The sequence below is a fragment of the Perissodus microlepis genome, chromosome 3, assembly GCF_051167445.1.
Source record: "Perissodus microlepis isolate ML-2025 ecotype Zambia chromosome 3, ASM5116744v1, whole genome shotgun sequence".
NCBI classification, from domain to species: Eukaryota; Metazoa; Chordata; class Actinopteri; order Cichliformes; family Cichlidae; genus Perissodus; species Perissodus microlepis.
The window spans coordinates 37582607-37643554 of NC_140463.1; the positions used below are offsets into that span (position 1 = coordinate 37582607).

Below are 60948 nucleotides of genomic sequence, written 5' to 3' on the forward strand. Positions count from 1 at the left end.
TGATTGCTTTTCACTAAGAAACAAGAAAAGACAAGAAAGGTATTTGAGACATTTTTTCCCCCTCACTGTGTGACGAGGTTATATAGCCAGCAATTGAATAACGCTGACCCTTAAAAGAAATAAAAATAAAGTAGCGACGGGGCATTTGCTGAATCAGGTGGAGATTCCCACCATTAAAGTATTTTTATCCCCGTGTACATAGATACATCTATCACCGCTACATCCTTTTCCTTGTCGCTCTTCGTCCCCGGCACCCCCGAGGCACTGAGCAGCTGCTGAGTGTGTAGACACAGGCGAACTTTACGGCACATTGCTGTGCTGATGGGAGAGGAAAGGCAGCGGGGAGGAAACACGGCCAAGCAGAGGCTCGCGCTGCATCTCTGGCCCCACATTTTCTTTAAAGCAACGATTGGTCGTGGTACTGGAATAATGCTGTTATAGCCATGTGAGATTTTAAAAGGAAGCGAGCGAGGACGAGATGGCAGCTCAGAAAAACAGAACAAAAAAGAAACAAAACATTCATATCATTCCAGATTTTTTATTTGTTTAATAAAAAGAAAAGAAAAGAAAAGCGGCGGATGTTTTTGAGATTCCACACATTCCGTAAAGCAGGAAGTGTAGCAGTTTAACCACACGATGAATCAGTTTGATAAATTTGACTCTGCTACTCCTTAAAACTGCAGCAGCTGCTGACATTTCATTGTCTTGCAGCATCCCCTCCCATAGTGATCTGTTCAAGGACACGAACAACTTCATACCAGCAGAATGTACAAGGATATCAAAGAAGACGCCGTTAAATCGCATAAATAACTCCTCTTCTCAATTCACTCTCCCCTCTGCTTGCAATTAAGCATGTGCATAATGACCTCTCTCTCTCTCCTCACTAAGGGTCTCTAATCCCTTCTGTATTACTAGCATGGCCAGATTTAGTTTCGGAGCAAAGACATTTAATTATCTCTTCCGCTAGCTGCTGTTCCAGATCTGTGCTTGTCAGCACTCTCCGAGGACAAAATATTTATGAATTAAGGAGTCTTTTCAAGGCTGAAAAACTGCCACACAACATGACTCACCTCTCTGTTTGCTTCCCTTCTTATTCACATCAAAACACCATAAACTAGGTTTACACAGGTTACATAGCAAAGTGTAGCAGTTTGTAGCAGGTTGGTTTACACTGCTAATAATTTGATTTAATTTGTAATAGAGGCAAAAATTAAATAAAAAAAAAGTTAAGTTCTTACACAATCAGGACAATTTGTTCAACCACCAAGCTGCTTAATCCCTCCATATTCATTTCCCCCCTTTACCTGTTCCCCGTCCTCCACTGGTCTGAGTGCTGCCCCTGCTGAGGATTGAAGGGGTCTTCTTGAAAAGATCCTGGCCCAGCAGAGCATTCAGGTTCTCTCTGGTGAGGTCCAGTTTTCTGGGGGAGACTGAAACTTGGGACTCAGTGCCTAGAAAGAAAGGAAAAATGTTTTAAAGGTAAGGCCATACATGTAGGCGTATCCTTCCCATGAAAAAAAAAAATCCTGTTGAGTGAAGATCAATAAAAAAAAACGAATTTTACCTGAAACTACAACACAGAATTCAATTACAAGATCCACACTGTGTACTACTTCTTGATTTTTGGAGGATGATCCAGTTTAGTCGGGCACCCTGTCAGCTCTGACGGACAGTGAGCGCTTGCCACAGCCTGGACCTGGGGCACAGCCAGCGTGGAGGGCTGGAGGAGGGTCTTTAAAAGGGATAAAAACCTCCCCAACCACACAAATCCAGGGATATGTAATCCCAACAGGAGAGATGTTCAGCTGTTCACATCAGCAGCGGCAAAGGCAAACAGTGCATTTGATTTGGGACGTTGTTTTCCTTATTCCCCCCCCCCCCGACTACTGATTTAAATTTTACATTTTAATTTTGTTACTTTAATGTACTCGGAGGGAGTATGGAAATTTTTCAACTAAACAGCCGGCTGTGTGAGAATTTTAAGTAGTAAAAAAAATAAAACAAAATACATTTCCATGAAAGATTTAGTGCTCAACTCAAGCTAAAGGCAAATAAGTGGACAGAAGATAAATAAGCCACACTTCAAACCCCACACCAAACATTCACCTCAAACTTGAGACTACATTTGCATTTCAAAACAAACCACTCGGAAAACTTTGGCTACACTTTGTCATTCGACCAGGCAGTAGTAGTAACATTCAGATTTTCTTTTTCCTCCAACACTGCACTAAAAAGACAGGCATCTGCACCAATCAGCTTCACTTTAATGGCTGCTTGTTTTTTTTTTTTAATGGTGGGACATTATAATCAAATGGGGCATTTGGGATGTGACACATAATGAATGCTGAGAAAAAGACAGTTGGAATATCAAAGAGAAACACACAGGGGAGTTTGGATGGTGTCATTTCCACAAAAAGACACTCAATCAACAACATCATCACACCTGATATAAAACTGCTATGACGAGGCTTTTAAATGCCAGCATTATGACCTCTGAGGTTATTTTTAAAACATCGTACCTTGCGCTTCTCCATTAACGGGGTTCTTGCTGTGGGACTGGCTGCTGTTTTGTTTTGAGGCATCTTCTGTGGCGATAGCGCTCCCATTTTGATTGGCATAAAAAAGAAGAAGAGGCTGGAAGTGACCTTTGATACATTTACTGACGACATCTTTCCACCGGGAGCCGATCTGCACCAGGAAACAAAGAAGAAAAGAAGAAAAAAGCAGGGTCAATTAACACATTTTAGCATACTGTATAATACTATACCTTCATGTGTGATAGCACAAAGTGAACCAACATGCATTCAAGGGTATCCATCAAAGGATTTGACTGTTTTTTAAAATATATATATATATATAAACTTCACAAGCAACTTCGGACTATGTGTGACAAAATGGGGTTTGGCTTTAATTTGCAGGTGAATATAACACACTAAGGCCAAAGCACACAATCACATTAGCAAAGCTGTGTAAGGTGCGCGTCTCTCCACAAAGGTACCACAAAGGCAGGCTGCAGGCTGCAGGCTAACAGATGCTTCTGTGCTCCTTAATTAAGCAAATGACGGGGGTAGAGGGAGGGGGGAGAAAGAGAAAGCAGGCGTGGAAGAGATGGCAAAACAAGGTAAAGAGCAACCAATTCAAAGGAACACAGACAGAGGGAAAAAGGATTTTGACTTGGGGAATGTGCACATATACAATATAGAGGAGGAAGACAAGCCGTGATTAACAAAGCATGTTAGATCAAAGCAAAACAGAGACACATCTGTGTTATTTTTGGATCCTCTTTTCAATGTTGAGGCACAACATTTATTATCTGAAAGGGCCAAAGGCATGTTAAGGGTTAAGACTCTTGGCCAAATCTGCCTTTCTGTTACAGCTTTTTCTCTTAAAGTCTATTTTTTGCCCTCCGGTTTTCAGAAAATCTTTAAATGAATGCTAAAGCAGATATATCTGTCAGCTTCAAAACAATCTCCAACCTCTTCAGCTAAAACCAGTAAAGCTTTATTTGTTGCTAATGTTACATATCATTTACCACTAGTGCATTAACATCTGCCATGTTAATGCAAGTGTCTTTAAGCTACCCATGACCCACCATCCGATCAGAACAGCTAGTGAGTTACTGCACTTAGGATTTTGTGCAATTTTATTTCATGCAATGGAAACACAGTAATTGGGCTACACTGCAGCAGTCATTAAGGGGCTGGGACTTGGGGAGTCACAGAAACACTGGCAAGTTTCATTCCAGGTATGGACTTGGCAGGCACAGAGTACTCTAGCTCCTCCATCTCAGTTGGGAGGGGTTGCACACGCAGCACAAGCTGCTGATGGATTGACACAGAGCCAGCCGGCCGCTGCACCACAGTCCCCGTGAAAATTGTGATGATGTGAGACAGAAGGCATGCTTGCATGTACACACCATGAAAATAAATCCAACATTAACGGGAAAAAACAACTAAAGGATCATAGGATTCAAAAGTGAGTGTGCGCAAACAAACTAGCAGAACACAGACACACAAAACCCACTTCCTACATCATGCACACTACACATTGTAACGCAGCATTGTCACATCTCCTTAAACTTTACCCAGCTTCATAAAAAAAATAAAAACGTCTTTATTAGCTATCTGTGCTTTACTACTGCAGTGCTCTGTGACTACAGAGTAGAGTGTTTGCAGTAGAAATCAGGCAGGAAGTTGGGAGTTTGGCTGACTCCTCACTGCCATAAAGGCTCATCAAACCAGAGGCTCATGAAGCGCAATCAATGTGGTCCTTATTGGACGATAAAAAGTCTTTGTAACAGAGATAAGAGACTGAACATTCGGTCTCGTCTGTAGCAGCTTCTGCTTATCTGTTCAGTGATAACATGAATCCCAAACTCTGATTTTTTTCTTCTTTAGAAAAAGCGTGCACTAATTCTATTCTAACATCTAAAAATACCACAAGGAAGGGAAAAAAAAAGACTTTTCATATGTGTGCTGTACAACTTTCTTGCTATTATAATAAATATATTTCTTATTTTGACATGTGACTCATTTAACATGACCCTTTGTCAGTCACCAGACTAATAGCTTGAGCACTAGTGCACGCTCTCTCACCTCTTTAACTGTTGCGTCATCAAAGAAGACCCATTTGGCAGATTTGGTGTGGAAGGTGAAGGCACAGTAGTGACGGCTGGAGTAGCAGATCATTCCCACGAGCATCAGCTCTCCCTTTTTGGCATGCTCATCTGTCACCCTGTAGAAGAGCTGTGTATACACACACACACACACAAATGCATCAATTACACAGTTAAATCACCACCAAAGTAAGTTGGAAGGCAGCTAAATGATGCAGAGAGCTAGCAGCGTCAGTTACTCCATTTGTTTACAGATTAAGGTCTATGGGAATGAACTAGCATTGATTCGGTAATCAGTACAAGTAAAGGCAGGTTTGAATCACTGCAGTGGCAGCATATCTTTCCATCCTGGCTACAGGGGTAACCTAGTACTATGCTGTGTTATTTTCAAATGATACAAAGTGTGACTTGTTTGTCCCTCCCATGATTCTTGTACAGCCAGTTCTCCGTCTCTCACTCACTCACACAAACAATGGAATTCAAAGCAAATGATGGTGGCAGTAAGCTCCCTTTTAACGCCCAATAAAGTCACATGAAATGTGACTCCCCAATGAATAAAAGCCTTTGTGGCACAGTAGCGGGTGGGTGAGACTGAAAATTCTTCCCATGTCCTAATTTTGTCTGAGTCGTAAAACGAGTGGCTGAAACGCTTCAATCCAAAATAAAAAGATAAATAAATAAATCAAAGTTATGTAAGGTGTAATTCGTATGAGCACGTCCTCAAATCAACTCCACTGATCGACTCTGGCTTGTGGAACTCATCCACGTGTGTTGGATGTAAACACTAACAAGCACATATTAAGTAATGTGTCACTATAGTTTATGTTTACTGTGAACATGGCTGAAAATGATCTATGTACATAAACAGAAAGCAGACTTTTATGAGAAAAAAAGACAATATCACTCCAGCTGTGCATACTTGTGATTAAAAATATATGAATATAAATTAAAAAAAACAAAAACAAAGTTGTGCTGAACCCCCCCCGTCTCAGTGGTATCCATTTAGTTGACATGTTCGCTTAGGAAGGGATCCACACACACACACACACACACACACACACACACACACACACACACACACACAAAGATGAGAGGAGGGGCTTTTTGACAAGCTGACCAAGGTCAGCAGGGGCTTTTTGATCAGTGGCATGGGCCAACTGGGCATTGGGAGTTGACGGCTTACGCAACTACCCCGATTTACAGAGAAATAAATCCCTACTTTATTTCCCACATATGTTGAATTGCACAAAAAAAAAAAAAAACCCCAACAACATCAAAACAGTAGGGCAAGAGGCACTGCTTGTGTAACAGTTGTTTAAATAATAATTCACAAATATACTGACACATTCAATAAAATCTCTGAATACTCAGATGAATCCAATAAAACGTCATAATATGTAGGATATAGAAACTAATGCATGAGATTGCTCACCGAGGAAAGATTGAGAACAGGCCCTAGTGAGCGGATAACATCCTCAGTGAGGTCCGACTGGTCGGAGTCCCACACAAAGCCTATGGTGACAATTTCTGGGGAGTTCATGAGGACTCGTCTGATCCTGATCTTCTGGCCACAGTTGCTCTGGCAAAAAGAGAGAGAGACACATAGATAAAGACAACAAAAACAAGTTCAGCTGGTTAGAAAGTAGCCTACGACCAGAAAAAAGCCCCCAAGAAAATGTACTAATAGGAAAGAGTGCCCTTAAATCACACATTTTACTGAAAAAAAATGATTAATTTTGCTGATTAAATCAGGCAAGATAAGATTTTTTTGTACTAGAAGGTTTGTAATTTAAATGCTATCGAGTTACACGCAACCAGTTTGAGCCAAAGAATCATGGCATCTGGCCAAATGTGTCAAACGATGCTAAGACTGAATAATGTTGACATTTTAGCTTTCTTATAATCTTTCTCACACTTCAGTAATGGCCAATTTATGAAATATGATATATACTGGGTGTACTAAGTAGCACCGAGGCCAGTCAACAAAGTTGATGTTTTCCAGATTGCTCTTTCACGCAACATCAATGTCATTTTTGGGTGTAAATGCTTCAGTAAAACTCTGGAAGGGTCACTTACTGGACAGTTACGAAGGTCCCCGATCGTACTCGCTGCTTTTAACACGTCCCCAAAAGACTCATCTCTCCGCTGAGGCGTCTGTTGACTGAGAAAGAAGGCAGTGTAAACAGCACATTGTCAGCAGAAGTATAGGAAAGAACAAGCAGAGACAAATAAAGATAAGGCACGCTCAGAGACAAACACACTTTTGAAATGCCGCAGTCAGCAAAAGAAATCAGAGTTCTGACCTTGTGATAATTGAAAGAGAGTGTGGAGCAAGACAAATGACAAAAGGGTGCTAAAGGAGGTTACATACTGTCTTTGGCTTACCAGAGTGCGGTGGTGGAGACATAATGCACCAGCTCTGTAAACGGCAGTGGGTCAGAAGATGCCCCACAGCTACGGCACACACACTGCAGAAGAGAGAGGAGAGAGTGACCAACGTGGGCGACAAACAAAAGGATAGAAGTTACCAACAAATTAACGAAATAATAAGTACACGTGTGATTTCGCAAACGTAAGCACTGAATATGACTGGTTAGCATATCAGAGAGTCACTTTCCAGAAATGGGACAAAACCAGTTCTTTGATTTTTGGCTTATTTCCCTGTGATTGCATATAAACTCCGAACTCTCCAGTATCCTTTTAAGTCAGACAACTGACATCATCAAGCGTACGATTTCAAACCTGAAGTTATCGACCTCTCTTTGAGCAAGGCAGTGGGCCTTTATAATATTTGCAGGATGGGGTGCCCTGAAGTCGAGGTGGAACCAAATCCACCGACTCTGCTCCTGAGGGATTTAGTCCAAAGGCGTATTATCTGTTAGATTCACAGATAGAACTGGTTCGGGACAGAGACAGTGATGGGCATCAGAGCCACAGGGAAGAGTCTTGTGTTTGTGTGTCTGTGTTGCGCCGAGGTGGAATTTATGTGTACTCTCCTGACCAGAAACACCCTCTATATTTCACTGGGGGTGAGCCAGTATCAAAACATGACTGATTGGATTTCTATTGTCTCAGACACTGATTAATACCTGTGTGCGCATGTCGCTTAATCCTAACACTGTCTAGTGTGTCTGGCTTGTCCACTCAACACAGTAGAGACTGTGCAAACAAAGATTAAACAAACTAAAACACACACACAAAGTGAAGACACAAAATTAATATAACCAGCTCGTGCTTAGATAAGCCAGAATAAACACGCAAGCTTCCAGGGAATATAATATTTATTATTACTTCCTAGCTTCTTACTGACCTGTTCATAAAGTGACATGGCGAACTTCTGATGTGTGATGCAAGAGTTTGAAGTGCAGGCATCTGTCTCCTCAGGCACAATGTGCAGGTGGATCCTCTCCAGTATGTTTTCCTGTGACAGGACAGGAAAACTGTCAGGTATTCCACACAGCCTATAGTTTCTCTCCAATTCAGCGATTTCCAAGACAAAGATTGCAGTGTAATAAAATACACGACCCACATTATACAGAGACTTCAATTTTAGCAGTCGTGTTGTAAACCTTGCAGCAGAAGGAGCACGTTAAAAGAAGAAGCTCCACTCCGTTTTAGCTCCTTCCTGGTTCTAACGCTTGTGAGTTTATGAAATATTAAGGCTGTGAGGTAGGCCTGCAAAGGTTACAGGCTATACTTCACAGGCTGTTAATCTGACACTAGCCAACTCCTCACATAAATTCTCTGCCAGCACACTGCTGCCAATGCTTTAGAGAGAAAACGCTCAAGGGCAAAGATCTGCGCGGTATTAAGAAATGGTACGTCCACATGAGACAAAGAAAACTTTGGAATTTCAGTTTAACAATCCCTCTTCAGAAAAAGCAGGGACATGATTTAAAACGTAGATAAAATCTGCAGATCGTTTAAATGATGTAAAGCAGTCAAATGCAAAACATCAAACATTGTAACTATGAAAACATGAAAATATTTTGAATAAGATACCAACGGTTCAGACAGAGCATCATATCTTTTAACAACACCCTGTACATGTTTGGGAACTAAGGAGAGCAACTGCTGTAGCAGATGAAAGCCAAGAAAAAAAAAAGAAAAACCAAGAGGGGGGTTTTGCATTTTGGCTTGACACTGGCTTTAAGCTTCTAAAGAGTTCAGGGCCTCCTTTCTCTTTCCGTTTCATAACGTACCAAATATTTTTAATGGGAACATGTTTGGCCTCAAGACAAGCCACTCTATTAACCAGACTCTTTTACCACTAGAAAAAGCACAAGTGGTGGTTTTTGTGCTGCTGAAATAAGTTAACGAGACTCTGAGAAAGACGTCTGGATGGCAGCATGTTACATTTCGTTAGCGTGTGCACTGATGTCCCCGTGTGATCACAGATGCTGACTAACCCTGAACCACGTGCTGATAATAAGCCCAACAATCCTTCTTTTTAATCCTCATAATGCATCCATAAAAATATTTTTAAATTAGAGAAATTTATTGGAATTCTCAAAAACTTTTAATTGCTTACACAAAAGTGGACAGACTCCTTTACATATCTACTTCTGTAAGTGTCTCTGGGATCCCCCCCTCGGCCAGACAACTTCGTAGTTAGTTGAAATACAAAACAGCAGGTAGAACATCTTGTAACGGAATAGTTTGCCAACTATTTTTCAGACAACTGCCCATGTGCCATTTTTTCTTAACTATTCATATAGTTTATATGGTTTTCTACATAACACCTCATCATGTGGTAGGTTGATCTGTAACTTATAGGAGAAGCAAAGTGACATAAATCACACTTGTACAGCCCAATGTGCACGAGTACACTCATCCCCCCGGTTGTATTCGCGAAAAGTTAGATTCCCTCTTTTGTTTATCCATTGCTGTGTAATTGCACTTCCTAAATAGATAAACAACCGTTGCGTGGGGAGGGGAACAAAAAAAAAAATCAGGATACATCTGTGCCATTTTGGTGTACAGTTTACAGGCACAAGATATCAACATTGTAAGAGAAAAAATTCACTAACCAAACGTGATTGACAAAGTAAAACTTTTTTTTTTTAAACAAATTAAAAGCAGGGTAACAGGACCTTTCCTTTTTGGCTGGAGTCATAATAAAACTGGGACAAAAATAATTAGACTAGTTGAAAATATTTTTTTAAAGTGGTAAAAGAGCAGAAAAACTGAAAGAAATATGCTAGAACGATAAAGACCATATGAAAGTGATTCTTCAAAAGCTCATGTGCCATACTATGGCAGCAGATAAAAAAAGCAGTTCAAACACAACTCTGGTACTTATATAAGCTGTCATGATGATATTCAGCGCCAATGTGGCTGGGGTTGATGGGAGGGGAAGGGAGGGACAGAAGCTGTTTCAGTGACCTCGCCGAACAGTTTCATGGCAGTGCTTCGCTTGAGCTGTGCGGCAGGATAACACACAAACATACACGAATCCCTCCCGCCATAGTGTTGCCACAGGAACTTACAAAGCACTCTGCGGCATCATCCATGAAGCCCAGCTGGAAGCGCTGCTCGTCCTTAAAGGTCTCCGCCAAGGCGTGACGCAGGTTGTCAGAGGGCAGGGCTCGCTCCCGACTGTGCTGGAACTGGGTGAAAATACCCTGAAGAAGAGAGCAAGAACTTGTTTACACCCTGACAACGGCATATTGTGTTTACAGAAAGCATTTGTGTCACATTTACCGCTCAATGCACAGTCTGAATATGAGAGCAGGCGCTCTACACATTCATGCTGACAAACAGGAACTGCACGGTTACTTTAAAGTGTCAGCTCTTATTAAGTAGGCTTATGATCGCATCTTACCTTTAATGCACAAAAAATGCACGACTCTCCCAGACAGAAGTGTCCAGGCAGCTGCCTCAAGCTGCGTCTGAAGATGTCCAGATGCCATAGTACCTACACAAGGGATAGAGCAGAAGCTCATGAGGCTCTTACTTACAAGATAAAGCAGTCAAGCAAACACATTAATATGCACTTCAAATATATAGATTTTCTGTACCAATCTGCCTATTTACAAAATAATCATTAAGAAAAGATTCACATTTTTCCCCCATTATGAAACTTAACATCTTTTTAGTTGCTCATAACATGCAGGCATGTTACAATAATAAACGCTCCAAGGTCATAACAACGAGGAGTGGGTGAGAGAACAACTCCCTCACAGAAACAAAGCCGAAAGTAACGATCATCTTCGACCAGCTCATCGGTTGTCTCACCCACCCTCTGAGTAAGACCGTCCGATGCTGACCTCACTGCGCGTCGGCTGATATAATGAACTAACTCACCAGCCAGTACCCCACAAGAAAAAAAAACTAACCATCCAGAATGAATAAATAGCTGGGAAGCTCTGACAAATACAGACAGTGACTAAGCTTTGCAATTTCTAAATAAATGATGGTTATTTTTTCAAGAGGGTGGAACACGTTCCCAGAGGGGGGCTGCAATAAATAAAGTTATACAAGCAGCAAATAAATTGAAGAAGTTTGGAGGACCGGTTAGAAGCAGTGACTGCCATTTTTGTGCAGTTTTTACATAAAAATGTTCATGAGGTGTCAACAAACCTGCACAGCACTGTTGAGGAAACAGCTGTTCTGGCCAGGCTCGTTGAGCAGTCCTTTGGTGGGGGCCAGAGACAGCATGCTCCCCGGCTGGTAGGATTTCCCCAGATTGCCCCCTGGCTTCCTGAAGAACTTGACCCATGCCATTGGTTAGTAGGGTTGCCTTAGTACAGGTGAAATAGTCAGATGACACGGTGGGTGGATGCTTAGATCAGATCCCCGGAGCCCTGAAGAAGCAGCTGTCCAACAGTCTGAAGCTAAGTTATTCCACAAGCTGCAGCGGCTGCTCGGCTATACATGGGAGTCCAGTCTATGTCTGCAGCTCAAGGAGAAGGTCCTTATATCGTGCCAATTACTTAAAAATCTTCTGTATTAAAAATTGAAAAATAAACACACACGTGCGCGCGAACGCACACATACACACAAAAAAGAAATATTACAATCCAACTCTTCTTTTTGGCCGACCTTTGTTAACCAGTGATCTAATATGATGCATTCTCAACACGAAGGGACGCATTTCAAACATCTTGTGCTGTTTGTGGTCAAAACTTCTTAACAGCTTCAGAACAAATTATTGACACCTATAAGAAAATCCTGCCACATGGTCCTGGCGACTCTTCGCTTGTTCCCGCTCAGAAGTTCACACGTCGAAAGGTTAGACAGCAAACACGACTGGGCTGTGTAAGAAAAAAACAAAAAGAGAACTAGATTTAAAAACATGTTAACAGCTAATGTGGTTTGCTGCTTTTTATCCATTATGCCTTGCTGCTTTAACATACATTTAACACTACTGCACTGGATGAGTGATTCAAAACAATACCACAGGAAGTCACATGTGAAATTTCAGTCGTGTACTTCCAAATTGAGGTCAAACCTGACTGTTTATACATGTCAGGAAAGCTTATATATTAACTTTTACAGCCACCCTTTGCACTGGAGGCGTGTCAAACTAAAGATGGCACTAACTTAGGTTTCACATTAACATTCAGACAAATTTATTATTTCCTAAACAATACAGACAGAGAGCCAACACACACGTAGGAGTTACAGCTCACTAGGCTGCAGCCTGTATTTCATTTAAAAGGCAGAGAAAAATTAAGAATTATGAATTTTCAAATTTTCTACAGTATAGACAAAAAAAAGACACTTCAAAGAAAAAGAAAAAAGGGAGAGGCGATGGTGACAATTGTGCAAAGAGCTATCATCAGACAGGAAGGGAGCTTAGAGGAAACACTGGATTTTTTTTCCCCCTCTAATACTGACGCAGACCATCACTTCCCCAATATGTATCACTTTCACTGGAGGGGATTAACTCTTGTCAGTATCAGTTAATTGGTTAATGTTTCATCCAATTAATAATCCAACATCATATTAAACAGAAAAAAATAAGGGACCAGAATCCAAAGCAACAGATCAGTTTAATTTGCCATCTTGTTACTGGACTTTAATTAAGGTCTTCGTTTTACACGGTAATTTGAAACCAGAAAACTACTTCCCTTTCTCTACTCAACATAATCGAACAATAGTTAAAAGACCCATCTGAATAAATTCTGCGTACTTCTCTACTTCTGACTTCTCACTATGGGATGCAGTGGTACCTCTGTTGAAATAGAAGCATACAAAGATTGGTGTTTGCAAATAATGCCACAATCACAACTTTCACTTTAGAAATGCTAAAAATACATATGGGGAGAGAGGCCTGAAAAAGCAGTTCTAAAGACGTGGCTGTACATCAATCAGCACCGAGACACACGGTCTAAAACTGGAGGACTCTCCCGTAGAGCAGCCAGCCAGCAAAGCTCAAACTCAGCTCAACTTGCAATCCTGTTATTTTGGCAAAACAGCAGAAATTTCTACAAAGCTTACATTTTTGCTCATGTGTCAACAAAAAGAAAACCAGTGAATGGGTTTATGGGCTTTTCCACATGTCTGGGATAAATAGCATTAATATTGGAGCACCCAAAAACCTCTTTTTCAGTCTGAAGCATAGTGGAGGCACGGTGGACTTACGTTTCTATCTTAGGAAGGATATAAAGATTTTATTAATTTGATTTTGTATTTTTAAAGAGAGAGATAATGTCCATAACCTGACGCTTATGCATGTAAGAAGCTGGAGAAATATAAGAATATATAGCGTACTGGAAACACAAACAAGTAAATTTATAATTAAATGGTGGAAAAAGAAAGAAAACATGTTTTGGAATAACCATGTGAAAGGCCTCGGTTATTCAATTGTGGAATGACCTGAGGAGGGTTATTTAAATGATCTGAAAAAGATCAGGAGGACAAATGGTCTAAAATTCCTTCACATGGTTGTGTAAGTTTAGCAGCAGCAATATTAATAACCGAGTCTGGTGCTACCAAAAGGTTCTATTAACTAGAACTACTTTACTTTTTTCAGCTTGCACTGCGAGTTATTAGTGTGTCCAATAAAGACACACACAAAAATTCGACTGTTTGTGCGGTAATTAGTTCAGTCATACCGTGCTTGTCTAGAATTATGACTTTAAACCAGACCAACTTTAATTAGCAACTCAGTTATCCTGATAAACTAATCTCTTTATTGCAACTGTGTGAACCTGAAGTGAAATAAATAGTTTGAAATGAATTTTAAACAACGTGGGCGGCTGTAACTCCAGAGGAGAGCTCGGTCTGAAACTGCTAGTCAGCTATTTGTGGCCTGACATTTCTAAAAACCCATATAATGCTGCTCCAAGTTTCTATCCCGTCCCATTTTTTTTCTTACTTTGTCTGGCCCCGTCACGCTTTTTATAAAATCAGCTACAAAGAAAGACTGCCCTGACCTATTTTTTTTTTTCCACCATGAGTTGAGCTGTAGTGAGCATTTTAACAAACAATTGAAGATGCAATAAACTGAGCTACACCAACAAAATCTGGAGGGAAAGTGCATCTTGGCCGGAACACATTCATCCAGCAAACCTCTTAAAGGTGTCTGTGTTTATGCTGAACAAGTCAGTGGGGGGGTGTTAATATCAGTGAATGGCCAAAGAGGTCAGCATACGGTCAAAACCTTTCAGTTGTGATGTCTTTATTGGGATTTTCACAAGGTAGCATTTTAAATGGTAACAGGACATGTCCTTGTAACTTTACATATCTCACATTGTTCTCATTGTTCCAGTACCAAAAAGTACAAAGAAGCAACAATGTGAAACAGTGACTCATCCAATTTTAGTCCCCAAGACCCAAAAAATAGTCGCAAAGAATAAACCTCAAACATTTTGTTATTCAGAGTAAGAAGAAGAAAAAAAAACTGCCCTACTTAGAACAAACAATGAAACTTCCCTCTTGTGACAGTCGCCAGAACCACTGAAAAGTTTCGGCTGAAACTTGCAGGACAACATTGCCATCGTGGTATTTTAGGAATCCTCGATGTATGATGACATTGCAACAACGCAGTTCGATGCAGAATCTAAGGTTGTAAGCTGCAGTTTTGTATTTTACAGTCATCTTCACATGCTCTGACTAAATGCACAAATGTCTCTGCCTTTGTACTTTGCAACTGGGCTCCTTGGCAACAGCATTCCAAAGCAATCACTTAAGCTCAGAGTTTCTTAAGAGCTGCTGTTTTCGGATTTGCTTCAGGTCTGGACTGGCAAATGGAAAACCCACCTTTGCCGATGACATCACAAGTCGGGACAAGTCTGTACAAGGACATCAAGTTTGTGATCATGTGATGAAATGGAAAAACAATTAAATTAATCACCTACACCTTAGACGACAGAGCCCGAGCACTCTACTAATCCATTATACATTTATTGATTCTGTTAATTAGGAACTGGTACATTTATTCCTGTTTTCAGGGAATAATACGCAAGCATCAAACATATCCGGCTATCATCTCACCCATACCCATTTAGCAGAATGCAAAAACAATCCCAAACCTTGTCTACATTATTCAATGTCAAACTGATGTAACAGAGAAAGAAGCTGAAGCATGTGCTGTATTGAGACACTGCTGACAACAGCATGAGTAAATATGGCTCCGTCTTTCTGGTCCTATGAATGTTATTGCATTATATTGGTCCATTTGGAAAAAACTGTCAAGCTCAGTTATGCTAAACCATCATTTCTAGGAGCAAAACTGACAGTAAGTACACTTCAGTAATGTTGTGACGATTGTAAGATCAACATTTTGCTGTCTGGCTTAAGTTAAGCAGGCAGAATTTATAACCACCGCCTTTATTTAACAATAATTAATTAACATTACTGTTATTCTTTTTCTTTTGTTTGTTATGAGGGGATTAATGGACATAAAATAAAATAAAAGCAGGAAATCAAAAAACATCAGGTGACAGAGACCGCATAGTGTCGGCACTACAGGATACGTGCACATTTTTAGACAAGGGTTGGCTATGCTACAATCCTGAAAGGTTAAAGTAGCACATACTGTGCCTAACGTGTAAACACGGACCCAGAAGAGTGACGAGAAAGGAAAGAGAGAAGCACACTGCCTGCACAGGTGACTCTGCTGACATTCTTGTTGTATTTCAAATTCTTCTGTTATGCGATTTTAATGATAAAATACCTATTTTAAAATTGAAAACAGATCCCCCACAATCAATTTCAACTAACAGCAGCCATATGAAATATGTGCTTTCTTGTTTACAGACCTAGGTGGAGGAAACAAATCTGGCCAGCGGCAAAATTGTCCATAAGCCAAGTTTACATCATTGAGTAGTAAGCCAAGACGGCTGTTGACACCCTTTGCTTTCAAGTCTAAGTGGAGAATGACACCATATTTCTCTTATTTTCCCTTTTCTGCTTCGATCCCAACAACATAGTCCACAAAACCGCCTGACTTCATTTTAAAACACAGTCGTGTTGACCTCTAGTTTCTGCCTTGTGAGCAAGTAGCTTCCTCGAGTTCTCTTTGAATTACCTCTCGTAATTAAAACAAAACATTGGTGATTAAAGATAACAAAAGGCTATGTTTAAAAATTAACCAGCAATTGCGCTCTCACACACATACACACAGGTGAAGCAGAGTTCAATCACATGCAGCAAAGTATCTTTGATAAGTGGAAATTAGGTCACACCTGTGGCCAAACGTAGTGCCAAAGTTCCACTGAGGTAAAGTACATAAAAGGGAAACATTAGTTTACACAGCAGCGCTTAAAACTGCAGAAAATATAAATAATCAATCAGATGCTACTTTACACATTAAATATCCTTAAGTATATTTTTACATCTTATATTTAGGGATATCACCAGAACTGATATTTACAATACCTATTATACCAACATTTTTAAAACTCAAAGGTACTTGCTTTTTACAATATTGTAGATACATAAAGCATAATAACTAGGGATGGGTACCGGTATCCGGTGCCATCATGGCACCGGTTCTGACATAAACGGTAGTAACCAGACCGAAAAGCAGCGCACATTTCGGTGCTTTATTTCGGTGCTTTTTTTCCCTGAGCTGTGATACACTTTAGATTCTAGCCAATCATTTTACGTTTCCGAGGATAGTAGGCGGGTCCAGGTACGTACGTTCTTTTAGAGCAGAGCTACAGATTAAAAATGCCCAAGGAGGACCGGTCAAATGTATGGCTGTACTTCACAGCAAAATATGCAAACTCAGCAGCCTGCAACAAGTGCTTTAAGCTGATACTGTGATACTGTCAAAGGAGGTAACACCTCAAATCCGATGAAACACCTGGCGACGCATAGCGTTTTTTTTAAAAGCCGAGAAATGCGCCGTATTTGATAGCTTGCTGCGAGACCTCACTCCGTGCACATCTACTGCGGGTGGGTTGCCAGTTATCGGACCCGGAGCAACATCCCCCAAAAACCCGAAGAATAGAGTCCTGGCCCCTAGCCCTGCCAGTGTAGCAGAAATGATGACGGATGATGATGGCAGCAGCAGCCGTTCTTCTCTGCGTGAGTAGCTTAATATTGTTCGTGTGTAATTTACGTTGAGTAGGCTAACCACGTTATTACATTAATGCATGTAAGGTGAACTAGCAAACATCATCATAGCTACATGCGGCTGTCTTCTTGTTTGATGGCAGATACTCCCTTCACCCTGGCCAAAAAGGCTAAAATGACCAAAGAAAAAGTGGAAAACAGTTAAACATGAGAGGTTTTTGGACAAAGTTTGTGTTTTTTCCATTGTTTAAGCACTGCTTCCAGCCAAGAGTGATACCATATATGCCCCATAGCTGCAGAAAAGGCTAACATTGTTATCTTTTTACAAAAAAAACAGCTGAACATGAAAGGTTTTTGGACAAAGTTGGTGTTCTCCATTCTTTAAGCACCGGTTTGAGTACCGTTTAAGCACCGGCACCGTTTCAAAAGTACCGGTTTGGCACCGGTATCGGATAAAACCTAAACAATACCCATCCCTAATAATAACTGAATAGGGTTGTCAGGTACTAACTAATACTAAAAATGGATTACATATTCATTTGCAGCAGTATTGATATGAGCAGTATCAACTTTGCCTCCTCCAGCTGACACACAGCCCCTCCCCTCACTAGCAGCTGAACACATGAACAGTAGTATCTTAAAACATCTCGTCTGCTGACACTACAGTCTTTACAAAGAATTTGGTGAGGTCAGTAAAGCTCCTGTTTAAACAACATTGAAGTAATAAACACTTAGGAACAGATTATACAAATAATTGTTTTTAAAAACTGCTTTCTAATCTCGAGTTTAGTTATCCATGTGGTTATGCAACATCCTTGACTTACAGCCATTTAAAAGGAGAAATATTGCATTGGAAAACATTGTTACTAGATAAAATAGTTATCCATAAAAAACAACAGCAGCAATGACTTTCAATGTACTATGGAAAAGTTGTCAAAGATGCAGCATTGAGCCAAAAACAAGAGCCAAACAAAAGCAGTCATTTCTTTTTTTCACCAAGGGGCACAACTGCAGGAAGTCCAGTCTTCCTTTGTAAACAAAGACTGGCTCAGACTTGTCAAACAAGGACCAGGAATGACTCCCTTCTCCCCTTGTCATATGGAAAATGCTAAGGCTAGCACCTTCAAGCAGCAAGCCAAAGAGCATGTTGTGCAGTGGCAGCTTTGACGAGCCCGGAGGATCTGTAAAATGTGTCCAAATTTGGGGTGACGGAGTGGAGAGTCAGATGCTATAATTTATCAGTTAGTGATTGTTGATGGATAGCCCCATTAACAATGATTCAACTGATCTCCTTAATATGGCAAGGCCAACAGCTGCTGATGAATCAATCTGTGGTAAATTGAGTCACACTATGTCACTGTTTTCAAGAAACAAAAATAGAAATGCATCATTGCAGCAACACAAACAGAGAAGATTTCTGATGAATATATTGTTGGAACGGTCAACTTTTGGGTTCCCAGTAGCGAAAGTCTGTAATTCTCTCCACATCGGCTTTTTCAAAAGCCCAAATTACAGCGTTATTAATTAATAAGGCTGTAAGGATTAATTCTTAATTCACGTTCACAATTTACAATATGAACTGCCACAGAGTACGATACAGCTTAACGTCTCTGAAACTCCTTCCTCTCAAATGCAGATCAATACATCTCCCTGTCAAGCTGGTGCATTATACACCTAGATGACAGCCGAGTGTGTTCCCTCCTGTTACTCCTCAGCTGTGACTCACTGTTGATGAATGGCTTTTTCCTTACTGGAGATCACGTAGAAAATTCAAGTGCTGCACACGTGTTCTCGCTGCGTGTCATGCATTTTAATGGAATATGTTAAAGAGGAAACTCGTAAATATTCAACTTTCCCTTCAGAAAAATAACTTCAGGGCCACGCACATCGGGTCCTACGCTGCATCCTGTGACAGCTGTAACATACGTCATCTCTTTCCCACCTTCACAGACACTTTTCTAAATGTGCTTTAACCACACGTGAAATTCATTTCCGGCTGACAGCAAAATGAGATTTAACTTAAAGAACAGTGGAGCTAGATTAACATAGAAACACTAATGTTAGAAAGAAAAGGGGTGGAGCCAAATGAAGTGAATAAAAATAGCTGAGCGAGGTAAAAGAGTGCAGTGGGTTTGTTGTTATAAAGTGCGGTTCATAAAGGCTGCCAAGTGTAAAATCTATTTTAGCGTTAAGTTAACCATATCTGAATTTAGAGCCGTTCCTTGGAACAGATTGACTTTTGACAAGTGGACAATTACTCCCATTTTCTGGGTCTGTTTTTAGACTTGAAAATGAACTTGTCCACTTTTGGTAAAGTCATACAAAGTTCCAAGTCTGACTCATATTGATAGAGTAAGAATGAATCACAATTCTTCCTCATAAACTACTCTTAAAGCAACATTTAAAATTTCCCTGAAGTGAACGCATTCAACATTTCTTCCCTCGGTCAGTTTATTTAATTAGGCATTAGAACTAGGAAAAACATTCATAAACAAGCAGCCAATGCATGTACAAGAACAAGCAATAAATTTGACCCTTTGTCTTTATTCTACCAAAAAACAACAAAAAGAAAAACAAACAAACAAACAAACAGAAAAAAACAGTGAAACTTCACTTGAAATTCCCTGCAGACTGCAGACATGGTTTAAGCATGGGTAACAATGCAGCGGTCATTTCCTGTGTGGGCTTCCTGCTCAAAGTCTTGCTGCGTTCCAACACACGGTCCCCGTGTTCAACCCTGTGAAACTGAACAGGTCACCCACACCATGCTGAGTCACCCATTACTCCTTACTGCTTCCAACAGAGGAAAAGGAAGAACAAAAGCACAGAGCCAGGATCCAAAGCTGAATAGAATCTGACTGAAATATAACATCCGCCTTTCTGCTCTCACAATTGCTTCCTTAATGGCCCCTCATTTGACAACAGCTAGCCAAGACACATCAAGCATGATCATGACCCTGCCCCCAATTTATCTTTTTTTTTCCTGCAACTTTTTTTTTTTTTAAATGCGTAAAGAAATAACTTTTAAAGCTAAACCTGAAGTGGCAGACCTCTGGGTTAGTCGCTTATCATCACACACCATCTTTCTAAAAAGCTGATGAAGACACAGCACATTAGTAAACAGTACTTCTCAAAAGCTCACGTTTTTCCAAGTACTCTTGCTCAATGTGCTTGCACACAAAGACGTGGCAGAAGGCCCAGCGTCAAAAACTGGTTCGTCGGCATGCCTTTATGTTTATTTCACCATCTTTGTCCTGAAGGAAATGTTCCACTTGCATCAATGTGAAGGCTGAGTGAGCAAGATGTCTAAAGGGTTGATGATCTCATCGCCTCATCATCACTGTGCTTAAGGGACTGGGCTCGTCGGGATGAGGGTCTTATCATGAGTTTAGAGGGGAAAAACCAGTCTACTGGTGCCACATAAGAGAAGTTCTGTTACAACAGATCTGATCCCCCCCCCCAAAAAAACAAAAAAAACAACAACAAAAACCAGACTAGCAGCAATTTTTTCCTGTAGATATAAACAAAAGTGTACATGATTGCGCAACATGAAACCTTTGCACACACAATAAAAAGTGATGAGACATCCTCTGATAGCACACTGTGTGACAGAAAAGCTGACATAACGCGCGTGTGTGTGTCACGAAATAAAGCATTCCAACACACTAAAAACGTCACGCCAGCTTCCGTGACCTTATGCTACATATGCTACATTTTATAATATTTAATGACCGATTCATAGCCTCACTCACAGCTCACTGTTCACAGTGAGACTATTTCAAGGCCCACTAATAATAATAATAAACTGAATAAAATAAACAGTCAAAAAATAAAAACGACAAATAAACTCTACTAAACTTCTAAACAATTTCCACACCTATATTTTTATAGCAAGTTATGCTAACTAAAGCTAGCCTAACTAACGCTAGGCCTACCTGGTTTCCGACTTACCTGAGTTCCAGGTAGAGCTTCCGCCCCCACGTACTGCCACAAACATAAACAAGGAAAGACAAGTACATTTGTCAAACTTCAGCTGACGCTTACCTGTGGCTGAATAATGACAACAAAAAGTGCCGCAATATCCTTTTTAGAGTTCACTGAACAAGAGTTGGAAGTATTTCTTTTTCTTTTGGTTGAGTTTCGCCGAAAAGCCGAATGAGTCTCTGCTTACTATGTTCTTCAAACGGGGAGACGCTGGGAACTAAAACACCGCCCAGACAAGCAAAGTGTTGCCTCGCGTCGCTTAAACTTCTCTCTCCCTCTCCGGCTTTTTCTCTGTTTTCTTCTCCCACGGCGAGTTTCCACTTCGGATACACACCAGCCCCGTCTGTCCACTCGCGGTACACTCCGGCTGGAGGAGGCGTGCGTTTGTGCTGCAGTTCTCTGAAGCGCGGCGGTAGTGAGCAATGGTTCGCTCGGTCGACTTGGCCACCTGAAATACTGGATTAGAGATGTTTTCAGAGCGGAGATGTCAAACCCCGCCTCTTCAACACTGTATTTACTGCAGTCTGCCATGCTACTGTACACCGCTGCCACTGCTAGGGCGCGCGCGCACGCACGCTCCAATATTTGCAGAGCGCCAACTCTGCTGGCAAGCTCGTTAATGTTGCTTTATGGTGCTGGTGAGGAGGGGGGACAGCTTACTGCTACAATGCGGAGTGCACTAGAAACAGCATCACATGCGCACTTGGACGATTCTTTATAATATTCCAAAAGTCAGTTAAAGTATATTTGAGTGTATAAAATTTTTTCACAATGTGTGCTTTACAGATTCCCATAAATCTCACAGAATATCCGCGTTCTTGCTTCTTCTTCTTTCTTTTTTTTTTCTTCTTTTTTTTCCACCCGCAGATCAAGTGTTGCAGCGTTTAAGGTTTGTTTACACCTGCATGGTTACACTAATACTGTGGTGGCAATTCCTAACAGCGATGATTATGAACAACTGGGAGTGGAGGGAAGTCATGTAAGGCTGGTGTTACCCAAACACCATCTGCCTGATCCTGTTATATAAAGAAAGCAAATGAAAGGAGTGTACAATTAAGCCCCCCTCATCCCAACCTCTCTCTCTTTTTTTAAAGTTAGACACTAGTGTTTCATCCCTGACATGTTCCATGGCTCAAGCTCACCATATTCTTTTTATTTAGAATAATTACATTAATTTAAACAAGCAGCTTGGATTTCGTCGGGAGTTGACATTTACTCAGTTAATACCCTCTAAACCAACGCCAGGCATCTTGTTATCCTTTTTCTACATGACAACTACATCACACTGTATATGGTTGAGATAAATTTATCCAACTTGACTGATTATGCATGTGAGCATGCTGGTTTTTGGTAATGGATTTGTCTGATGCATCAATACAAATATCAATAGTGTCGATACCAACGCTAGTATTGGTATTGGATCATGACGCACTGCTCTCCCATACACAAACTGCCTTTAAAGGTCACTGGTGGCAGTATTGGCCCTGTATTTACTCTGTATCCAATCGATACTAAAATTTGCAGTATAGCACAGCACTATTTCCAATGTCTCTCTAACACGGAAATGTGCCTGCACCGCACCACCTGCATTAAAACTCATAAATCCTGTGTAAGTGATTAATTAGAAAGACTAATAATCAAACGTAAGATAAGTCCATATATTTTTAGAGAGCTATAAAGACAGAAAAAAAACTCTGCTTTTAAAAACGCCGGTCACTCGTTAAGGCTGAGGAAACTCTGCGCAATGATGGAGTGTGCGCTGAGGGGACACAATGTATCAGAGTGGTCCAGCCTTTCCCCAGGAAGTACTTGAAAAGGCCCATTGAGGAGACAGTGCTATTTCCCTGTGCACACATTTCCTAGAGGGACATATAATGCTTCCTCTTGAAATCTAACAAAGCTCCGGAGTGCAGTAATAATATTCGTGAGTGATGTGAGCCTTTAAGATCTTGGTGTAAAAGTATTTAACTTACCTCTAGGCCTATACTTGCTTTATTTTATGGAAATACACATTTTAATAAAACATATTCTACTTCTATTGAATGGGATGCAGTTAAGCCATGCACACTGGGGGGATTTTATAGAAGTGATATTAAGATTTTTTTTTTTTTCACACAGGATTAACAATTACTTTGTTACCAGTGGTTCACGCTCACATTAGAAAAGATTCATATTATGGACACCTTCTTGGCTACCTTTGAAGTGCTGCCACTGAGTAATTTAAAGTCCCTATAAATTATGAATCAGACAACTCGAAGAGATCAGGCCTTTAACAAGTTCCACAAATGCAAGCTTAATATTTTTTTTACTTTCCTGACCTTGGTGGACAGCTTGCAATCCAGCTGGTGCATTTGATAATTTGTGCCCCGTCAGCATTATTTCCAACTTTGCGCTGAAACTCTAAAAACAAAATGACTTTATCATTGCACTGACACATCATTGCCTGGATGTAATGCACTTTAAATGACTTTTGCAAAGTAGTGGCTCATTGATTTTAAGATTCATTTTTGCCTCTTTCTACTTTTCTACTATTTTTTGTCTGTGCTTCTCACTTTTTGCAAATGGTCCAAATGTCTGGTAAATTCCCCAAAAGCCCAGCCAACCACCAATCTTTCCAGGTTTGATTCTGTTGTGAAGGGCGTTTTATTTTAAGAATAATTACCAACACTTTGCCAGCTCTGCAAGGAGACAGCGCACATGGTAAATGTCCCGTAGAGACCTGGTGCCATTGCCCGGACTTCTCACCTTCAGAAAGCTCCAGTGAGCAGCAAGAGATTTGCTGAACACAGTGAATAAACACAGCTCAAATGACAAAACTATACCATCTCTTTGCCAAGAAAGAAAACCACAACCAGTACACATCGGATTAGTAGAATCAGCTTTTATTGAAATAGATTCATTGATTATCTCAAATGGGTTACTGGGCAACTAAATCCCATTTCACCTCAGCTGTGCGGTGCCATTTTTTAATGGTATATTTTTAGCACTGCTGTCTGATTTTTCGATCCATATTTACCGTACACCATAAACGCAACGGGAGACTTGTGTGTTTAAAAGGTCTCTGCTTTCATCGTGCTTCTTTTTACTGTGAGACAGATTGAATCTAAATAGCAAAATCTTCTATTTAAATGTTGAAAAAGTTAGAATTGGTTTCCCTAGAGGACAGCGGGAATACAGTGTAAGGAAATATGAATTAATAAAGCTTCAGTTTCTGTGTCTCTCATTGCTTTTATCTGCTGTAGTAAAAGCATCTGCAAATTTTAAAGCGCCTAACTGAAATCTGAACTCAATCTGCTCCTGTCTACACTCGGATACTAACAATCAAAGCCCCAGTGTGTGCGCATACAAGTTTGAATGTGTCATCGTGGGAAACGCAAATAACTTTTAAAAAATGCAGGGACACAAACAAATATGGATTTTTTAAGGACACAATGCAACATGTGAGATCGAGTTGTGAGATTGACAATCAAGGTTATTTTCCCTTCCTTAAAAACAACTTCCCACAGAAGAACGACTGAACAAAGCAAAGCTTGTCGTCTGTGAACACCGTTTGCTGTGATCCTATCGAGTTACTACTAATGAAGCAGTGAATGTCCTGTTGTTACGTAAGAGATTAGACATGCTCCAATGCCGCCATGGAGGCCATGGGAGGGCGACGCCTCCAAAGCGACTTGTACTATATTTAACCGGGGTTTAAAATCCTGTAATAATTACTTTTTCGAATGAAGAAGCCTTTTCAGGTTTCACAAGAATGTTTCAACAAGTAGTTTCTGAAGAGGACTTTTGTTGGTCAACCACTTTTTCATCCACTTCATGGTCGAAACATCTAGAAACGCATTTTTGGAGTACAGTTCAAAATAAAAGCCTGTAGGAAAAAAAAGCTTTTAAAGAGTAAGACATAGAACAGGCTAAGATACAAATATTATCTTTGGTATCTTGTCTACGTTGTATAACATTCACCAAAATGGCATTTGTGTAAGTCATGATGACTTGGCATTACCTCAGACTTGTCCCGTGGGACAGGAGCAGGGGCAATTTGTATTAATTTACATTTTCTATCTGACCCCGAGTGAGACACTGCTCATTGTTTTACTGCAGAAAAGGGGATGACATGAGCATTGTTTTTTGCCAATTCCCCATGTTACATTAACTCTGGAGTGCAGCCAAGGTGGTGACGGTGATATATCTCGCTGCTGTGTTTGCTGTATCCACGGTAGCTGCAGCACACAGAGCAAGCATGCTATTGCCCCAGTGCATGTTCAGAAAGTGAGATAGCTTCACTGACTAAGATTAGGTACATAAATTATTCTTCCCCCAAAAAAGACATCAGCAGAATGGGCTACTTCCTGTATCAACATCGAGGGCAATTACTTTAGCATTTTTCTTTGTTGTTGTTGTTGTTGTTGCTGTTGTTCTTGTTGCTAGGAAAAAAGAGCATTTGCTTACCACCTAAAGGTGTCATTGCTGTAGATTGTTTTAGCTGCTGTTCATATTAGAAGCAGAAAGTTAATAATTCCTGGCTGACTATTAAACAAAGAGAGGAAATTGATGTATACTGACCGCTCCGGAATATAGATGAGCCCTCCGAAGGCACAAAGGCCTAGGCTGGATTACTGTGAGGGAACACAGTGCTAATTGGTCTCAAGGGCTTTTGCAAGTAAACAGGAACATGATTTTGAATGTTCATTTGTCCATACAAGGTAATTATTTGCCTAGCTGTGTGCATCCCTCCATGAAGCTGTCTCTACATTCTGTTTGCTCAAGCTCGGTGCATTTAGTGAGAGAGGGAGAGCGCATGTTCCTGTCCTTAAAAGCTGGAAGAAGTTCAGAGATTCGTGCTGGCATTCACCTTAAAGCCCACAACACTTCTGCACCTACTCACAGAAACTAGTATATTCATCACCGTTTGTCAGTTATTGTCCACTTGTGGTTTCTGAGGCGTGATCGACTGAAGGGTTTTTTTCTCAAGAGCCAGACATACTTGACCCTGTTGCGTCACTCCACCTCATTTCAGAAGCGGAATGTGTGCCTCGTCACCCTTCACCTCACCTCATGTGCAACTAAACGCCGCCCGACTGACCCCAGGAATGCTTTATGTTCGCTCGTATATTTAGAAATCCCACCGAGCTTTGCATTTTCCTGTGAGAATGCACACCTGCTTCGCATCAGATGAGAAAGACATAAACTAAAACGCTGACACACTAGATTAGCTTTGCATTTTAGTTGTTAGTGGATTTTGATGTCAGGAGGTCATATATTGAAAAATATATATATTAAAAGGTTAATCCCAGATTTCCAACATTTCTAACCTAACCTAACCAACCTAAAACGTGACACTGAACACATTGGAAGTGCGGCCATATGCAAAAACCTTTGAGAGAACCATATGTCTTCATGTGAGCACTCCTCAGTGCCCTTGCAGTTCTTATTTCACTGCACATTTATTTTTCTCGCCAGACCCATGCATACTTAGAGGAATCCTTCTGGGATATTGGCCGGTCAACTTGTGCAACCTTTAAGCAGTTGTCTGTGTCAGCAGCCATACTGCACAATCAGTGTTCGGTGCTGTGTGTGCAGATGGAAACCCACGAGACGTCAGCTTTAAAACCTGACAGCGAATGCAACAGCAGCAGGGACCATAGTTAACTGCTGATAAACATACAGAAAGCCAGCTGTTCAGACTTAGCCGGGTCACACTGTACAAAAAAACATGACTCTAACATCTCAACTTCTTGCATCTGTTGAACACACCCAAAAACTGTACGTTTCTATCTTGTCAGGGTTCTTATTGCATAACAAGTGATAACTTGATATCTATTGGGTGTTTGTGTACTTATTCTTTTGCTCCAAAGGCATTTTATTTTTGAAGGACTGTCCTCTGAGATTTCGACATGCTATCACGAGTGTCTCTCCCTGGTGCTCTTATTCAAAGCAAATCTTTTTATCAGCGGTGTTAAAGACTCTACAGTGTCTTTTAACTTAACAAGGCGACGGCCTATTAACTTCACATCAGTGATCATGATTGACTACGATAGTAGTCAAACAGTAGTTTGTCTTTGCCAGCATAAAAAGGATTTGTTTTTATGCTAACAAAGAATTTTGAAAAATGAGAAATTTTAAAGGAACCCAGTGAAAATCTAGAGAGAGTTGTAGATTTACACAAGAACCAGCAATATCCCAATTAGTAGATGCTCTGCTCTACGTCCTGAGTCATAGCTGCCCCAAGGAAGCCATTTTGAACATGGAATCTGGAGTCCTGGAATCCACATTTCTAAACAACTGCAGATTTCCGGATCAAACAGTTGTTTGTAAGTACAAATTATTTGGATGTGTCACCACTCAGGCCAGTTATGGAAGAAGACCCAAACTGTCGTCCTCAGATGAGAGGAAATTGGTTAGGATGTAGAGTTGGATGTCTCAAAACCGGTCTTGGTCTCAAGACTTTGAGACCACTTTTACGTGGTCTTGTCTTGGTCTCGCTGTCTCGGTCTTGCTGTCTCAGATCGACATAGTGGTCAGGAGATTTGGAGTCAACAGTACCCATGACACACAACGTAACGTTCGATAATGTGTCATGCGCAAAAGCATCAGCTCTAAGAGCCGTGCTTAGAGAGTGCTTTGTTGTGAATCAGAAGAGTCGACTCCCATTGAGCGAGAGCCGGCTCCTCACTTAATTTCCTTTCGCTGCTCAGCTCTCACACAGTGGCTCAGCTATGCTCCAATCCCTCCATATTGTGGCCAATCACATGCGAGGATATAGGATAATATCAGTATGTGAAAAACAGAGAGGGTGAGAGACGCAACAGTCAAGTGGAGCGTGCGTCTGTCCTCTCAGTAAGTGAGTGAGACAGTAGACAGCAGTGAGGAGGGCTGTGCGAGTGCATCGCAAAGACACATAAATATGCCTGACACCCGTAAACGAAGCAGCATCTGGCTGCAGTTTAAAGAGTTTTTTGTTTCGGTCTCGGTCTCGTCTCAACTTTGTCTTGGTCTTGGTTTAGGCGGCTTGACTACAAGTCTATTAGGATGTTCAGGAACAACCCAGAAAACCACCAAGGCTCAAGCCTGCCATGAAGCGGAAACTGCTGAAACACCAGCGTTACTGTCCACAGTGAAGCCAGTTTTACATCATCATGGACTGAGAGGCCAAGAAAGAAGCTCCTTCTCCAAAATCAGCACTTTCAAAAACTGCACATGGAAGTGTATATTGGAGTCGCTATGTATACTTGTACACGCAGTCACAAAGATGTATTCTGTAAAATCATTACACCCTAAAAAAAGATTATTTTTAAATTAATAACAGCTCCAAATTACTATGACATCCATGCCCATAATGAGTGTATGTAAACTTCTGACCACAACTGTAAAAGAGCAAAGGATTATTAATTTAATCTCCTGTTCAAAGACTCCATAAGAGTCCATTGCTGAACCTACATCCAACCTTTTAGTTTGGGACAATCCACTATCCCGGGCAAACTGTAGCTCTAGCCTGTACCTACTGTTCTATTTCATGTCAAGGCAAATGTGCCTCAGGGGAGACCGGTTGCAGTTTGACACAAATAATCGAATCGTCTGGCTTCCCCAACCCCCAGCTAGGGTCTCTGCCAATAATATTTCCAGTGCTGCATTTTGATAATGGCTACATTCAAAGTTCAAAGTGAGTTTGTGCCTGGTGCTGATAAACACTGCTCGATATCCGCTGTGGTACTTGGCTGGGCTATTGGAAGTGTTGGATGCTAGGCGGTGTGCTGTACAAACAGTTTTCCTGAAGAGACTGGTTAGAGGAATTCAGTAGGACAAAAAAAGGGAGTGGCAGCCGAAGCTGCACATACCAAAGGCTCTCCAACAGTGACAAGGAACGCCTACACTGGCCTGAGTCACATGGCTGCAAAATATCTGACAGGCATTTCTTATTTCATTTTTGGCAGCAGGAACAGAACCACTTTAACAGAAATCAGCAGCTAAGTATGCAGCAGTGTTGCAAATAGTCAAGGTTTCATTATGTAGCAAAGCAAGTTATCTTTATCAAAGGATGATTGATAAACTTGATAAACTTAACTGAAAGTTAATTCAAGGCAATCAACTTACCTGAAATCAAAATGACACCTTGTCACAGTGATTGACAGTTGTAGCCAACCTACACTAAGATGTGATCTGTCATAACTGAGACCTTTTAGCTGTTAAACCTCCTGACCGTTCAGTATCGTTTAGTATTGTCTGTTTGGTATTTCCCACTTGAGTTGTAAAATATACACACATCACAAGACCAAGCAAAATTACTATTTACTATTTACATAAAAGAATAAGATATTGAAAAATTAAAATAAGAAAAAAATAGTGATAATTTCGCCAAAGTAAAAAAAGGCTATTGAAGTATTAAACACAATAAAATGCAATGTTACTTTCATGAAACATAGGTTATCAAAGTATGCTGTGTAAGTATGTCAAATATAGAAACTCTGGTTATGTAAATGAAAATTTAGGTTTTTTAAAGCACATTTCTTTCAGATACTGTTTATCTTCTGTAGATAGCCTTTCAGTTCTGCCAATAGTTCTTTTGTCTTCCATCAAGTTTCCTCAAATTTTTTAAGGACACACTGCACACCATTGACAGCTATCTCAGGATTTTGGTCAATAGCTCATCAGGAATCACATTGTTGGTGAAAAAAGTATTTTGTGCCTGCCAAACTGTCAGTCAAACTATCATTTTGTAAATAGATTCAACTAAAGAAATGGGAATCAGCTGTTTGTTTTTGTCACATGCTACTAGTGACAAAGTGCGGAAAGATATAATTTAAAACAGATTAATAGAAACACTTAGTACAAAGCTAGCATACTAGCTAAAAGTTAGCCTGGCAGTATGCTACTATACTAGCTGCTTTAAGCAAAAAAATATTGTATGAAGAGATGATGCTTGAGTATACATGAACAAAATTCCAATAATTTCTTTAATTTCTATTTTATTTTATTAATTTATCTCTCTGAATAACCATAAGATAACTGCACAATATCTATTCGCCCCAAATGCAACATGTATGGTATTTGGAATAAATCTGGCTGCTTTGTTGTAGCTGAGGTGCTTTCCAAAATAGGCTGTTGTGGTAGTAAACAGAAAGACAGCGGCCACAGCTTATCAAACGTCAATCTTTCTTCTGCTTGGCATAGCCAAAAGGTGAGAGACACATCAGTCAAGTCGCTCATATCGCTGAAGCAGATTTGATTTGTCAGGCAGTGTAACCTTGAGGCACGTTACACTGGCTCACATGGATCTCTGGCCTCTCACACACTATGATAACTGAGAAATTTGCATAGGACTATGGCACAAAAATGCACCGTCCTTCACTGAAGCTAGCTCATACCAACCCGTATCGCACACATACATATTGCATTCTGTTCCCTTTCCCAAAAACAGAAATGTGCAATTTTTTCCCTTTGACAGAAACTTACAATTCTTTTGAAACCAATTAAAAGGAAAATCAAAAATTCTGATTGGATTTTTGATCATTGTACGCCACTTTATTGAGCAAAAATGTGAGATAAAATCTGTTTATGAAAATCAATATACAACAGTTTTCAGTAGTGTCTGTCTAATGTACACAGTGATTTTTTTAAATTATTCCCTGCAGTGCAACTGTTAACATCACTGGAAAGACCAAAGGGTGCTACATACACGCTAACTTGAACCAGCAACACCCAACAGGATGCTCTGTTCTGACTCCAGCATCACTCCACAAACAACAACCTCAGGTTAAGCAACTAAGTAGACAGCATCTCTGTGTGACTTCAACATGGGTTCAAAGGTCTTCTGACTCAGGGATGAGCGCATTCTCGACAGAAACATTAGGGAGGGGGACTGGACCACCCGTAGACACCCACCCCAGAGCAGATCTGTTGAAGGAGGGTCGAATTACCGGGGTGTCCCCTTGGAGCTCCTGGAGCTCTGGGAGGATTTCTACCTGAAGGGTCTTGACAGGAGCAGGCCTGGGTGCTTTGCTGAAACCACCGAAAGGGGTTGCCACCCTGGAGATGACAAAGCCACGGTGTTAACAGCAGACAACATGTGCTAATGAGAGAAACTTGAAGTGACATTTGAAGTGATGCAATTAATTAAAGCCAAGCAAAGACATTGACCTGGGGACATTTCTAAGATACAGTTGCTGAGTGTGAGAAACACTGCGCTACGAATGAGGTGAAGGACAGTATTTTCTTTGCTCACTCACCACTTGCATTCATGCTATATTAAAGCAAGAATGTATAATTCAGAGAGAGAAATTGTTAGACTTTTGAATGGATGCAATTTACATTCATAAATAGTAAAACACACCCTCAACAGTTATATATTTAAATGTTTTATTGTTATAGCTTCACTGTTAACTCCTATTTTCCATTTGTGTTTCCATTTGTTCACCTGTTTCAGGGATGTCAGACTTATTTTACATCATGGGCCACATAAGGTCTGCTTTGATTCAAGTGGGCCGGACCAGTGAAGCTGCCCTTGCTGTTTGTGCAAAGAAGTTTAACTGTGCATTAATCTCAGGGCTATCTTTTACATGATTATTTTGATCTAGTATGAATGGCCATGGGTGAGGCCTTTATCAGTAGGAAAATCTGTAAAACTTCATTTAAAAGTCCAAAATATATGCCCTCTTTCACATTTTCCTGAGCCCTTTTGTGGGCCGGATTGGAGTCTTTGATGGGATAATTCTGGCCCTCGGGCCTTATATTTGACACATCTGACCTATTTGGGCATTACCTGTTGAAGCTTTTGTACCCTGGCAGGTCTTGTTGAGGTGCCAGCTCTGGCATGCGGGTGATGAGAGTGTCAGCCAAGGCAGGGTCATTGATGATGGCCTGCTCCCAGGGTGAGTGGTAGGACTTTGGCACAGCTGTACTGTTGAACTTCTCCGGAGGGATGTCTTTCAAAGGACCTCCATACCCTGGATAAATTATACAACACTGGCAGTGAAGGCATGTGGGGCTTTTCTGTTTTTCTATGTCAAATAAAGACCAGGCGTTGGCTTTTTCCACACGGTTCGCTAACCAGAACTTAGTGAGAGTCAGTTCAAAAGACTTTCTTCAACAGCCACCAGCGAACGTACTGTCCAAAGAAAGCAGATCCTTCACTTTCATCGCAGATCTGAAGAAAACTTGAGTTCAGAAGTGAAAAAACGTTTCCCCTTTCCACCGTCTGTAACTGTTAAACTTTTAACTGATTTTGTTTTTTCTTTTAGTTTGACTGCATGTAAATGCAAAAGAACAAAGAGATCAGGTCATTTCAGACTAAAGGAAAGTGACATTTTAAAAAAAATATCTTAATCTGTATTTTGTTACAAATGTGTACCTAATTTAACAGCAGTCTAAGTGTCCTGTCTTTCTTCTTTAGCTCCTTTTTTTTCTCGTTAAAGTTCACAGCCAAACAGAATAAAGGCACAGCTTCCCCGTGTTTGTGTGTGTGGGTGTGTGGATGCATGCCTGCATGTATGTCTCCCCACATACACTGTGTGTGTTGATGGGAGAGTCCAATCAAAAGTACTATCCTTCAAACCCAGCGCTTCACTCAGGGGGGCTTGCAAGCTTGGCGTTACATAACACGGGCCGCTGTGTCACATCCTAACCCCTCACAATGAACAATTCCCCCTTCCTGAGTTTATGTTTTGCCCTGAGGAGGAAGCAGGAGAAACCAAACAGACCTGTGGGGAAGTTTACAGATTTTTTTTGGTAGGGGGGGAATAATCTATGACAAAACACTGTGTAAAAATGTTTCTGAGGCCATGGGATATTATTCCTGTGGTTGGACGTTTGGCTAAGCTGATACTTTCGTGGGAAAGGATGATTACACTCCAGCTTCATGCAGGGATAAAAGAAGGAACTAAACCAAAAAGGAAATGTGAAAAAGACAGCAATTGGCTTAATTAGTGTCCAAGTGGCCTGATAACTAAAGGCACGTTTGCTTATTCCTTTTTCCATTGTTGAAAAATGGCACAAAAATAACTTTTTGTGAAGTTTCCGGTGTTTAACTGTTGAAATGGGCTTACTGTATATGACTATTGCCTGGCATGCACTCCTACAGTAAGTGGATGAGTGGGCTATTTTAAACATAATTCCCATTTGATACCTGATGCACTTTGGCCTGATTTCTGCTACAGTTGGACTGACTTCATTCACATACTCTGGGGTCTGTGTCTGGTCCACAAATAGCACCCCACCCTAGTGTCAACACGGTCATCCTTAAATCATGGTTTTGTGTCAGCTGAGCAAAATTAGGACATGAGGGAGGATGTGAGTGCACAGCTGATGGTATCAGCAGCACAAGAGCCAAACAGGAAACGGTTTCCGTGAGTAAAACTCAACGAATTTTAGAATGATGGTAAGAGCTGATTGCAATAAGGATGGTTGAATAAAAGGAGTAGACATGAGAGAAGGGAGTAGGATGAATATATAAAAATAAATAAAGGAGTCAGGCTCAGAGAGGGAGAACAGAAATGTGTAATCATATTTAGCCCGAGGCCAGCAGATTCCAGGCAAAGAAGAAAATTGTTTTCCTGCACGATCAAAGCCTGCTTGAGTACAAACAATGAGAAACAGTTGAATCCATATCAAAACACGGCACATCTAGTACTTTGTGCAGAGCACATGCGCGCAGTCACTCCGCTGGGAGCTGTACTTAGCATTCATCATACAGCAAAAAAACCAAAGTTTAGTACAACACAATTAAAGCAAACAGGTTAAATGGATAGGAACAGCTGAATATAAGTCAGTAGTATATCACTGCTGTATGATTTTGAGTCCTTGGAAAGTTTTTTCAGTGCACTGTATCACACAGCTTTACCTACCCGGGGCAATACTGGTGGGATCTGGCACCATTTCCATAGCTGTTGTGTCACATGTCACTTTCGGTGGCTGGTCAACACCTACGTTGTTCTGGCCGCTGTGGCTGTCAGTGGTATTCCCAGTATCAGTTTGGAAGATGGCAATGCTCTACAAGAAAGATCAAAGAGGTCAGTCGGGCCCACAAAAAAGGTTTGAAACCATTTATCAATCAGTTGATTCCTGACAATTCATATCAACGTTTCACATGGTAGCTTTTTGGAACATTTTCGACATCATTTGTTTGGTTACTTGGTAACAGGAGAAACAAGCAGCAAACATCTTGCCATCTTTGAGGTTAATATGACATACAAATGGATAACCATGACATGCATATCAAAGTTTCCTCAGTTAAGAAGTCATAAATCTAAAGAGTAAATCAGTTGTATCTTCTATTGTCAGGCGTTGTGTGGAGGCGAGGAAGAAGGAACCCAAATGCAGGACTCGCAGGTAGGTGAAGGTTTATTATAAGGAGTGGATGAACAGAGGGTGAACGGATACTGACTGGCTGGACAACTGAATGGCTGACTGAACTGAGGGAACACACGTAAAGGACAACATAACATCACACGAACATCAACATCAATGACACGACAGTGAACGAGTAGAAACAGAGGGCTTAAATACACAGACTGATGATGATGATGATAATGAGAGACCGGTGAGCACACAGCTGAACATAATCTGGCTAATGACACGAGACGAGCTGACACAGGAAAAGCAGGAAGAGAGAACATGGAAGTGGCAAAATAAACTGAACATGAACAAAACTGAAAACACTGGGTCACCGACCCAGGAACCCTGACAGTTATCACATGATAAGCACGTAACAGATCTTCAATTTTCCACGTTTTCCTTAAACAAAGGAGCTATCTGTTTGTCCAGTTGTCTGTCCATTTGCCCTCTACATTCGAAATACTATTCTCTGGACTGAGATGAAATGTACTGCAGCCCCAGCACCCGGCTTTTCATCCCCTCTGAAAGATATTTATGATGATTTACTCGAGGATTTCCTCAGGAAATGTTGACAACTTGAAACAAAATCCTTCTATTGCCCAGAGCAATAAACAAACCGAGATATCTAAGTCCATACATCAAAGATGAGGGGAAAAACTTCTCTTGAGCATAATAATTATTTTATCTGTGGACTTCAAGGGGGCATTGAAAAGTACACAAGGGAACCACACAACTAAATTAAAGAGGACATAACTTGGGATCCTAATTAATTAGATATAACAGAGAGAAACCTGGCTTTACTTGATTTTGCTGTGCGCTGTGAGACATGAACTTCTTTGTGTGACCAGATCAGCGAATGGTACCGCTGAGAAAAGAAAATGCTAACTTGGCGTGTTGCCCATCCATACAAGGAACATTAATAAAACCACTTATAACCAACTGCACGACTTGTGCTACAGACACACTGCCCTGTGTTTGTGGCACAAGCAATATAAACACTCGAAGTGCTTAATCTTTCCCACATATACTTTGTCAGGATGTAAGGTGGAATGTTTTTCATGTTTTGGTGAAACAAGATGTATTAGGAAAGGGATAATCGGGTATGAAAAATATGCACTCTAGCAATGTGAAATTCTTACGGTACCCTCTTAATCTTTATCCCTACAAATGATCATAAATTTATGTGCATGTCAATGATTAGTTGTGCAGTTTAATGAGATTATCTGCTTATTTGCTGTCTTATCAGGAGTTAGGTGGTTAAAAGATTTAAAGATTGCAACCTTGGGTGCTAAAGAATTGACCGAAAGAGATGCCAAGAACTGCCTCCACAAGTGACTGAATCCCCTTAGAATCCAGTATGTAAATGCTCAGCTTTAGACCAGAGATGAACGTGTCTCCAACCTATTACAAAAGACAGCTTGGGTTTGTATTAAAAGTTTAAGTTCTGCATGATTAAAAGCATGGGCTGCTTTTAGTAACCGGTCCGCACCAGGCCGGTAGCCATCTTTAGACTTCATCTTAGTGGCTGAACTGGACCTCAACAGTGTGTTTGTGATCTTGATCCTTTCTGGGGCCTTTTTAATTAAAATATCTGACTCACATTATTGTTTAATGTGAGCTACAGTGGCTACATTAATGCTTTAAAGTATCAGTTAACAGCTACGTATGGGATTTACATGCTGTTATGTTGCAGTGATCGATAAATAAACTTTAGTTTATTTATTTATCTTAAACTGGTACAGTTCAAACAAAGAAGATATGAAATGTGGATTATAAAGTTTTAGAGGACAGATTTTCTTTTGGGTTGATTGTTGGGTTGGTTGTGTTGGTTAATTTGATTAGTTTGGTTGGTAAGCTTGTTTGGTTTGGTTTAGTTGGGTTGATTGATTGTTTGTTTGGGTTGCGTTGGGTTGATCGGCTTAGTTGGTTAGATTAGGGTGATTGGTTCGTCTGGTTAGTCAGTTTGTTTGATTTAATTAGTTTTTATCTTTTGAGAGAGTCAAGGTAACTGGCTAGCAAATCTTCCCGATAAGGTAGCCTGCTACTGCCTGCAGCTTTAACTGTAGTTCCTACGCAAACATGAACAAGGACTCGGTTTTGGGACCTATTGTTGAAAAAGAAGATTTTTTCCCCAATATCTAAACATTTCTTTAAGATAATAATTTAGACCACAGTTCTTCTTACATTCAGCTGTGTGTTGTTTTGGTTCTGGATGCTCTCAAAAGTGTATTTTTCTGATCGTCTCTGACGCATTTTGAAGAGACGGGAGCCCCGGTTGGAGGCGAAAGACAGCTCCTCCAGCATTATGTCCTTAGGCACACTCATTTTCTTTCCCAGATCCATTTCTATATCTGAACAGAAGGAAACAAAACAAGAGACTAAACAACTTGTGTTTATTCAGTGCTTGAATCAGACTTCTGACAAGACAAATGTATTTTCACGATTCCTATACTCCCACCTATGCTGAATCAAATTAAATCCATACAGGAAAAAAAAACCTCACTGCACAAAAAAGAAAAAATCCTGTACATGGCTGCTGACTTAGCATTCCTGCCAGTATGATGAACGAGGAATTATCTTCCCTCGTAATCAGCTCATGTTCAATGCTTGTTTTGTGGTTTGCTCCGCATGCTAGCTACTGCATGCTGATCATGGAGATGTCATCGGCCTATATTCAAGTGTGAGACACATAATTTGCCAGAATATCTTTCAGCTGTCAGTAGCCTTCAGACCCTCCCCATCCCCAAGGCGCACAGTTGTCCACGCCCTGAAATAGCGTGTTCAAAGGAGAACGACAAAGGATTAGTTACTATGAGCCATAAAAGTAGTCATTTGCTTATTTATAGGATCGTAGAGGGGAAGGTTGGCAACTGTTTTGCTAGAAAATGATGGACTCGTGCCTTTTATAAAGTAAATTTTGGAGAATTTGACAGTAAGGATAACAGATCTGTACTGTAACTTATGGTGTTGTTAACTCCTTGTCTTTGTTTACATGTTTAATGAAGAAGGTAAGAACAGAATGTGGGAGGTCAGAGGGATCAGGAAAACATGCAAGTGAAGAGGAAACGATACAGCTACCTTCTTGGGCTTGAACCTCCCTGCAGATTGCTGCTGCCTGCATTTTCCTCTCTCTGGTTGTCATGGTGGAGAACTGTGACATGGCTGCCATTGGGGAGATTGGGGTGAGGCAAAAAGTCACAGGAGACAGTGCACATCAGTACAATCTGTTCAAATGTACAATCAAAGACAAAAGCAAGGCAGCTGCATGTTAGTCATCAAACACCCACAACACGCACAAAATCCCACCGAAGCAGATAGAATTTATCAAGGCAGTGAAAAGGGCAAAGTTAGCACATCCCTTTAAATAACCTTGGGCTGTTAAACGCCAAGCACATGCTCTGCAGATATGGCAACCAGCAGTGTCAGGGGCGTCTCGGAATCGATATGTTTGAAATTACCCAAGTGGGCTGAAAGGACAGGGATGCAGAGCATGGTGTTGTCACATCGAACATGTGAGACAGCAGATTAGAGAGCAAATCGGAAAGTTTACACCGAAGTGTCGGAGAACACGAGTGTTCACAAAGCAAAGAACAATTTCTCAAAGAACCAACGAGCATTTCACAGCAAGTCTTCAAATTACCATCACTTAGAAATCAGTTATTTTGTCATTGCAGATAACAGACAAGGTTGCAAAATGCTTTACCTCCAATACGCTGTTGTGTAGATATATATATGCTATTTATAGCTTTGCACAGGTACATTCGCTTTAAATAAATCAGGACATATCCCATATATACAATTAAATTAATACAGAAAAAAGACATACATTTTCATGTATGTGTTCATTAAATAGATAAATAAATAAATATAAAAGCAAGCTATCACACCAACAGTAAAATACAGAGGGACTGAGTGTAGGTGGCAGAGAGAGTCATGCTTGATTAAAAGTGCAAGTGTCACGTTAGACATGGACAGCACACCTGTGGAGAAGCCCAAGCGATGGCTTACCTGTCCTGAAGGACCCTCAGGGGGTTGTCTCAAGTTGTGCCTGTCTCCTCGGGGAAAGAAAGGTGAGGTCAGACCGGGCAGTGTGACCCGTGTGGGCGCTCACGCTCCCCGTTACTGAGGCTTGTGTTGGGGAGGGCAGCAAGTGGGGGCTGCAGCCTGTGAGTGACTGAATGAGTGGGTGGGTGGGTGTCAGTTTGTCTGTTGTCATTGGTATTTAGTTCACAAGCAGAGGGCGACTAAATTTAGACCGCTGCCACTACTACTTCACTTGCCCAACACCATCTCCCTTGGCCGGTGTTATTACAGTAGCTCAGAATGAATCTGTGTTCATTTCAAAACAGGCAAACATTTACCTAGAGGGCACTTTTAGAGTTATTATGTAAAAAAAATGAGAATGAACTTAATGAAAAAAGCAAATAAATAAATAAAAGGCAAACACTTTTATTAGGCATACCTGTTACCCAGTCGGATAACTGCAACTCACTGCATTTAGGCATGTACAGTGCTGTGCAAAAGTCCTGAGCCGCCACTAATTTTTTATATATTTGGAAAATATAAAGTAGGTGCAGAGATTGAAAATCAGTATTTGGTACGATCGCTTCCATTCTTCAACACAGTCTGAGCTCTCTTAGGCAGCTTTCTCGACATTTCTTTAAGTAGCCTTCAGATATAGTTCTCCAAGCTTCTTAAAGGACATTCAAAGAAGAAAGCCCACACTGCAAGCTCTGCAGAGGCTATTGTGTTTGACTGCGAACCAGTGTGTGTTTTTCTATGCTGATATGCTTTTACAGTATTTGGGATCATTATCATGCTGAAAAATGAAGCTGTTACCAATTAGACAGAACCCCCACCATGCCATATAGATGGCCGAAGACACTCAGTGTTGTCCCTCGCTATCCTAACACATAAAAGATGTCTTGAACCACGAATCTCCCATTTGGATTAATCACTCTATAAGACCTGTTGCAACTGATTTTCAGTCTATTTCTTGCATAATCTGACAGTCTCTCCTCCATGTTTCCCTTTCTTCAGAATGCTTTCTTGACAGCCACCCTTCCACTGAGACCATTTCTGATGAGGCTTCAGTGAACAAAAAGGACTGAAAATGAATGAAAAAGCAGCTAATGTCAAAAGAAAAACTTTGAAAGACCTTCAGAAAGACTAGAAAACTATTCTTCAAGAGCACACAAATTGCAAAAAAAAGTCTGGAAGCAAAAGAAGTAACAAATGTGGGGCGACTTTAGACTTGTGCAAAATAATTAAATCCATGTTTAAGGTAAAATGGTAAATGGTAAATGGCTTGTATTTGTATAGCGCTTTACTAGTCCCTAAGGACCCCAAAGCGCTTTACACAACCAGTCATCCACCCATTCACACACACATTCACACAGTTACCTTAATTTCTTGAGTTCTGACAGCTTTAGGGAGTTTATATTGCATACATATCTATATTAATAGAGTAGTAGTTTGGATAAACTTAAATGAAAACCCTCTGGAAGATAAAGTGAGGATATATCTGACAGTTGATAAGTGTTGGAGGAATTGGAGTTGCTCTAACCATACATAGGGCAATAATGTGTTGCCAGCTTGCAACTTTTCTAATAGACATGCATTGAAAAATGCTAAAGACATGAAAACTCGCTTAGTAAACCACTGACAAAGCTTTAACATCAAAATAAAGCTGTTTCAGCACTCAGGAAATTGCTATGCACAGCTAACATTAAATATATTCAGTGACATCCACCACGGGAACAAGGTCCCCTCAGGGCTTGCAGACCAATCACATACTATTTGTTTTAAGTGCCATCATGTGATAAAGGAAGTACCAAAGTCTAATGGAATTCATTTACTTTATAATACCATCACAATGTTTCCAACGACCTTGCTACATTTAATTTAGTCTCATTTTCCCCCAGTTTTTTAAGAAGGCAGGCTGAGTTTGCGGCACATAGCAGAGCTATGTTGGATTCGGGGTTGGATATCAAGCTGAGTGGCATAACTGCACTGCATAGTGAACAGAAAGCTATGCCTGGGACACAGAATAATAATAAAGTTATGTCCCAAAAAGTTGATTCTGTTCATCTGGACATAGCGTGACTGAAGAAGTCACTTGGATGAGTTATGTCCAGCTGAACATAACTCATCCAAGTGACTTCTTCAGTCACGCTATGTCCAGATGAACAGAATCAACTTTTGGGGATTTTCTTACTTGGATAATTGAGCGTGCATCAAGACAATAAAATTCCGTGTGCTACAGTGCTATGCACTTCAACAGGCTTCACCCCTTTAAAAAGCATCTGAACTGCAAAGTGTTTCCCAGATCCAAATTGGTGGGGAAATACTTGCTTTTTATCGGCTCCGTCTGTGCCCTTATCTCTCATTCTCTAATGGTTCAGCTACACTAGGTACCCACTGTTGTTATGTAACATCTGGTCACCATGGGAACTGGTCTCCCTCTCAACTCCCCGTGCTGTATATGGAGTGACCATTTGAGACAACACATCTTGCAAAAAGCTTCACGGGATGGCACAGCAAGCAACAAATGGCCCCGAGCACAAGATGGGAATAGACAGCAAAGAGCACAAAAGGGCAACGTCTTAAATTGTGATATTTCACTGCATTTATTTTATAGAATGCTCTACATGAAATGGATTGCTGTATTGTATTACGACCATAATATGTGTTGTTTGAATGGAAGTGATACAGTAAAACAATCTGAGATTGTTACACTACACTATAGTACATCTGCATAAAACACAACACTGTGTAATAAATCTTATTTGCATTTATGAGGTTGCTCAGTGAGAATCGCATTAGGACATTATGCGCACTCTGTGGAAACACCAACGTAGCTTTAACATTTGGAGATGATTACAAGTCGATAGCAAAAGCCCAAACTAGAAATAAGCCACAAGCCAACTGCACAGTGTAAGCAATCGCCCTGGCAGCAGTAAACCTTCCATGAACTAAACAAAAACCTTTTTTGTAGTGTTGGTTAGATTTCATTGGTATGAAGCGGTCGATGAAATTCACTCCCAACAAAAAGTTGTCAGTCGTTTTACATACTGCATTTGATTGTCTCCTATATAGTATATACTGTTATGTATGTGATGCTAGACAGTTGAAATGTCTATTCAATTCTATTTTATTGATATAGCACCAAATCACAAAAACAGTTGCCCCAAAGCACTTTATACTGAAAGGTAAAGACCCTACATTAATACAGAGAAAATCCCAACAATCAAACGACTCTCTTTGAGCAAGCACTTGGTGACATTGGGAACGAAAAACTCCCTTTTAACAGGAAGAAACCTCTGGCAGAACCAGGGTAATGGCCACATACCAATGCATTACTGAAAATACACCTATTGTGCACCAACAACATCACAGGTTATGGCACCTTTTCCCAAAGTAATTGCATTCTAGCCCTTGAATCATTTTCTTATCAGAGGACACCACAAATCCTGCATGGATTTTGCAAAACAAGCAAAAAAAAAGAAAAAAAAGAAAAGAAAAGTGTACACCCATGGTAGCAACCTACATGGCAGATGCATGCATCCACAGCAAAATATCAAACTCGGATTACTGGAAATCCACAAGCTCAAGAACAACTCAAGAAACAATCTTCACTTAAAACCTACAAAATGACAGGTGTCTTTTTTTCCAATCACAGATAAGTCCACATATGCAATCAAATGCTTTTTCCACCAAAGATATTGATGCACTCTCTCTAAACAACATACTCATCTCTTTATCTAATCAACTAGTCTTCCACATCAGTGTTTTTGCCATCCATTTTTTCCCACATCTTTTCTTATTTAATTTTGGCATGCAAATATCTAACAATAGAATGTATTAAAAGGTTCCCTACCAGTTAACTTTCTGTCCTTTCTAACAAGCTGTTGTTTTTTATTTCCTGACTGCATGTGAATGTATTACGAAACTCAGAATAAATGAGATTTGACTCATTAAAGACCACACAGGCTGAACTGTAGTCTACCGCCTCCAGCTCCAAGTGTTGCTGGTGTACACAGACTTGTAAGTTTGCTTTCCGAAAGGGCTCTTAGACTCATATGAAGACACCGAGGGCCTCGGGTTAGCCTCTGTCACAGATTTCTGAGGCTGCCACTGTCTGGGCAGGGACCTGTAACCGGCATGACTAACTGTGTTGGAGATAGAGCTTCTTACTGGCGACACAAACGATGGGAGCGAAGCTTGACTCGGGCTCCGGCTTTGGCTCCAAGTCTGGCTGCCTGTTTTCTGCGGTGCTTGGTAAGAAACCCTGGCTTTCCACTCTGCTGGCGGCTCAGGCAAGATTTTGCGCTGGGCTGCCAAGCGCACATTCGAGGCAAGGGTTTGCTGGAGGCTCTGGAAAGCAAAAGCTTCATCTACCAGGCCCATGGGATGCCGGGAGGCAGCCTCCCATGGTGTGAGGGGCTTTTGGCTTTTTTCCATCCAGGATGTCTGCCTTGCCGAGGGAGTTGTGGAGCCCAGTGCTGGGGGCTTTGGGGAGGAAGAAGTTGAAGCTGACTTCTGGCCCGTGAACTGTACTCTGGCTGGTGGAGAAAGGGAGTAGCTCCTGCCAGGGGCCTGTAAAGAAGAATCCAGACATGTTTATTTTAGTAAGGGTTCATTTGTGTTTGGCTCTTTGGCCAAATCAAATTAGCTTGGATAAGAGTGAGAAGCAGAGTAGCTCCCTGCCAGGATTATTTCTTTTAAATGCAGTTATACATGTATAATTTACTTGTGTATAGAAGATCAGTCACTCTCTTATTCACAGGGGGTATGTAAATATGGTACGTGTGTAAAAGAGTTCTAGGACATGTCATACTGCAGCCAGTGAATTAAACTGCACTAGCATTTGTCTAAACACATTGTCCCGCTTATTAATCAGAGCAACTGGTACATGAAAGTGCATAACCTTCTGGAAGTATAAGCCACATTCGGCTCATTTCCACTTAATATAGTTTGCTAAACAGCAACAGTTTGAAAGAATAACGAGATGGAAATGCTAAATGCCCAATACCAATAATATCCCCAGGATACCGGTGCTGCAGATTTATGTGGGGTGAAAACACAGCTATACTGCACATAATCTCATCCAATGCCTCCTGTTATCTATGGTGGATAAGCAGAAAAGCCAGTGCTGCCATCATCTGGTGAGTGATGTGCACTGTCAGCTGATAAAATATGACACAAATTTAAGAAGAGAGAAGAAGAGCGTGCAGAGATAAATGCTAAATCAGTCAAGGGGAATAAAGTCTCTGCTGCTCAGGTATGCGGCAGGCTTAAAATGCCCACAGGAGTGGGGGTCCTGGGCACAAGAATATATGAACAGATCAGTAGGTCATATTTTTACTTTGCTGAAGGAGACCGATAAGATGACTGCCCATTTGCACATGGTTTATGTCCTTCTATGTGCCATTTCTGCCAGATTTAACATGCTCAGAAAACGGGCAGAGCGTAACAGCTGGGCTCCTTACATTTTGAGACAGATGTTCAAAACAGTCTTTAAATGCAGGAATGTTACATCCTGATTTATGGTTTGGCTAAGGTTTGATTTAGGGCATAAATAGAATATTTATCTTGTACTTTTCTTAGTAAAACAGAAATAATATGAAGGAAAAGGTGTCAAAGCTTGGTGTATTAGCACTACAGGGCATTAATGTGTGGGCTCTAAAGCAAGAGCAAACATTTGCTGTCTCTCTTTTATTATCTTTTGATTGCAGATTGAAGATAAATGAATTGGCATGGGGATCAATTCCCTTCAGAAATAGTCAGTAAAATCCACTAACTAAGATTATGAAATGATACTAACACTTTCATTCAACATATATCTGCTCTTTTTCAAAATCCATGATGCAACATGGGTATATATTTCAGCTGTGCTCACTCACTTGACCATAATTATCCAGTGAAGTCACAGCTCTAATAATACTCTTCACATGGTCATTCTGCAGGAATGTGCATCTCAAGTTTCTAAACTCTCTCTTTCTTTATTTTTATTTTTTTTACAAAAAGGAGGTGATTTGGATAATTAGGTGCACCTTGCTGATAACTCTTGAAAATGGAACCACCAGATGCTGTGGTACGGACTAATTTGTGACTGATTTTTCTTTTTGTTGACAAGGTCAATAAGGACAGTATTTATAGTGAAAGTGGAGAAGTGGTGAAATTCAGCAAGACAACAGCAAAGAGACTAAAAATAGAAGAAACCCTAAAAGCATGTTCAGAGGACAAAAGAAAAGGAAACCAAACAAAGATAAAAGACAGTTTAATGGCACTGCAGTGAATCATACAGAAAGTGCACTATGAAGAGAAACACACAGACACAAAAAGAAAAGAACACAGAGAACCAAAGAAGCGACCCTGTACCAAAAATCAACTTGTGAGCATTACCAGGCTGGTTATCCTTTCAATAACTCTTCCTTTCTATATCATGTATCATCTGTTCACATATCAAAACAAGGAACAGATGCATAATGGGTAAATCTATGAGAGAGTGATAGACATTACATAACTGTCTCTTATCAGGAAAAATACTATGGCAGTCTGGAAGTTGGTAGCTTTCACTGGCTTAAGTTGAAATTTAAGCCTACTCTCTGGACCTCAGAATCTCGTCTCATGAGGGACTTTAAATATAGTGTCTAACATGACGCAACAGCTGGTAGAGAGCTTTAAATAAAACCCAACACACTTAAGTAGGTCCTACCAAAAAGGAATTGGGGAAAGTACTGGGGAAAAAAGAAGTATAGAACATTTTATGTTTAAGGAAAACAGTGTTAGCTGTCACAAGTCTGTCTGCCGTGTTATTTGGCCTAGAATAGCCTAAAATCCCACTGCTGTTACATAATCTCCGTACTCAACATCTGACGTTACACATTAAGCCTTCTGCTTGATATTATTACAGGCTACAGGCCCCATCCTTTTCACTTACCCACATGCAAATACTTTTAGTATTTGCTTAAAAACTTTTTTTGGTCTTTTTAAAATGTAATTAATTGTAATATTAAGAACATTTTTCATTTTCCCCTTTAAAAAAATCAACCTGTCTTGACTTATCCAGTTCCACTGAATCTTTTTCTCTCACCCTTTTCTTTCACTTCACACTGAGCATTAGGCTCCCCTACATTCTTATTAATCACACAATTCTTTTACATAAAATGTAATGAATTTACATTTATTACTTTGGCATAATAAAATATGTTTACAATTATTATGACTATGCTGCGTCTGATAAGATATACTAAAATTCTATTATAATAGGATGTAAGTCTATCCTTATATTCTTAATTTTATAGATATTCCTTTTTTCATTTTCTCTATGAACTTTTAGACTAGTAGGTTCTGCACTATGACAATAAATAGAGCTGGTAAGGAAAATAGTCCATTTGGCGGGGCATAAAACCTTTAATTCAAGCAGACGTCAAATAAGTCATGATTCTACAAGAATCACTCTTTATCAACTGCTGCAGGCTTCCACACCTGAGCTGAACTCTTATTAGCTGTAAACTTAGGCTTGGGAGCCACTCCAGGGTTACCACCAGATGCAGACTCGGGCCTAGCAGCCACAGGGAAACTGGGAGCAATATAGCTACTAAGAGGCTGTGGCTGGTAGGGCACTGAAGGAGCTGCCAGATAGGGAGGGCTATTGGCTGGCTGGTAACCAGCTTGTACCGAGTGTTGGTAGGGAGAGTTTGGAGACTGAGGGGCTTGGGGATGATAAGCAGGTGGAGCAGGTTGTTGATACTGTTGGTTATATACTTGCTGGTATGGACAACTAGGAGGTTGCTGATAAGGATTAGAGGGGGGATAAACATTTGGTTGGATCTGCTGATACTGGCTATCGTGCATCACAGGCTGCATTGGCATCTCATAGGTTTGTTGGGGGTATGGGGCACCAAATGGTCCAGCTGGCTGGACCGGGGGCATTTGCTCATATCTGATTGGTTGGTTATCATCAGGTGGGTTAGGAGGCGAACAGCTGGTCTTAGGTGCGGAAGGCTTGGTGGCCTCTGCTGCTGGACCAAAGATAAAGAGTGAGGAATTTAGTTGATAGGGTTGATGTTTCATGACATCTATTACATTGAGAGGTTTAGGAGCAGGCATCTGTTTTGCTTTGTCTTTTTTCTTTGCTTTGGTTGAGGGGCTACTTGAAGGGGGTTGCTTTGTTGCTGCTGGGGGATAAAAAGGTGATTGAATAGGGTTATATGCACGTGGAGGTGGAGCACGTACATTGGGAGTGTATTTCCACTCATTCGGTAAGGAAGCTGCTGGTGATGTTGACCTGCTTGCCTTATTTGCTTCCACCGTCTCAGAGTCCACGATATACTTCTCCATTCGAGACTGCCTCTTTGCAAACATATCAGCTCCTTTTCCTTTAACAGCTGGCATCTCAAATGCTGAACCCTGGGATGATGGGTTTAAGACAGTGGCCATTGGGTTGATGGGCGATGAAACTCTTTGACCAATAGTGAAAGAGTGCATTCGCTGTGGCGGAGTAGGAGGGGATCGGCTTTGTGGAACATTTTGTGGTGGTTGCCAAGGTTTTGGAGAGGGGCGAGTGTTCACTGTCAGTGTGGAAATATTCACAGGTTTTTGCTGTGATTGTGGAGTCCAGGCATTCACAGGTGTCTGAGGCTGTGTCTGAGCTGGTTGCCATGTGTTTATTGGTGGTTGTGGTGGACTCTTTGATGTAGGCTGTTGCCACTTTGGCTGTGGTGCTGGCTGGGCTGGAACAGGTTGAGCCCATGGAGACTGATGGTGGGCCTGATCCTGCTCTTGAGTCCAAGAACTTATGTGGTGTTGACCGTGCTCTGGGGGGTGTTGAGCCCATGGAGGCTGAGACTGAGTCTGGGCAGGTACTGGTGCCCATGGATTTAAATTGGCTTGAGGCTGTGCTTGAGGTTGTGGTTGAGCTACTTGGATCCAGGGTGGCTGAGCTTGGGGTTGAGTTTGTGATGGGGCCCATGCATTCACTGAAGGTAGCTGTTGCTGTTGTGGCTGAGCTGATACCCAAGGTGGTTGTGGCTGACCTGGTGCTTCAGTCTGTGGCCATAATTGTGGAGGAGCCTGATGTTGTGCTTGCTGAACCCATGGTGGTTGTGGCTGGGATTCTGGTTGTACCCCTTGAACCCAAGGAGTTTGTGCTTGGGATTTTTTATGAGGTTGTTGCATCCATGGTGGTTGATGTTGAGAGTCTGTTTGTGATGGCTGTGTCCATTGGTTCTGTTGTTGTGGCTGCATTTGTTCTTGGGCTTGACTCCAGTTGGGCTGCATTTGCTGTAGATGTGGCTGCTCAGTAGAGTGTGCCCAAGGTGGGTAAACCTGCGGCTGAGACTGAGGTTGCTCTCGTGACTGGGCCCAGGATGGCTGAACATGTGCTTGGGCTTGTGATTGCTCTGGAGGCTGCGTCCAGGACTGCTGAATTTGAGGGGTCCAAGTACTTGTGGGAGGTTGCTGTGCCTGGTTCTGAGTAGGCTGATGTGATACCCAAGGTGGGTGAGGTGAGGACTGTCTTGGAGGTGGTTCTGAGGGCTGCACTTGAGCTGAATGCCAAGAACTTGAAGATAACTGTTGTTGCATTTGTGTTTGAGCTGCACCCCAGGTAGTCACAGCAGACGACTCAGACTGCAGTGTAGAATTCATATGACCATTTGCCTCTTGAGCTACAGCTTGTGTGGGCTGTTGTTGAGATTCGGGTTCTGGGAGTGGCCATGTGTGCTGTTCCTCTTTGTTGGTACTGCCAGGATTCTCCTGGGGTGCAGCAGGGGGATAAGGCTCAGGGGCAGGTGCAGGGGTTGGCTCTAGTTCTGGAGCAGGAGTAGTCTCTGCGGTGGGGGCTGCAGCAGGTGTGGATAGACTATTTTCAGCACACTGAGGCATCTCCTGGTTGGTTGCTTCTATCTGTGAGGACCAAGGAGGTGATGTGGGATTGATCACAGGCTTTGGGGCAACTGGTGGAGGAATCTTGTGTTTGACTCGCTGAGACTGAAGGAAATTACAAGCCTCGGCTCCAAGACTAAGATAATCATCCTCAGGTCCCGATTCAAACCCGGGCTTTTTATCACCTTTGTTTAGGAGGTTCAGCAATGCTGGGTTTGGGGATACTTTTGGGGCTTCCTTAAATGTGAACATAGGCTTGGCTGCATTCTTTCTCCTTGAATCCAACAAAAGTCCCGTCTTGATTGCAGGAGTAGAAATGCGCTCATCACGGGAAGCAATCTGCTCTCCTTGACTCACAGAATCTTGATTGGTCCCACTCATTGCGTGAGAATAAGGGGTGGCCGCCATGTTGTCTGCTGAGAAAGGCTTTGCAGTACGATTGCTGAAAGAGCTCTGCATTTCATTTGTTTGATGTTGGACAGTGCCATTGACAGTTGCTGAATACTGCTGCATTTTTTGTTGCTCCTGATGATATTCTTGCTGCTGGTGATACATTTGCTGTTGCTGATAGTGACTTTGCTCATATTGCTGTTGCTGATATTGCTGCTGATATTGTTGCTGATATTGTTGTTGTTGTTGTTGGTAGTTCTGCTGTTGCTCATAGTACTGTTGCTCTTGAAACTGCTGGTACTGTTGCTGGGTTTGCTGGTGCACGTTTACATCCATGTAACTGCGGCCTTCTGCAGCCGACTGCATGTAGGAATGCTCCACTATTTTCTTTTCAGCCTCTTGCACTGCTTCAACGGGGATCCCTTGGCGCCTAAGCTCCTCATGTTCAGCAGAAATCTCATCCATCCTCTGGCGACGCTGGGCAAACATCAGCGCACCCTTGCCTTTGGTTTCAGGCAAAGATTCCATCTCTGCTTGGTTCTTCAAATTCCTTTCGATTTCAAGAAGACCTTTGTCCAAGGTAAAAGTTAGCACACTTTTGCCACTGTGGGTGCTAGTGAGAAAAGGCTTATCTATGTCAGAGTCGTCTGGGGCCACAAGGATAAATTGAGGAGCAGAGGTTTCTTGTCTGCTGTCTGGGTTTTCCTCGTACTCCTCGTCGCTGTACTCTGGCTCGTCTTCTCCTGTGCCGTAGCTCACGAGCGTGAATTTCTTAGCTCTCTGACGATGCTTCTTGAACATCAACAGCCCCTTGTTATTGGGGTTGGTCGGAGCAGCCGTAAGAAGAAGGGCAATTCGTTTACATTTGGACTTGGCTTCCTTTAGCTGTTTCTCTGAAATGCTCTCGTTGCGCCTGAGCCCTTAACAGAGAAGGAAAAGAGAGACAGTCGTGTTTAAAAAAATGGCTAAAATGAATCCAATTTAATGGTACTAAAACCTTAAAGAATTACAATCATAAAAACATTTAATCTGTTCATCTGAATTTACTTAAAAAAATAAACAGTTCGTAAAGATTTTGAACAAGAGACCTGCACTAAACACGTGACTGTAGTTAATATTTTTATATCAAATGCTGTTTAGTTTAGCTCTCGTCACCTTTAAAATAAGAAGCAAGCCACAAAGCAGTTTCATCTTGTAACGTTACTTTGATATTAACCTCATCCAGCATTTACAGCTAAAGCAGATACAGAAATAACAGTAAACTAATAATACAGCTTGCTCTGTGGTTGAACTGATCCAAACACTCAGCAAATAGACTGTAAACTGAGCTATTTACAGATTCATTCACACACAAAAAAAATGATACATTACATATTTTCTCAGTCCACACATTACATTTACATAATTACATACTATTCAGCTGTGATTTTATCATTCAAATGAGCTCATTCCCTTGAACATAATACACTGGCCCATAAAGCAATAATGAAATTCTCCGACCCATGTCTAATATTCCCATTTGTACACTCAATCACTCATCCAACCCTGTAAAGTAGCCAAGAATAGGAAGCAAGAAAGATTATTTTAGCATGCATGCAATAAATTCACCAGGACAGCAACGTCTTTACCAATCCTTCAGTGTGTGTTGGCACGCAGTCTACTTGAAAGAAAAAAAATAATAAAATGTTTTCTTCTGAAATCACATTTCGTCCAATCCGACAGTCACGGAGAATGCGCGCCGAATGCGATCGCACAATAACACCAGCGGGCTTACTTTTTTATATTCTTGCAAGACTAACCTGAAGGTGGAGGAGACAGCGGGAGTGAGCGACAGACTCACTTTTTGAGCTTAGTTAAAGCACTCAGTTTGAAAGGATCAGGTAACGGGTCTAGGGGAGCACATGCTGGTGTCTGTCAAAGGGCCACTTCTGCAGGCATCGTCAGCGTGCTGGGGTTATATTTATGTCTTCTACACAGCTCAGAGGAACGCCCCGGTATCCATATTCACCATTGCCTCTCTTTAAATGGATGGTTTTAATGTTTTATAGGGTGCAGATGCTTTTTTTCCCCCCATATACATACAATCCATTCTTTTTGTGTCTTTCTATTGTGATAGTGAATTCTTATATGATAAGACTTTGTTAGAAGCTCGACCCGCAATCCTATAACTTTGGTTCTGAGATAATTCAGGTTAGATCCGGATGTATCTCCTTCCTTTCAAAGCAATGAGCACCCCACCCCCCTTGCAGTTGCAGTGAGAGACTATTTTGAGGCATACACACACTGGACATCAGGCTTTGGAATGCACACATGTTGACAAATGTAATTTAGTGCTGAAGATTACCCCTCTTAAAGAAAAGACAGTTATCCCCACTCACACACACAGAAAGAAAGCACATGAAGGTAATACTGGTGCAGGTGGAACCAGTCCAAATATACTTACTGGCATGCCTAGCCCGATGCTTGTTGGGTTTGTGTTGAACTCCTTCAGAATCAGACTCCTGCTCTTCTGCAGGACTGCAGTCCTCTTCTTCTCCTTCACTTTGAGAACCAACTGTTTCCCTGACCCGAGTGCCACCTCCACTCTGGAGGCCCCTCCCTACTCCCGATGCCTCCAAAATGACCTCCACCTGCCCCAGCATTAAAGGGGAGTTGAGAACCACTCCATGATGGCTTAGCGGCTCCCTGACGGAGTGCGATGCGGTGGCGGCATTGGTGATATGGACAGCCTCCACAGCCTCCCGGTTTGAGAGGTCCCCATCAATCCCACGAGCACTTCCGAGCGAGGCGCAGCCCACATCGTCCAAGGTTTGCTCAGACAGGGACACCTGGAGCTCCACCATGTCCCCGGGTGAGAAGCACCGCTGTACTTTATCATCTTCTTCCTTAGATGAGGGGATATGTAGCTGAGTGCAAAGCAGCTGGCCTTCCTTGGAAAACTCTGTGTTGATATTAAACTCTTTGCTGTAGGTCTCATCCGGGGATTCAGGATTTGGGATTTGGGATGTTTGCTTTAGGGGGAAGATGTGAAGGGTGGTGCTCTCTAAAGTCTCACCAGCAGAGGCCCTCTCACTGCAGTGCATTTCATCCGATTCATAGTCTTCAGTGGGGATGGAGTGGTATCTTTAGAAAAGAAGAAGGCGAGATAAACAATGAGTGACGGAGTAAATGTGGTTTTTCTTTTCATTATTAAAATGAACTGAACTTGGGGGAAGACATGAAAACAATTACTTATTGATAAATGTTATTGGTTACATTTTTTCCTCTTCTACAATTTGAAATGTACACTTCCTGTTTTCCAGTAGTGTCAAAATATGGACAGATTTGTTTTAGACCTGTGTTTTAATTAAATCTCTAAATACACTAAAACCACCAAATTTACACCTCTAAGCAAGATACAGGGGTGTTCACTCGACAGAAGCAGGCATTTCAGCACTGGATTGAAGCCCTCATTGTTCTGCTGAAGTTGTCAAAGCAATCAAGGAGATTTAATCTCGATGTAGAAAGTGAATCGAAAAGGTCAGGGCACCGAAGTGGAAAATAATTACGTTCAGACAACGCTCTGCCTAATTTCGACTTTCAAGGTCAGTTTGGAGCAGCATAAACTAACGTCATTATGCATGACAGCAACTGTGCTCAAGTCAATTAGCCGTTAAAGACCAGCTCTTGTCTCCAAATGTAATCAACTTCTGTCAAACAGCAAAGTTGAGGCGATCTGCTCGGAATCTCCCTTTAAAGCAGCTACACAACAAGCAGTCGAGGCCTGTTAGAGAGAAAGCGGGATTATCTGAGGACATGTCACTCTGATAAACAGACTGGCACTGCCAGTTGAGTAATGGCTGAGCAGCTGCATGCCAATCAGACACACAAATCTGCAACACCTTGGCAAAGCCACTTGGTAGGTTCAGCATGGCTAAAACACACGCAGACGTGGCTGCATATGATCAAAGAAACAGGGGTTCATTCAAGTATGCAAAAAGGCCACGTGTCATAAAGCTACATGCTATCTAAATGCTAATAAAACAGTGGAACGATCAGTTTTCCCTGCTGCTGTGGTCACCAAGGACTTACAGTTTGCATGGCTCAGTTGTCACAATGCAAAGGCTCTGCGGTGTAACTGATAAACCTACATTATTTTGTGTTTTACTACTTCACATTATTACATGTTATCCTATGAATACGGTGCTGCGCCTTTGTCTTCTGAAACTCAGGGTTTTCTAGGCTTTGCACAAGTCTCATATGATCTCAGTTCAGCGGCTGGCATGCTGCATTACCTTCTGACTAGCAGCTGCAGACAGTCGATTGATGTGTCGATTAGCGCAAACGCTTGTAAAAGGGTGAGGTCAGCACACGGCTCCCCGTTGATTGACACCACCTCATCTCCATCCTGTACTCCAGCCAGGGAGGCACGACCACCCTCCTCTACCTGCAGAAGACATTTGAGAGTCAGAAAAGAGAGAAAAAAAACACAGTTTGATGTCTAACTTCTTCACAAACAGCGTAGCGGGGTGCAGCATCAGGCAATAGAAGGACAACATGAGATAAAGACCTGCCAAGAGTGAGATCTGCTGTTTAAGATTCACGAATCTCGGCTCTACAGGTTGTCATGTTTGAAATATTACCTGTCAAAAAGCAGAAATCAGTTTCACAAATTCATATTTTTTCTGGGAAATAAGATAAGAAAAGTCTTTTTCACGTAACACGAGGTGAAAATGGACGTCCAGTAAAAGCCAGTGTGAAGATCAAGCCAGCCAAAGTGTGCAGAGGAATTCAGACTGGACCATTAACATTTTAGAGATATGAAGAGAGCATGCCGGCAGCGTAATTTAACTTAACATAATGTACATTTGGCACCAAAATGTACAAACACTGACATAGGCTAGGTGTTCAGTAATAAAATTGTTAATTCTATCTTGAATCTTGACTGTGTTGCTGCATATTATTGCTGTAGTCGAGCTCTGGGCAGAGCCATTTAAAGGGCACCTCTTTACACAGTTAGACTAATGACTGATGGTTTCATTTTCTTCTAATTGGTTCCTGGAGCCTATAAAATGGTTCATTAATAAGAGGATTTAATAAGGAGAAATACCTCATAAATTCAGCACAAAAGGCCACTCATACAGCTAAGGGGATAAGTTATTACTGTAGTACTATGCTATTAGAGGATTTGGTTTCAGGAGTTATGTTAAGATATTTTGCCAGTATCCCAATTACAAAGCTTTAGGAAGGTTTCTCAGATATCTTAAGACTGGCAGCCGTTTGAAAATGTTGATTCCTTTTTCTCTACGCGTGCTTTATCTTCGTCAGTTCTAGATTAAAGACCACATGCCGTAAAAAAAAATAAACCCTGGTAGTGATAAAGTTATGCTTTTAATAAGCGTCTTTGGCTAATTTTCCTGAGGGATTGATTTAGAGAACTTTATACTGGCATCAAAATCAATACAGTTAATCTCTGCCACCAAACACAGGGAAGGCACCAGGATTTTCTACTGTTACAGAATGTCTCTCTGCTGAATGATTTAAACGCTCTCCTGACAAGCTGCTCTACCTGAGCACTTGTACAACATGTCTCATTCACACAAGCCTTTTTTTTTCTGTGGTGCTTTTCTATCTAACATTCACACTCGGATTGATGCATCAGAGACCAACTTGGGGATTTGTAACTTGCCCAAGGATATTTATCAAACCACCAACTTTCCAATTAATAGAGGATCTGCTCTATTTCCTGAGCTGCAGCCACCCTGTTAGTGGGAAATCAACCCCAAAAAGCTCTTATTTACAATCACTATGCTGTGTTATTAGGGTGAAAATACATAAAGTGAATAGCTGTGCAACATCTAAAATGTCAAAGTCGTTTTACATTGTGTACCACATACTGCCAGCTTTGATCTTAAGTGGGCCAGAGTGGACCAGTGAAACTTGATAAATGGGTAAAATTATAGAAAAAAGTTCTGATAGTTCAATATCCTGTAATTCTAAAATATAAAGTTTTCATTAATTAACAAATGCTGGTGAAAAACATAGTAAAAAAACAACAGTTTGTCATTGTTTATCTATAACTTAATTACTTTGATGTAGTAAGAAAAGTTGTAAAACCTGAAAATACAGGTAAAGATCTATGTACTCATTTTCCAAAGCTGTCCAGTGGGCCAGATTGGAGACTTTACCAGGCCAGTTCTGGCCCCCGGGCCATATGTTTGATACCTCTGGTCTTAGAATAACAATGCTTTACAAAAGTGTCCTGAAACTTTGTGACTTTCATACTGCAAACGAGGCAGTTCTACATAGCTGCAGTGAAACAACTTCATCACTAGATGGAGATGCACACACATTTTACAGCTGATGGGGGGAAGCGAAAAACCTCTGAGTGAGATTTCATAATATCGAAAGGAATCAAAAGTCAAAAAAGCCTGACTTTACTTTGTACACCATACCATACCACCTTTATTTATAAAGCACTTTAACATAAAACCAGAGTTCACAAAGTGCTGTACATGCTAATAGCATAAGTAAAGAAAATTAAAATGAGATAAAATAAGATAAAATAAATAACTAAAAAACTAAAATAAATTGAAACATGTTAAAACCATTTTTGATTTCAGATATTTTCTCAACCATTAAAACTTTCCCCAATAAAACCAGTTGTAGTCTTTCTTCTTTAGATGTCATTACTTTTGCCCATTGCTTATATTTAGATATAATGCAAGAATGATCCTACTTTGTTATACATACAAATATCTTTCAGGTGTTCCATTATAGAGATGGTAACTTTCCATCCTCGCTCCAGTTTTTCGGAGCTAACAGCGAACAAAACAAGCCCTATATGGCAGCCAATGTGTCCGTCCCTTTGGGACTCGCACCTCGCTACAGGGAGGACGGTTACTTCTGGGATGCCACAGCAACGGTCCACACTCCAAAAAAGGAGGGGAAAGATTTGTCGTTGTCTCTCCTCACAACTCAAAAATACACAGTCCGCCAATGTTTACCACACAGCTTACAAAGAAAAGCCTCAGATATGCACTAAGTGCCCTTGAGAGGATAGCAGATAAATGCTGTGTAGGTTTCTTCAAATGGAGGGGAACTTGTCAAAATAATTGGCCACATAACTATTTTAATGTGGGGCTGTAACAATGTCTGGGTAACCACTTTTCAAATGAGCTATTTAAGTGCCTTAAACCTAACAGAAAATCACAGGAAATACAGGAACGGGTGATGTCTCTGCCTACCTCCGTGTGGTTCCTGCCTTTCACAGCTTTGAGCAATTATTGTTTTTAGATTACAGGCAGATATTTTCCAAGTGTTTCACATTTAGCACTAAATCCATGCTGGAAGATTTACATTTTACCCTCCTGTATGTTCCCCTTGTTTTGTGTTAGGTTATTTATCAAGATTTTAGCTTTCCTCTAAATTTGCATCATTTCTTATTATAACTGTATTTCCTTTCATTTGAGCTGTATGTGTCTTGAGGAGAGATACATTTGTTTTTTTCTCATGTGCATGCATGTCAAGCCATAACACACCAATGAAGGCACTGAAATAGAACATAGATTACTTATTATAAATACATGTGGAAGAAGATTACTTTTTTAAAAAACTTATAATATTCATAAATCATTATTCTTCATTTCTGGCTTTGATGTTTTTTCTTGCAAAGAATAATTAAGCCCCCATTTAAGATCTAGCTATAAATCTGTTATTGTTTGTGTCACTGGTAGACGTTTCTCTACAAATAGTAGTCTGCATATTTTTTTTCTATAATGAAGATGGCTTTTAGCTGTAATTGGGTTTTATTTGCAATCAGTAGCAGAATTCCCGACAGTTTTCCATTTGTTATATCATCTGGATGTATGACTAATGTATGGAGTAATGGATCTGGAATGACATCAGTTCCCAAAAACTGCTTAATGTCTTTTTTGAACAGCTTTCCAGAAATTAAAATAATTCTTAAAGATGTCCTGCGGGCACAAAATAGATGAAATACAGTTTCACTTTATTTTTTTTAAATTGAATTACCTGGCTGTAAATCCCAGAAAGTTCACTTTTTCAGTGTGTGCATAGTAATGCCCTGCTCAGTAAAATAAGCCTTAAACTCAGATTAAACTAAAATAAATAAATAAATGATTTATCAAAGAACAGCAACATTTAATTCATCCATCATCTATAACTCAACCAGTTGAAGGTTGCAGGAGTCTCTTCCTATCCTATCCCAGCTGAGAAGCAGACACTCATTCTTATGCATGCCTTCAGACTGTCGGAGGAAGTCAAAGAGGACCAACGTAGACACGGGGAGGACATGCAAACTCCACACAGAAAGGTCCAAAAGGTCTAAAGCAACAATCCTAACCACTGCACCATCACGCCACCTATATCTGTGCACCACTCCAAACATCACAGGCAACTGCACAATCAGCTATTTTAATATTGCCCTCACATTTGCACTGATGTGAGGGGAATAGCTGGACTCTGACACAAACATCACCTCTTTCACAATAAAAGCGACTTTAGAAGAAAGCAAGAAAAACAGTATTGCAACATCCAAGAATATTTTTTTCTGTCACAAATTAAACACCACACACTTTGGGGGGTTGACGAAGAGCAGGAAAGCCGCAAATACAAAGCTGTTTGAGCACTGGCCTTCATTTGTTTAGATGATGTGAAACAGAAAAGAGGAAAACAAGTCCGGCCAGCCATCGCGTAAGGTCACTGCTTTCTCCCAGGATTGGAAATGAGATGGCTTGTTGCACAACACAATGCCCAAACTCAGATAAGTGACTGAGCTGTGAATCACTCTGCTTAGTCTGGGAAAACAGCAGTGAATGACTGAGGAAACGGCTCATTGGCTCATTTCTTGGCAGCTTAACAAGGTTCCTGTGGCGCACTATTAGGGCCGAAGCATCAGCAACAAAAGCCGTCTTTGCTCTGTAAAAGGCAAAAGAACAACTCATAAAAGTTTTTATACTTTAACAGACTAACAGATTAGTTCATGTATGTAAGAATAAACTCGTGCAAACTTTTAAAAGTCTTTCATGAAGATCACAGTTATCACTGCGTGCTCCTTAATTGATCTGATGCATGTTGACATTTCACATACCGAGATGGAATACCTTAGTAATTAAGCCAAAAAGTCTCCTGATCAGGCTGGTGGGATTTAAACTCTCTTTAATTTTTATATTTTTTGTATTGGAAAATCTGTTTAATATGAATGCATTCTGCATCACAGAACAAACGCAGCTTTTTCACCTCGGTGCGTGTTAGTGAATTTGACACGGCTTTGTACTGAGTGTGCTCCTGCAGCTTTAAAAAAATAAAGTGACCTCATCAACTTTGTACTCAAGCCAGGACTCCAAATAAGAAGAAAAATACAAGCACCCTTATATGGACAGAACCTTTTAAGAGGGGATACAGAGCGCCTTACTCTGTGTCGCTTGTCAGTACACTGAACAATCACTTTCCCCCAAGAAACAAAACACGGTGTCCACGACATTCAGCAGAAGCATTAAAAAAACACACATTTTTTATCAGACGCGGGAGAGCCTCTAGCTCGAGAGCATTTGTCACGATCTTGGTATGTTTGTTTCTCTTTTTGTAACTTCTGACTAACAGACTTGGCTCACTCACAAGAAAAGTTTAAAGGTATGTTTAGAGTTATGTCTTCCAGATGAGGCAGACTGGAACTGAACCCCCCCCCCACACACACACACACACACACAACCCCAGATGTCCCAAACTGGGGCATATGTAGCTACTTCACATTAATAGGCCCATACTTGAACGCAATGTATTCACAGCACCCGTTTGTTAACACACGGGAACACTTTGGGTGCAAAGATGTTTTAAAAAGCACATTTATGTCTGAAATTAGGCAGCACAGTTTCACGAGAAAATTAAAGCTTCAGGAGGCATCGGAGGGAGAGCAACTTTCTAAATAGCTTTGCTTGCTTTACCTCACGTTAAGTGCTGTTTTTGGCTTAGAGTTGTGAGAGGGGATATGGTAGCTTATGTGCAATATTTGCAATTTTTTTCTCAATACAGTCTACTAAACTTTATGGGGTATTTCTCTCACTCAAAGCTAACAAGATTTAAGAGTTGTTTATTGCCCACAGGAGATATTTGTCTTCAGGTGCTTTTGCTGATGCTTTTATTCTGACATTAGGCAGACACTGAGTGTCAGGCCTGCGTGAGGGGGGCATTTCATAGGAAAAAGTGTCACTATTTAATCAGACTAATCATATAAAGGACAGAAAGCAACTTTACAGATGTGGCTTCACTTGTTGGAGACATGCTAAACATCTGTCATGATCTGCTGAGGTTTTTGGATTCTCCGAAACTTTCTCCCGGTGGCGCTTCGATGTCGCAGGAATGTGGCTTAAGAATTTTTTATTTTTATTTTTATTTTTACATGCACTCTACTTTGTTGACAAGTTGATGGGGAATGTGTGCAGCTTGAGCACTTTGGAACATACAGACCATAGAGCTTAAGCAACTGGTCAAGGTAACGGCACCTGGTTTCACAAATACTGTACATCACAGTGTGTGCAACACTATCCCATGTCTTTAAGGCAGATTGGTTTAAGGTGATCCAGCCTTTAAGTGATCCTTACACTCACAAAGATGCTCATTTATGGTTATGGTAAAGAGTAAAAAAGCTCCACTTAAGCTTAAACTTTTTTCCATCCATCTACTTGTTTATTTGAACGCTTGAAAGCAGTAAACTAAGTTGGCTGGTACAATGGCTTTTACTGTATTATTAATTTTTTTGAGTAAGTTGTTGTATGCAACACTGCCCACACTTGCATAATATGTAAAGCTGTTAAAAGTGACTAATTAATTATGATACTAATTTAAGTATCATAATAAGCTTTAAACTGGTTTCCATTATCACTGGCTGCAAAATGAGAACGTGTCATGGACGGACGAGCAAATAATAGGAAATAACCTAAAGAGTACAACATATATAATCTGTCTGTGTACATTTACATTACAGTATGTTAAAAAAAATGGCCTCTGCGTCTCATCAGAAAGTGGCTACATCAGCAGTTACCTCTAAGCAGATAAAACCCCGCACTTCTAAGGTTTATTGCCTTATTATCAGGCTAAACAAATGTCACGCAGCTGAGTCGTTCTTACAGCAAAACTTCAAATTTGCCTGTCCTCCTCTCTATCTCTTATTTGAATTCTTTTTGAAAGGGATATTTGCATGATAACCTCTTAGTTTTAGCCGCATTTGTTTTTTGTTCATACTAAAACGTAACACCTTGGTGTTATGCACATATACCTTCACTCTTCAGTCTGGTTATTGGAGTTGCTTTCTTGCTTGAAAAGTCTTTGTGACTGAAAACAGATCATACTGCCCTGAGCTTCACACTCTCTCGTGGCCTTGACCATATAAGGGTGCCGAGGAATCTCTCACCAAAACACAGCCAACGCGCACAAAAATGCAGCGGCAGACAGCTCTCTCCCATCAAATTTCAGACTTTTTTTTAAAAGTCTCTGTTTTTCTGTTTTTTTCTGTTTTCCTGCTGAATTTCTCACCTTAAAAAAGAAACTGTCGTGACTCTGAAGAAACAGAAACTTTTCCAGGATCTCAACAACAACATGTCCACAAACTTTCATTAGGCTGTTTATCCATCGTTGCAGTCTCACTAGCATTAGATTAGACAGGCATGACCCTGCTCAAGTGGTATTAAAACATCCTCCCACGCACGCTCGCATACATACCTGGGAAACTAGAAGAGGTCTGTAGGTGTCCCCTTCTCCCTCTCGCAGGGTGAATCCCCAGGGCGCACCACCACGCAGCGTTACGCAGATGTAATCCCCGGTGCCCATGCTGCGCGCAGCTCCTCAGCCAAACTTCCACGGCGCGCTCATGGAGCTGTCAGCCGGGCCAGCAGCACTTAACGAAAAACCACATCCACCGCACCGCTGTAGCCTATAACCCCCATCATCTGTCCTCAGAGTCCAGCCCGTTTTGGAAACGTCACTGCGCACGGACCCGCCTGCCGGCGTTAAACGCAACTGGTGGTGGGTGTAACTCTCACTACTTCACCAACATCCCTGAACATCTTATTCAAAGGGAGATTTGGGGCAAGTGAGGTGAGGGGTACTTTTATGATTTAGAGACAGCAATGAATTATATTATAATAAGAATTCTTGGTTATTTGTTTAAATCGAGAATGTTAATTCCAGCTTTGTTTGTGTCAGATACCTAAATAATGAGTACTGAATGTACTTTTGTGGCTTCATATCAGCATCCATTCATTCTCTTTGCCGTA

The 60948-nt window shown here is 41.0% G+C and overlaps 3 protein-coding genes across 6 annotated transcripts in view; all 3 read right to left on the reverse strand.

Annotated features, from left to right (window-relative positions):
• usp53a (ubiquitin specific peptidase 53a) overlaps positions 1-11341 on the reverse strand; it is a 21825-nt gene extending 10484 nt beyond the window's left edge. For both annotated transcript variants that reach the window (XM_084924311.1, XM_084924310.1), the window contains exons 1-11: positions 11198-11341; positions 10440-10532; positions 10105-10239; positions 7926-8036; positions 7001-7083; positions 6692-6776; positions 6048-6194; positions 4596-4745; positions 2520-2688; positions 1305-1451; positions 1-13 (exon numbers count right to left, since the gene is read on the reverse strand). The exon at positions 1-13 is cut by the window's left edge and continues 125 nt beyond it. In XM_084924311.1, coding sequence (XP_084780437.1) covers positions 1-13; positions 1305-1451; positions 2520-2688; positions 4596-4745; positions 6048-6194; positions 6692-6776; positions 7001-7083; positions 7926-8036; positions 10105-10239; positions 10440-10532; positions 11198-11341 — 1277 coding nt within the window. The remainder of the gene's footprint in view (positions 14-1304; positions 1452-2519; positions 2689-4595; positions 4746-6047; positions 6195-6691; positions 6777-7000; positions 7084-7925; positions 8037-10104; positions 10240-10439; positions 10533-11197) is intronic.
• Positions 11342-21890: 10549 nt separating this feature from the next.
• On the reverse strand, positions 21891-40505 carry myoz2a (myozenin 2a). 2 transcript variants are annotated; one of them, XM_084924313.1, is made up of 6 exons: positions 38402-40505; positions 37472-37555; positions 36578-36744; positions 33904-34048; positions 31824-32007; positions 21891-31090 (listed from the first exon to the last, which is right to left on the reverse strand). In XM_084924313.1, exons 2-6 carry the CDS (start codon positions 37551-37553, stop codon positions 30865-30867), a joined length of 804 nt encoding a protein of 267 aa, XP_084780439.1. In that variant the 5' UTR covers positions 37554-37555; positions 38402-40505; the 3' UTR covers positions 21891-30864. The 2 variants fall into 2 exon arrangements, with proteins under 2 accessions (XP_084780439.1, XP_084780438.1); XM_084924312.1 differs by having other exon boundaries at positions 37472-40505.
• A 493-nt stretch (positions 40506-40998) lies between these two features.
• Positions 40999-60640, reverse strand: synpo2a (synaptopodin 2a). 2 transcript variants are annotated; one of them, XM_084924309.1, is made up of 5 exons: positions 60395-60639; positions 52951-53102; positions 51120-51799; positions 46637-49596; positions 40999-42991 (listed from the first exon to the last, which is right to left on the reverse strand). In XM_084924309.1, exons 1-5 carry the CDS (start codon positions 60500-60502, stop codon positions 42398-42400), a joined length of 4494 nt encoding a protein of 1497 aa, XP_084780435.1. In that variant the 5' UTR covers positions 60503-60639; the 3' UTR covers positions 40999-42397. The 2 variants fall into 2 exon arrangements, with proteins under 2 accessions (XP_084780435.1, XP_084780434.1); XM_084924308.1 differs by lacking the exon at positions 40999-42991 and having other exon boundaries at positions 44659-49596; positions 60395-60640.
• Between the last annotated feature and the right edge of the window lie 308 nt (positions 60641-60948).

Excerpts from the sequence above, each read along its gene's own strand:
- myoz2a (XM_084924312.1), bottom strand. The coding sequence starts at position 37,562 with ATGGCAGCCATGTCACAGTTCTCCACCATGACAACCAGAGAGAGGAAA. Across the intron at positions 36,745-37,471 it reads GGAGGTTCAAGCCCAAGAAG|ATATAGAAATGGATCTGGGA; the intron begins GTAGCTGTATCG and ends CCTTCTGTTCAG. Across the intron at positions 32,008-33,903 it reads TCCCACCAGTATTGCCCCGG|GGTATGGAGGTCCTTTGAAA; the intron begins GTAGGTAAAGCT and ends TAATTTATCCAG.
- synpo2a (XM_084924308.1), bottom strand. The coding sequence starts at position 60,502 with ATGGGCACCGGGGATTACATCTGCGTAACGCTGCGTGGTGGTGCGCCC. Across the intron at positions 51,800-52,950 it reads CTGCAGCTGCTAGTCAGAAG|ATACCACTCCATCCCCACTG; the intron begins GTAATGCAGCAT and ends TCTTTTCTAAAG. Across the intron at positions 49,597-51,119 it reads GCATCGGGCTAGGCATGCCA|GGCTCAGGCGCAACGAGAGC; the intron begins GTAAGTATATTT and ends TTCTCTGTTAAG.